The following is a 72,089-nucleotide window of genomic DNA, read 5'->3' as shown; positions in this document are numbered from 1 at the left end:
AGGGTTAGCCTGGCATGCATGTCTTTTGAGTGTTCGACCTCAACCTCTCAGCAGTTCATGGTACGGTTGTGCCTTCAATTGTTGATGAGTCATTTGCCTCGCTGCATAGCAATCGGCATGTCGTTGCAGTGTGTTCCTCATCGCCGTCGGCTCTAGGAAAAAAACCATGGTCTCGAATGCCCGGAGTGTGAAACCACCCTTCTGAAGGCTGCAGAGTTTGCTTCTCTTTACCTGTCGAATTCTACATATTAGTGAAGGAAGGAAAGAGCTAGGAAGGTTTGACACGACAAAATCCGGAAGCTCATACTCATAAAAAAAAAAAGAAATAGACCCAGGTTACGTGATAGACAAGTGCCACCATTAGTTGGCTTGCATTAGCAACGGCCGTCTAGTGTTACCCAAGAGAAACCGCGCAATGGTCTACTAAACTGTCATTAAGGGTAGTTGGTTTAGCAAGGCAAGAGGGGTGACGTGACTCTCCTTTCCTGTTGAGTCATTCTTTCGTGCTTTCCTGTGACAATAAAGGAATGGTACAAATGAACTTATTTCTTGGCGTGAAATTCTGCCTGAGTTCACTCGCGACAACCTAGGGAATGTTCATGAGCTATCGAGTGCATTTCTTGACGGTCTGTCGTCTGTTGCTCTGGCGTGACGAGTGTTTGAACGGAATCGGACAGCGCCGTCGCTGGAAGCGGAGGCACGACTGAAGGTCTCGTCTCGGTCTTGCCACTTTCCGTTCCAGTTTCATCCGGCTCCTTAGCCTTATCGACACGTGAGCTGAAAGTCCCTGTGCATATGTAAGCTGAAAGAGTACTGTGGTCTGCTCACGTTGAGTATTGGGATGACGTGGTGATAACTCGGTGTCGGCACACTCGCTGTACGTAATGTGCACTGCAGAAGAACGCGGAAGCTCAACTTCGTAGGTATCGAGTATCAGACTCGTGCTTAAGACGCAATATTTAAAATGCTGTGCTGTGCAACGCGAAGAAAAAAATAAATTAAAATTATGAAAAAGTAGATATGAGGCCAGCTACTCACTAATGGTGCCAAACCTTAGAGAGGTGGGGAGTTGGGCGGCCTTCTTTGTTTGTCTTTATTAATTTTTCTCTCGCCATCTTTTTCCCCTTTTATGTCTAGTTTTTCTGTGTCTTGTTTTTTCTCTCTCACTATACTTATTTCTTGTTTTCATTCCTGCTACATTTCTTTCTATCTGTTTCCCCCCTCTCTCATTTTACTTTGCTTTTCTGTATGTTTTTATTTCTTTTATTTCCCATTGCCTCCTTCCCTTTAACGAGGGACAAATAAAGATTTGCAGCAAAGCAGATAACGGGATCAGTTGGCATGTATTCATATTTTAACTTTAAGCGCGGTCAAAATACAGAACAAGAAAGAGATAGACGAGCGCTAACACTCAACTGAGTAGTTGAGAGTTTGCGCTCGTCTGTCTCTTTCTTGTTCCTGTATTTTGTGCACGCTAGAAGTTGTAATAGGGACAAATAAAGTCGTTCATTCATTCATTCATTCATTCATTCATTCATTCATTCATTCGTTCATTCATTCATTCATTCATTCGTTCATTTATTCATTCTTTTTCTTATATTCTTGCTGTATATGTCATCATTCTTGTTTTACGCCCTCACCTCTTCCTTTCTCTACACCGCGTACGCTCTCGCCACTTGTCTCTGCGGTGCCTCTGCTCATTGATGAAAACTAAATGAAAGAAAAAGCCCAAGTGAGGGCCATCGAAATCTCCTTTGAAGGATGTGTTTTGATAGATGCTGGATCGCGTTGAGGGCGTTTTAGTCGAAATTAAGTATTAAAAAATGAGCCTGACTGGCGCATGTCGTGAGAAAGTGAGATAACTAGTATAACAGACTGGATTCCAAGAGGTGGCACGTGCGGGGGGAGAGGTAAAGAGTTAGGCGAGCACATAAGATGAAGAAGTTTGCGGGAGTAACACGGCGGCAACAAGGGCCAATTTTTTTTCGAGAAACTTGAAGGATCTTTTGGCCTGCAGTGAGCCCGGCGTAGTCTGGCTGCTCCTACCGATGATGATGACAGATCGCTGATGATGACAGTTTGCATCGTAAGTACAGGGGTAACGCTAACGCGTTCGAATTTTGCGGACTTGTGGATTCTTTATCTCTGTGAACCTCATTGCTGTGAGCGAAATTGTGAAATTGCTTGGTTATCGCAGTCAATTAGAGTACATAGTAGGACAACCCGACTGCCTCTCATCAGCGAATACCGCTGACACGGCGCGGTGGACACAGTCAATCCTGTCATCTATTCTCTCGGCGGGAGTGCGCGAGCGGCACCGCGATCGCACGATTCCTCATCGTTCACTTATCGCAGATAAGATCGAGCGCCATCCACATTCCTCGTGCAAACACACTGTCGCGCTAAAGTGCCGGCTCGGCGAGGCGCTATTTTTCGCCACTATCGCTTCGCGCTCGGCAAGCATTCGCGCGCGCGACGGCGTGATTTCCCAGTCTCCTTCTCCCCTGAAAACCTCCTCTTCGCACCGATAAACGCCGCGCCGAGGGCACGTAGGCCGAACACACCCCCGGTCGGCGCCGCACCGTTATCGTCGGCCACGGCTGCGGCACGTGCCGCAGCCGCGGAGTGGGGTCGTCAGGCCTCCGGGCCCGACCAATGGGAAGGCGTGCCCTAATCGAGACCAACGCCGGCTCCGCTGGACTCTGGTCTGGCGGTGGCGGCGACGGCAGCGCGTTGGCGCGCTATCAGCTGTTTTTCTCCGTGCCGCTCGCGCGAGCCGCGGCGCTATCTCGTGTATCTCGGGGCCGACGGGCAACCACTCCTCCGCAGGGGACACCGGATCTAGTAGCGTGCAACGTGTGGGGATCGCACGGATGAGGGCCGGCGTGAGGTTACAGCCTGGCCGGAATCCAACGCCGGTGCTACAACCAGTTGGGCCAGGCTACGAGTGCACACAGGCACATGTGCTGGCTTCCTTGAGTCGCTTTGTTGCTCTACCGAGAAGGCTCGCCGTTACATCATCTTTAAGAGATTGCCGATCCCTAGTGATGTAATAAATCGGAACTCGCGTGCCGTTGTCAACGTTGGCTTGCATTGACGCGACGTGGTCAGAATATATAAGAAAATACCGATACCAACTTACCGGCGGTGCCCAATCAGCCATTTGAAAGTAAAGAAATAATGACTGAATAGAGTACACATAGTATCAACTCTTCATACTGATGCTAAATGTAGTCATCGTAGCTTGAACATTAAAACAATAACTGTATGGCTCATGATGCAATCACTTAAAATACGAAGAAATACTCGTGAACAGATACAAGAATAGATAAGATACTCCCAATGTGCAAAAGCATCGCAGGAACAATGATTGATATGTGGGGTTTAACGTCCCAAAACCACCATATGATTATGAAAGACGCCGTAGCGGAGGGCTCCGGAAATTTCGACCACCTGGGGTTCTCTAACGTGCACCCAAATCTGAGCACACGGGCCTACAACATTTGCGCCTCCATCGGAAATGCAGCCGCCGCAGCCAGGATTTGATCCCGCGACCTGCGAGTGAGCAGCCGAGTACCTCAGCAACTAAACCACCGTGGCGGGGACATCGCACAAACAAAACAGATTCATTGCAGTGAACCAAGCAACAGTGATCAAGATTTTGCAAACGGGCGAACCGCGTGCATGAGGGATCCGACAGAAAACATGGAGTCACTTTCAATGCAGCATTGGTGTTGTCGAAACTTTAGCTGCACATTAGGCTCATAGAGCAATAAACCTAGAAGGATTGCAGCAGCGGTTCGCTAAAGCGCTTATAGAAATTCATTTTGAGGGCGAAGCATTTTAGAGTCTTTATGTGCGTCACGGGGAGATGCGTTGATATGACACACACACACACACACACACACACACACACACACACACACACACACACACACACACACACACACACACACACACACACACACACACACACACACACACACGCACGCACGCACGCACGCACACACACACGCACGCACACACACACACACACACACACACACACACACGCACGCACACGCACGCAAACGCACGCTTGCAAGCGCACACACACACACACAAACAAACGCACGCGCACACAAACACACGCACACACACACACACAAACGCACGCGTGCACGCGCACACAAACACACACACACGAACACACACACGGTTTAACGATAGACGAATAACCTTCATAGTTGTGACAGAGCAGAACAATATGAAACGCATAGAAGCACAAACTCCTCCTTATGCTATTTGGTGATGTCAACGTATACATGGTAACACCTCTTGCTGGGACAACTACTGCCCCTGACGAACACTGGCGGTTCGTGGAACCATCAGTGTATACATGTATGCTGTCTGAATATTTCGACTGACCACTCCACGGCATCTACAGCAGTGGAACTAGCCGCTTTGCACGCTGCACTTTGTGCGGTCAATCGGGAGCCACCGCAACAATGGTCGATTTTCAGCGACTCAAGGGCTGCCCTACAATCTGTGCTCTCAGCACTGCGTCGCGGGCCATACGAACAGCTTGTTTTCGAAATTCGATGCCTTCTCCACACTTCACACGAGAAAGGGCATCATGTGACGCTTCAATGGCTGCCAAGTCACTGCGGCATCATAGGGAACGAACATGCCGATACTGCCGCGCGAGCAGCCCTTGAAGGAACACGAGAAGAAGCATACCACTTTCGCGGACCAATGCTGCCAGTAATCTTCGACGACTTGCACGTGAAATCACGTTTTCACTATGGTGCCCACCAAGCATCGATACGAATTGTCAACACCACCTGTCCTCTTTGATGGCTTTCCGCATGCCCACTGGACTCGACCGAAGAGAAGCCACCCTTCTTCATCGCTTATGGCTAGGAGTGGCATTTACAAAATCTTATTCCTTTGTCATAGGAATGGCCGACAACGCTCTCTGCGATGACTGTCATTGCAAAGAGACGCTACACCACATCGTGTGGTACTGTCCGTTGTATGAAATCCGAAGACAGTCACTGGCGTCCGCTTTTGCGCGCATCGACAGCAGCCAAATGTCTGTGGACACCATTCTGGCAAGTGCTCGAGAGAAGACATCGCAACAGAAGGTGACGAAATCTCTGTTGAAATTCATACGCGACACGGACTTGAACAAGCGACTTTAAAAGCAATGTCACACACCGCGAAAGACAAGACTGGACTATGACTGAGTGTGCGCGCCTGTGCTGCCGAATGTGCTGTGTTTCTCTCTTCACTCTCTGCCCTCTATCTTTCATCTCCCCCATCCCTCTCCCATGCGCAGGGTAGCAAACCGGCTGCCTATAGGCTGGTTAACCTCCCTGCCGTTCTTTTCCCCCCTATTTTCCTTCCTTCCTTCCTTCAACGTATACATTACAGGTCTTAGGACGCAGCTTTCTCTCTTTCAGTATGTCTCTCTTACTTCTCCCCGCGTGTAGAGTAGCAAACTTTACTTAGCCTAGTTGCCCTCCCTACCTTTCTGGTATTCTTTCTCACTCTCTCTTTCTTTTTCGTCGGCCTTCACCGTCTGTAGTTACAGTGTATAGAAATCCGTTGCTGTAGTCGATACATGTGTGTGGATGTGAATAAAAATCATTTACAATAAGCGACAACAATGATAATTGTGAGCTCCGCCGCGGTGGTCTAGTGGCCAAGGTACTCGGCTGCTGACCCGCAGGTCGCAGGATTGAATCCCGGCTGCGGCGGTTGCACTTTCAATGGAGGCGGAAATGTTGTAGGCCCCTGTGCTCAGATTTTGGTGCACGTTTAAGAATCCCAAGTGGTAGACATTTTCAAAGGCCTCCCCTTCGGCGTCTCTCATAATATTATGGTGGTTTTGGGACGTTAAACCCCACGTATCAATCAAAGCGCCATTGTGAAAAAATAATGTAAAAACACAAATCCTTTATACTATTCGCCGGCTTCAATGTAGGCTATATGGGCCACAGGATTGAGCACTGTTGTCGACTGTTCATGTCACTTAGTCACTCCATTTACATTATGTGGTGAAACGCTCGCGTAACGTTTGGGAGACCAAAAAAAAAAAAACGTTGACCAAGGCACTAATGTCAATCATAATTGTGACAGACCAATATAAAAGACCATACAAGCACAAGCCCTTTACACTAGTCGGTAACTTCAACGTGGGCATTGTGCGTCTTAGGACCTAGCCTCACACACCCTTCATCATTCACTTCGTTGAGACGAGTGGATTTTGTTCTCTCTTGTAACGATGACGTCACGGCTGATGTCGCGCAACGCCGCAGTGGCCAACTTGTAAAACAGCGTTTGTGTAACCATAAATGTACGCGTCGGTTGTTTCTGCTGATATGTTCCGTGAGCCATTTTAGTAATTTCGTACTTTTCCTTTACGTAGTCCATGTTGAGTCTCTATATTTTTTGCATATTTACGTAAAGAAAGCTTGCGGAAACATACGGTGTTTCTGGAATGACATAAAGAACGTGTCAATGTAGGGAAGCGATGCCCTGGGGTGTCGAAAATGATTGTTCTTCTGTTTCCGGACTACTTACGCCCGCTTAAAACCAACATAGCGGGATGTGCAGCTTCCACAGTGCTGCACGTAACTATTGGCGCGCAGTGTGCCTGAGCTTCTATTTGCGCACGCGGTGGTCGCTCTATAAGAGGAGGACGTGCGTGCAGCCGAACGCCGCGCACGCGGTGTCCTCCGGACGATGTGTGGAGGCTTGTTTCAGCTAGTTATTCTTTATCTGCCACTTGTATCTCTCTCTCTGCTCCCGCGGCGCTGGCGAAGCGGCGATTGCGCCAAAATCACGCGTCCGAGGCATGCGGACGGAAGACAGGCGAGTCACGTTTCGTTCTTCGATGCGATAAGGATGTTAGCACAGCGGCAACGCCATAAAGGGCAGCAAAAGAAAAGAGAGAGAAGGAAGAGCAGGGGCGCTCACTTTCTTTAGTGCAATAGATGTAACCCACACGTGGTGTCTGCAGAGCATTTGTGCCAACTCTTTTTCAAAACTCGGGTATTCTACCGGGGATTTTATCGGGGTTTTAAAGGGACTAGATGAAACGACGTTGCCGTGATTGTTTCAACAGACCAACACGTGTGAAAGGGGGAAAATGTTTTATAATGTGGCTCAAGACAAACCATCCCTACAAAAGTAAACTTATCGATATGAAGTGGCCCAGTTAATTTGTACCTAACCTCCCACAGCAAAACAGCTGGAACAGAAGCGGAAGCCCGTTTAACAGTCGTCTCCTGTCCTAAGTTTTTACACTAGTGAATCGTTCATTGATTGATATGTTCATCGTCTCAAAGCCACCGTATGATTATGAGAGACGTCGTAGTGGAGGGCTCCGGAAATTTCAACCACCTGGGCTTCTTTACGTGCGCCCAAATCTGAGCCCCCTGGCCAACAGCATTTTCACCTCCATCGAAAATGCGGCCGTCGCAGCCGGATTCAATCGCGCGACCTGTGGTGGGTCAGCAGCCAAGTACCTTAGCCACTAGACCACCGCGACGGGGCCCCAGCAAATTGTAGTGGCAGTTATTTCAAAAGTATATCATATATAGAATTTTTCACGTAAGTAGAACCAATATTTAAAAAAAGTGTTTCAACGCAACTCAAAGAAACTATAACAACATTTGGTTTGTGGTCATGTGCCACTCATTTGGGCATTTTGTTAGATTGCCGTTAATGCGCTGATCAACCGAGATCAAGAGACCATTTTTATAAACTGGAAGCGCGCTTCTCTGCGCTGCGTATATGCTCAACTAATGAGAGCACCGGTCATGCTTCAACTGGAGACGAGTTCTTAGTTGCACGTGCTGGGGCTTGTAATTTATGTCTGTTTATGTCGCAAAAGCCGCGTCCACGCTTACGACGTCATAGCGCAAGCAAAGTTCGCTCGAATGTGCTGTTTGCACTAAGTGTCTTTCCGTCATTAGTAGAGAAACTACGTGGCAGCTAAATTTTAACGAAAATAAAGTGTAATAAGCAAAATTTTTGTCATTTGATCACTTTGAGCTCAGGATATTTAGACACGTTAAAGAGCGCATGCAAGACGTCCGATCTAGTTTTTGTGTGTGTGTGTGTGTGTGTGTGTGTGTGTGTGTGTGTGTGTGTGTGTGTGTGTGTGTGTGTGTGTGTGTGTGTGTGTGTGTGTGTGTGTCAAAGTGGATGATGCATGGTGATTTTTTGCTGCGTTTAATAAAGCTCGAGAGAGAGAGAGAGAGAGACGTTTATTTGAAACAGTATTCCAAACGTTATGACAAACGTTTATTTGAAACAGTATTCCATATACAAAAGTATATGACAAACGTTTATTTGAAACAGTATTCCGAGCGAGGCCCGGTATCACCCTAAGGTGGGAGGGTTCCCTAGACCAGGATCTGGCTTCGACTGCCCTCTTGGCCCTAGTGACGAGTTATCGCTTGTCGTCCAGGTCCTGGAGGACGTGCATGGCCTCCCACGTTCGCATTAGGTGGTCATCGTTTATTCTTGGGGCTTGGTCTTGCTCCAGTTGCATGTCGTTATTTTCATGGCACTGGCATTCCAGGAGCAAGTGTGCCAGAGTGTCCGATACACTGCAGAGCAGGCACATGTAGCCATGTGTCGTTGGAAGAGGTGCTGCATTAATATGCCATGTATGTACGTGTCACTTTCCAGCCGTCTGAAGATCACGCTTTCTTCTTTTGTCAGTTTTGGATGGGGTGGAGGGTACACCCGTCAGTCCAGTTCGTAGGGTAGGGTTAAAGTAGCCACGAGTAGTGGCTAAGGTGCGCGGCTGCTGACCCGCAAGTCACAGGATCGAATCCCAGCTGCGGCGGCTACATTTTTGATGGAGCTGTAGGACCGTATGCTCAAATTTTGGTTCAAGTTGAAGAACCCCAGGTGGTCGAAATTTCCGGAGCCCTCTACTTCCGCGTCTCTTATAATCATATGGTGGTTTTGGGACGTTAAACCTCACATATTTATCTATCAAATGCGCCGTGGTCGCTCACTTCGCAATGACTTTCGCGCTGGTTGTTTCGTTGGAAATACGTTTGAAGACGCTGCGTCACGATAGCATACGAGTGCAGTCCCTTTGTTTAATTTCGTATTTTGTGAACTCTTGTTAAGAGCCAGAAATAAAGAGAAACATCGCCAAAAAAATTTATCAGGCCCCATGCTTGGAGCTTTTAGTCGATGCCACAAGAACGAGTACATGGGTAGCCGCTCATGAAGTATGCTTCATGAGCAGCTGCCCATATGGTAGCCAGTTGTTGCGAGCTAGAAGGGCGTTTCTGAGCACTTCGAGTAGCTTTGGGCTTATCATGGGCTTGCTATGCAAGTACTCTAGACTGACGCCCGAAGGCTATTTTTTGGTGTAAAGTAACGCAGTCACTCCGGCGCGTGCACATATATCACTTTTATAGAAACAAACTGAACGCTACGTTGCATGCGACGATGTGCACATCCCAAGCATTCATCGGTTGTGCGCTTATGCATCCAGTTCGAGGAAGGGTTGACAATATGTTGTCGAATCATAGGAGTTCATCCTTAATGTCCATTGGTGTGAGAGCAGAGAGCTAACACTACAACCACCATTGACGTATCACGCCGAGCAATAGGATCAATCGCTTGGAAATGCCCTCTGCATCGAAATGAAACACACTTGGGTTCAGGGTCAATATTAAAGGTGTGTAATTTATCTTGAATAAATAACTAATTAGACGTAATATATATTACCCTAACGAATATCAAATGAACAAAAACCATAAGTCGATCTTATATTTTAGTTCGAGCTAACCACTTAGTTTTTAATATATCCGGCTGTAGTTAAGTGAAACGTCCTGTATAAGCATCCGGAGCCCTCCACTATACGGTGTCTATCATAATTAAACGCTTGTTTTGGGACGTTAAACGACACATATCAATAAATCAATCAATACAGTATAAGCATGCACCCGCATTTTATAATCGATGTCTTTGCCTCCTTTGAGGGCAGGTACCTGAAGTGGGCGTGAACGACACGGTATGCATCATTCATAAATAGATAAGAAAGTACTGCCAGCATTGCACAAAGGCAGGGAGGCCCTCAGACACACCGACTCTGGTCTTTATCTACCTTGGCAACTCTCAACCTCTTTTTCATATCCGTGACCTGCCTTTCTACTAATAAAGTTTTGCAGTACTACGGTGTGCTTGAATGAGGAAAGGGTAACGAAAGCTCTGATAAGCGCACTACAGAGACGCTGATGTAGAGTGACTGCGGTTGCTTTTCACGTTTATCTGCCACCGCAGTGTTGTCACATCCACTTGAACAAGCGTGAGTTGGGGTAGCAGGGGAAAAAGGGGAAGGCGTCAGTGTATAGCGAATCTATTTTCGTGCCGATTAAGTAAATAATCAACGTTATTTTCCACCAAATTTTGTTGTTGTACATTATATATATATATATATATATATATATATATATATATATATATATATATATATATATATATATATATATATATATATATATATATATATATCCTCAAGTAGGATATATATATATATATATATCCTCAAGTAGGAAAGTTCATTATACACAACTGGGCCAAGGTCTCTTGGGGGGAATAGAAGCAAGGTACCTTTCAGAAAGGCACAATAGTACTGTGACTGCGACAAATTATTAAAGTTAGTACTGCGTTTCCTCACCAATTGATAAATTTACGATGCGCACCTAAATGGAAAAGGTAAACTAATTTTAAATGCGGTAATTTAGCGAATGAAATATACCTTGGATCTATCTATCTATCTATCTATCTATCTATCTATCTATCTATCTATCTATCTATCTATCTATCTATCTATCTATCTATCTATCTATCTATCTATCTATCTATCTATCTATCTATCTATCTATAAAGCTAGCTAGCTAACTGCCCAAATCTTGGCCCTCTCGTGTTAGCCTCGTTAGTTTAGTACATACTGAAATTAGCATAGAGGACATGTTTGGAGAAATAAAACTGAGTGGGGAGGGCAGGGGGTTGGATCAGCAGAGCAAATGCGAGCAAGCCAGATAAAGATTATAGTTCTGTAGCAGAAATTTTCTTTCAATTCTCATTTTTTTTCTTGTAGTGTAAGCGTTGTAAGGAAAGTATGTCAAAAACATGTGTTCATATATTTTACATCTGGCCGCTTATATGCAAGAACGGACGTTTTAAATGAAAACAGACGCAAAGATGCGATGCCCGTCTTCCCGTTTTTCTGCATCCGTTGCTCTTATAAACGTCTTATTATATTTCTTTGGCAAATATCTTGTCATGAATGGAAGTAAATAGTAGACAACAGCAACAAAAAGAAACAGTTTTGTAACGTCGATTCCCAGTATATAAAAATGGATGGGTGGGGGGCGGGGGCATACGTACGTGACGTTATCTATCGGCGTTGACAACGACAGGCTCTCATAAGTGAATAGGAAATAGGCCAAAAAATACTTTCTGACGAAAAAAAAATCTACATATCAAAAATTAACTCCTGGTTATTTGAGGCAGAGAACCACTGGATCATTTTGGCAAAATCGCAGTATCGCTTTACAAGGCGTGTAGCATTCCCGTCATAGGAAACGCATGGGGCCCCCGTTGTTAAATACGAAACACTCTGGGAAGCCATATGATTTGTAGTGCGGCACTAGTTTTTATCAGAATGTTCCAGTGGATGTCGACTGTATATAACCAGGCGTAGGTTCTAGTTACTAGCTTTTTCCGTGAGATATTATTTTTTTCGCCTGTCTCCTTTTCAGTTACGGTGGGCCACTGCTGTCAGCCACGAGAAATGGTGCTATACAAACATATCCCGAAATTTTGGTCATGTTCGCATATCTGTTATGTTGTCTTTTTTATCATCACTTTCGCCCCGCGTCACAAACTTAGCACTGAGAACTACAGATGTAAACAGAACTAGCGACTTTTCTTACTTAGCTAAACACTGTTGCAAGTTGGAATGAAATAAAAATTCTCTAGTCATGAGTAATCTACTTTAAGAAACAGTATTTTTCTGTTAGATTTTCAATGAATCATCAATCACTCATTGTGTATAAAAATGGTAGTTACAATTTCGGATTATATAATTACAGCGAGAGGTCACCAAGTCAACAGGCCATACAGGGGTGCTCCGATAAGGAATGAATATCAAAAGTATAACACAGCATTACTGGAAGCCTGACGTTAAAACTTTCCAACATGATACGTGTGCACATTTTGAAGGAAATAGCTTGTTTTGACATGAAGGTTCCTTTTGAACAAATGTGAACAGAGTCATCGATGCTCCAGTTTAGAGGCTGGGATACGTGATTTTACGTTAAGTTATTATTAACACGCTCATCAAGGCCGCTTTTCTATAGGAGCACAAATATTATTCAGTGCACGTTGATTGCACGTGGCTCAATAACAAGTGATAGCGATTGGCGATTGGCTGCCATACATAGCGCTATCCAACCAGCACAAGAGGAAATAGGGAGTTCCCTTACTAGAATCCGTATGCAGAATGTCATTACAGATAGCTACTGCTTCTAAGGCATTGCAGAGATTCTCATGACAACTGTATGTCAATGCATCTCGCTGCGCGACAGATGGCCAGTGCTTGGAAGCAAGTGTCAGTCACTTGTCTCCGTGCTCTCATGAAACAATAGCCGCATACCACCGCCTAATCTGCCAAAAACTTGATGGCTAAACGCAGATAAGGAGAGTCGGTCACCTCAAACTATCGTGTGACTTGAGCAACCGTTAACACATCAGGTGACGCTTGTCAGCAACGTTAAGATACTATAGAACGACTGATTCTGTCAACGTTTGACGATTGATAAATTGACAGTTGTTGCGCGATGATTACTGGTACTAACGCTGAAATAAAACCTCGCAATTGTTGAGAATGGGGGCTTTGAAAAATTAGCTACACCGTTAAATAGTCAAGAATAAAAGGAAAATACCAGTTGCTGAATGGTCGGCAATGCGCAATTGAAGGAATCGTACCACTTTTCGTAAGAATAGATGAGCATGCTCAAAACGGCCCTTTAAAAACCGTGAAGAGGAAGTCAATGCTCAAACCCTCATCATTTATGACAGATTGCAGGTACCTTGGGAATCGACAATATGCCAAGCATGTGACCATGTTGAATTATTTTATTGAGCAACACATTATGAAATGCCCCACCGTGGTGGTCTAGTGGCTAAGGTGCTCGGCTGCTGACCCGCAGGGCGCGGGTTCAAATCCCGGCTGCGGCGGCTGTATTTCCGATGGAGGCGGAAATGTTGTAGGCCCGTGTTTTCAGGTTTGGGTGCACGTTAAAAAACCCCAGGTGGTCTAAATTTCCGGAGCCCTCCACTACGGCGTCTCTCATAATCATATAGTGGTTTTGGGACGTTAAACCCCACATATCAACACATTATGAAATGACACTAAATCTGTGTAATAATGTTGCATGCACAGACGTATGTGGAGAAGTTAAAGATGTTTACATACCCAGTTGTTCGCACTTGGGCAACGATACCGACAGGAACATCAGTATTAGCAACACCAGAAACGATAAGCTGATATGAAGCGCTGGTGCTCGCGAGGACAGTAGCGCTGAAGACTGCTACAAAAATCAACTTAGCGGATGGCACCTGTGTGCCATTGACATTAACCCGACATGACGGCTGTGCCATAGTAATACATATTGAATGTTTGTCAATTCTGATAGCCAACACTGCAATCCCAGTTTACGTTTCACGAACATTAGGGTCTATTTTAAAAGTAGTTCCGAGACCTGGCTTGGCTCTGTGGTCGAATACTTGATTGCAATGCAGAATGCTGAGGTTTGGTTCCTGCTGGCACCCTTACATTTATTCCTTGTATTCGTCGGGTCAACGTGGCCAATGTCAGATTTTGTTAACGCTCACACGTTAAAATTACACATGTGTGTTTTCCCCGTTCCTGGGCAAAGTGTCATTCACCTGTGGCACATTCCATTCTACATTCCAGTGGCAAATGCCATTACCCACCCTCAGGTATGTTCCACTGTTTGGGGGAAAGTCTTTGACGACGTATACGCGACGGGATTGTGACATTAGAGGTTTGTAGCAAGCTTTACGGAAAGGCGGCAACTCGGAACCGGTTGACGAGTGAGCATGCGCGACCATTGTACGCACATACGCAAAAGGAACCGTGTCGTATTTCCGTAACGTGTTTCCGTACCTTGCAAAAAGACGTCTATCATTCGTGCCTTGACCTGCGTGTCATATTCACCAAACCATCTTACAATTTTGGTTCACGCTAAGTTAAGGGGGTGTTCACGGGAGCACCCACACGTAAGCGGATAGATAGATAGATGATAGATAGATAGATAGATAGATAGATAGATAGATAGATAGATAGATAGATAGATAGATAGATAGATAGATAGATAGATAGATAGATAGATAGATAGATAGATAGATAGATAGATAGATAGATACTAAAAGTGCTTGCGGTACGCAAAGAAATGCTTGACATTTAAACCCCACCAACGAAGGGTAGCACGGCGCTGTCCAGGCATCTATATCTTTTGAAAACACAAGCATCTTTTCTACCTGCTGCTTCAACCCGGAAAAGAGTTTGCGAATGAAGAGCGTCTAACACAAAGCGTGTAACATATCAATATTCCTTCAGGTTCCCTCAGTGTACTATATCATTATTTGCAACGAGAACCATGCAGTAATCTGGCTCTGTGCAGGTGCGAGGAACGCACGAGTGGTTAACCACGTGGAACTGTCCCGATTCGAGCTCCGAACAGTACAGTAACTTTTTTATTCTATTAAGCGTAATAAATTGCTGCATGCTTCAATAACGCGATCCTCAGGAAAGTGCTTTCGTCATATGGGCACCGTCTAATAAACAGTATGAGGAGACATCCAAATGTGAAAACTCACAGGCTCCCTTATGCACTCATCGAAGACCGTGGAAGGTGAAATCCATCGCCTTTTTCTTCTCAGTCGACGCATCCGATCCTTCCCTGCCACCATACGAAAGCGTTCAGCTCTCTGACGTGGTTTTTCTGCTGCTTCCGGAATCGGAGGCACCTCACCTGGCTTTACAGGTGAGATCGTGGAGGCACCTCACTGCTTCCACAATCAGCTTACCTTTGACCACGTTACGATGTAATGTGACCACGTCATAATGTTACGTTATGTCATAATGTTGACATAGCGACGTCCCATAGGTTGGTGATCTCAGATATTAGGATAACATCTTATAATAACGTCCTCACATAATAATTTTAGGGACAAAACTCCTCATGGTCGAGGCTTGTCCGTTGGCGTTGGCGTTGTGCGCCGTAGCCGACGCTATAGTGATGATGACGCTGAATATGAAGAACAAGTCGGTTCCACACTGCACATTCTTTTTCTGCCATGGTACAGCATGTGTAAGGTACCGCTTTATGCCGTGACGATGACAACGCTGATGATGATGTCACTTTGACGATGAAGCTGATGACGATGATGTTCACGGACAACAACTGGCTTGTGCAGTGTATGAAGTCTAGACATGCTTTACGGTGCATTTATCACTACTGGAAACAACCAGTAAAACGTGCGAAGACCTCGTCTTCACTAACTTTAAGCTAGATCTCATACCACAAACCAGGAATAATCAAGTAAAAACTAAATTTACAACTGAACACAACCTACAATTTATGATAAATAAGTATTGCGTATAACTGCCCACTGCTTTCTTACTGATTTACATGCTTGAGTGGTCAATGTAACGGGTGGTTTACCGTAATACCGAATGATACCACTGTTTCACTCACTCATCATCAATCAGGACTCGCTTTCTGTATTTATTGCCGACCGGTTGTGCCCCGTGTTCTCCGACGACAGCGCAGCTCTGGCCGACTGACTCGCCCTACGCCACCTCCTGACGCCAACAAGAGCTCGCGCTGAGTGGTGCCCCGTCCTCGGACTCTTGCGACCGTGACCATCCTTCCTATCTTCGCCTTACTTTCATATGTGGCTGTCCCTGCCCATCTCTCTATCTATATACCTTTAATCCCTTTTTATCATCCTAATCTCGCCTCACCCCCATCCCTTGTGAGCTACTGCTGAGGTGTCCCCCCTTGAGAGACAGTTACGGGGCTCACTTTTATCTTCTTTTCATTGAAGAATCACTCTCCTCCCAATCAAGTTATTCGATATGCTTTCTTTTTCTTTATTGCGATTGTAATTACGTCGACACTCTCGGCTGATTTTCGCTGTTGCCATCGCGTCCCGGAAATAAATATAGGAAAATCAATCAAAGAAATCTCAAGGCGCCCCCACGGATTCTACAAGCACCACCTCGCTCTTCAGCGCGCTGCATCAGCCGATTAGTCCACGCTATGTACGGCGAGCTATGTACTGTTCATACACCATTTGCTACTGGTCTACTGTCAATGGATTAAAAAAAAAGCATTCTCGAACAAATCATCTACTCCGGCTGCACTTTCACCCTGAAGCAACAGGAAAAACTGCTCGCATCAAGACCAGGACTATTCGGGAAGTTGCTAGTCCTGTCGTGTCTGTGAATTTGGTTTCCATCGAAATGCGCACCGCCACTATGACATTTAGATGAACAAACTCAACTCGCTGCCTCAGATGAGTTGTAGTGACGCTTGCGCCGTTGAAACATTGGACGGCTTCGTCATCGCAGAAACATGCCTCACACCAGGAACCTTCTGATCTGACGCCGTGAACTTCTTGCTGCACAACTTTCGTGCGGCATGCCTATACAGGATGTGCCGGAGATGGTCACTGGGGCCTTCAACATTAATGTACTTCGATGTGAAAACTATAGTGGCTTGTCACGTTTCATGATGGCTCATTCGGACTTCGTCTCCTGTTGGACGTCACGCAGTGAAGTATTCACAACAGCTGTATAGATACTATGGTTACTGCATTACTGGGATTCAAGCTCTATTCACCATGTTCAGTGCATTTGCTATGGTTTCTAAATCTCCCAACCTTACATCGTATAACATCCCGATGTGTTGCGATCGCATTCATCGCTTCTGCCTTCTGCCGAAACTCTGACTTTTTTTTATCAGCTCTGGTATCAAGTGCTTCATGCCGTCTTGATACCATGGCCGCCGTAAATTGAGCTCGGAGCAAAATCGTCTGCCCGAGAAGCTAGGCCCATCGTGCATAGCGCCTCAAAATATATTTTCCCTTTTCATAGACCCTGCGATTCAAGCTGCTAATTAATTTGCCCTCTTTCTATGATCTGTTGACCTCCTAGATAGCATAGATGCTAGAGATTCCCTACCAAAGGAGTGCTAGTCTTGGGTAGGAGTTCATAACTAGCATAAATTTTCCTTCAAGCAGTGTGAGTTCCTCTGCTGGTTTATGCTACAAAACAGGTAAAGCCCAATTTACGCTGTTGAAGAGTATTTACTTTTACCTAAATTGACCCTGCCACACTTCTCCTTTTAACAAGGTCAGGAAACGCTTCCAATCGGTAGTCTCCTGAGAACATGTGCGTCAAACATTATGGCCCAGTAAATGGCCTGAAATTTTCAAATTTTTGGCTGAGTGACCCGTGTCAGGAACCGCCGCCTACACAAATTGGACCCATCAAGAAAGCTTCAAGTTCTATCGCACCTCTCCCGCCAGGATGCAACTTTACTGTGCCGCCTCTGGTTAGGAACAGCTTTTACAAAGGCGTACTCCTTTCGCATAGGAATGGCGGATAGCTCCTGATGTGAATCGTACGACACTGACGAGACAATAGAACATCTACTGTGTTCATGTGAACGTTTTTCGAGCGAACGCAGCTCGCTACGCGAAACGTTAGGGACCCTAGACAGTACACCTTTCTCCGAAGAGAAGATCCTTGGTTCATGGCTGTACGCGTCGCAGGCCGGCAAAGCGACGCGAGCACTGCTAATTATTCTAAAGACGACCGGACTACGCGACCACTTATAAGCGTGCAATAGACAAGGTCACATCTACACACACGTTGCCCTTCACTTCTCTCTCTCTCTTCTCCTTTAATCCCCTCACCCTTTCCCCCAGTGCAGGGTAGCAAACCAAACGTGCGTCTGGTTGACCTCCCTGCCTTTCATTTCTTCCCTTCCTCCTCCTACTCCTCCTCAAATTCTTCAATGCCAGCTACATATAATTTCCCTTTCTTTCTACCAATGATACCATATGCCCAAATGGTGAAATCTACCAAAATTTGCAACCATTGGTTGATATGTGCATCGAGAGCTACTTAGTTACCTTGGCCGCCGCGCGAGATCGCCACGTGTTCGCACGCTCACTGACTCAAAAACTTTTGACTCTATAGGAATCAAAAAGAATGCTTGAGGTGATGATGTGCACTTAACCAACATTTTTTTCTTTTTGCCCTTCTTCCCTGCTTAGCTTCCACGACACTCGTGGGTTTTAGGGAAGCGAGAAACTAGTTATAACGCGCATGTTTCAGTAGCTGTACTCGTAATTGACGGACTCTAAAAATTTTCGTGGTGGTCGATTCGGGAGGTAATTAATTTAACGAGGAACTTCATTGTTTTCTTGGAAAAGTGTTGCAGCACCCCTCTAAATCCACCAAAAGCGATCGTTCACCACACAGTGCATGCTCGAAGAGGGGGGGGGGGGGGGAATTGTCTAATAGGGAACGTCGCCGAAACCAATGTTTTGGCAAGATGCCTTTGCCTTCTCGTGGAGCCGTACTCATCGCGTGTCCGTGTGCCTGTCACGTGATGTTGCTTACGTCCCATACCCCATGGGGTGTTGCCGAGGTGACCTTCCCTGAGAGCGACAATTACGACGCCATACTTTTCTTGTTCTTGTTGACCTTCCCCTCTGGCTCACGCCCACTGTGAGGGATTGTCGAATAATTGAGTGCTTCTATAAAATAGATTTAATTTAGGGTAAGCAAAATTGTAAAATGAAAACTTTACGAATTTCACTCTTCATTTTCTCTTTTTCAAAACCAGTTCTTTGTTTTCTTCAAAACAGCGATCGCTTTCCTCAAGTGCACATTTTATTCACCCAAAGACTTTTAAGCTCTAAAGCAACATTCCCGGGACGATGGTTGATCGCTATGGCTCCTGTTTAAGTAATTAGGGCCATGCTTAGTGTCAGTATTACTTGTTTACGAAGGTCTCTTTCTGGACAGCAAACAAAAAAGCACTGAAACCATCGTATTGAAAGCAGCATACAGCGTGGTAATCACTCGCACAAATCGCAGGTCACGAGCAGACTTTGTGTGGGACAAACAAAGCCACGATACAGTAACCGCCACCTTATCTGTGCAAAAGCATGCTATCGTCAAAAACATGCCCCATTTGTACCAGCTGAAATAATCTTTTGCGACACACTGGCTCAACCACACTTATATATAGAAACGTGGCAGGCGAGTGCCAGAGAGTAAACAGATTTGCTGTTGTGTGGCTTCAGGACAACCTAATATTGTTGTTCTTGTTGAAATATCTTCGAACGCTGATCTCAGACGCTGCTATGCAAAGTTAGAAAATCGATTAAGCAAAAGCGATTAACCTTCTCGTCTGTGTAATGACTTGGGAGCTGTACTATTTACTGAAACGTGTGAAACGACAGAAAATGATTCTATTTTCGCTTCGTTACAGGGGCAGAGAGCGTAGGCAGATTTTTTTTTTTTTTTGCATTGGCTGAGCTATTCAGGGCGGTCTTTATTCCGTGAGCCGCAAAACAAAAAAATATCCTCATCGTGAACCAGCAGCACTCAGTTCGTACTCTTCTTCATCGTCATCGTTTTCATCTGCTTTTTCGGACCCGAAACACGTGCCTCAAGTTCATCGGCGTGGGATACAATAACTGATGAGCTAGATAACGAGTACAAAAAGAGAGAGGGAGAGAGAGATAGCAGAAAGAGGAAAAAAGATAAATAATAGTAAAGAAGTAGAGAAAAGAAAAAGTAGAGAAAATTTGTTGTTTATGAACCCGCGTAGAGACTCATAACGGCTCACGTAGGGCGTCCTTAGGCGAACGTCTTGACCGCTCGGCTATCGATGCACGCTAGCAGCAGATGTCATAGCCTTGTGTACAATTTTATTATTTTTATATATTTATCTATATATACACTGCAGACCCTACTCGGGCCCAAGCAGGAGTGCGAAAATCATTAAAAAACAAGACCAACAATAAAACAACTATCGACGACTGAAGTCGTAAACCACAATCATCAAGCGAAAGAAAATAAATAAATAAATAAATAAATAAATAAATAAATAAATAAATAAATAAATAAATATGCTGCGCAATAAAGAAGACCCAACAATATACGTGATAAAGCATGCACGTACAATATTTAAACACACGAGGTAAACACTATGCATTGAAAAAGTGAACACGGGAATCAGCTGGCACAAAGCTGTTCAGCATAAACCGAACATTACAAGTCAAACGAAAGGTTATTTAAAAACTGAACAAATGATTAGGTTGTATTAGCGTTCTTTACTTCTTTGGATACTTTATTCCATTGTGATATTGCATGTGAAAAAAAGGAATACTGGTGTATTTGAAGATTACTAAACGGCTGCCTGACTGTTTTGTTGTGGTTTGTACGACTATAGACCGCAGGGAGGGCTCAGTTATGTAGCTTTCACGCGGTATTTTGTAGTGACCGTGGTACAGCCGATATAAAAATTTCAAGCGAGATGCGGTTCTGCAATGAGCTAGTTCTTTCAGTTTCACCCTGTCGCGAAGAACGGACACACCGAAAAAACGCGAGTAGGTGGCGTATATCAGCCTCAAGACCAAGTTTTGCACACTTTCTAATTTCCTCATTAAGTACTTTTCGTGCGGGCTCCAGATCAAATCCACATATTTTAATTTCAGTCGGACTAGAGCTTTGTATGCGGTTATTTTCACTGTCGATGGCGTACGACGCAATTTTCGTTTCAAAAATGCGAGCTTTTTCAGCGCGTTGCTGTAAACATTTTCTATGTGTATTTCCCAAGTTAAACTGTTTGTAATTGTAAGACCGAAATACTTTACTTGATTGGTTTTTAACGTAAACATTATTATTAGTATCCGAAAATTCTAAGGGTTATTTTTTGTTGCTACATGTAACAAATGTCGTCTTAGAAGTATTAAGCTTTCAATCCCAATGTTTCACACCATACGCCAAATGAGTGCAACGTATCATTGAGTCGAACTTGGTCGGAATGGCCAGTCACATTAGCATGTACAACACAGTCGTCGGCCAACAGTCGGATCTTCACAGGTGAATGAACAGACAAATAAATATCATTTATATAAACTAAGAACATTGAAGGGCCGATTATCGAGCCTTGCGGCACTCCCGAGGGAACATCCAGTGTATCGGAAATACAATAGTTAACGGCAACATACCGCTTCCTTGAGCACAAGTAACATTCTATCTAACAAATGATATTGGGCTCAATGCCCATAGAATGTAGTTTGGTTACTGAAGCAGCATGCGGAACAACATCAAAGTACTCCATCAATTTGACCCCTTATATTTACTCCACTTAAAAAGTCATCCGTTATCTCAGATAACTGTGTTACTGTGGCTAAACCAGACCCAAAACCATGTTGATTTTCATGAAGTAAATCATTATCTTCGAGATATGTCACAATTGCTTTAAATAAAATATGTTCAAGCAGTTTCGAAGCTGTGGAGGTCAAATATGTATATAGTGTTTCAAGAGACCGGGAGAGTGAAGTTAGAGTGAGGAGGATAGATGTGTGGCTGGAGAGGAGGGAAGAGACCAGGGCACAGCATCGAAAAGAGAGATAGCGGGAACAAAAGGCAGAAAAAAAGAAAGAGAGAAAGCAAGAGAGCAAAAAGAGGTAGCGAGATATAGAAATGAAAAGCAAGAGGAAGCGAGGAGTACAATAAAAACGGATAGAAAGACAGAAAAAGAGAAAGAAATAGATGGAGACACAAACGCTCAGAGCCACAAACCAGAAGCTTCTCCTGCTGTTTACCTCCTTGCCTTTCCCACATTCGTCCTTCTCAAATGAAGTAGCCTCAAGCATGCATAGAATGAACTTGGAACGCCGTTCGCATAGTCACTTTGCGTTGGAGTAAAGGACGACGAAGAACAAATCATCAGAAATTTTGGCTACCCGGTTCTTGGCCGATCCCCCACAATGGGCGCGAGCCAAAAACTTAGGATCTACATCTACATCTGCAGCAACTGGCGTGCCGACGTCGTCACCATACTCCGTCCCCATACAATGAAATAATGCATGAAACTGGTGGCACAATCTGCAATACAGCTTCTTCATTCCCATACATGGTGAAAATTCGGGATAAATTTTGTCGGTGCGTCCTCGAGGCTGCCGTGATGATATTACTACATGGTCGATGTTCGTTTAAAACAACCTCCTTCCCCTAAATAGCCCTACGTGTGATGCGGTATGCGTGGATTTTTTTTAAAATAACCACTGCATACCAAAAAAAAAGTGCATCGACAAGCTGCTTGATTACCAACACTTTAATTCAGTGTTACTACATGTTCTCATCAAAAGTGTGCACGAAAAGAAAAAAAAATCATTCGGTATAGGCAGGTTTTCACCAGGTATGGTTGTTTTTCAACCGTGTTACGGTATAAGTAAGAGTATTTATGTATTGCATATTTTTTTGAAGCGGTGACGTCAATGAAATCCCTACATCTTCAAAATTAGCAAACACGAAACGTTCAATAACTTCATTTCGGTGTCTTGTCTGTACCTTCTGTTGAAAATTCTTGGAGCACACATTATACCAGCTTACCGTCCTTGTTCCTTGTTCTGGACACCATATGTACATATTCCTGACAAAACGACAGTGAATTGATCTCAATAAGGCGGTCCATGTGAAAGCACATCACCATAATAAACGTTCTAAATCATGAACTTATGACTTTTTACACTACAGCAGGAAAATAAAAAGGGTCGGAGAATTCGACGCGAAGGAGACAGAACACTCAAGCTTTTACATTTTTGCTCGCTAAATTATAGCGGCTCAATATAGTTACACTTAAAGGCAACGAAGCTCGTTACAGTAGCCCAGACAGTTAAGTGCCTCACATTTACGACTTGCTTTCGCTAATGGACGAATGCCGTTGAAAAGGGACGAAAAATAGAGGGAAGAGAGGCTAATCGGCTTGGTGTCCCTCGTGCATTTTCCGGAAGATTAAAAGCGACCCGCGATCTCGTTACGACTTTTCTATTTACGCGCCCCCGCTAACGGCTGCCGCGACAAACACGGCGCGGCACTCCTTGTGAAAAGGAAAGGAAAGGGCGAGTAAGAGGGAAAAAAAAAGAAGCCATAAAAAGACAGCAGGGTTCCCCTGAAGAGGAGACGAAAGGCCAGTTCATCACAAAGGAAGCCGCACAGCAGAAGGATACTGGAGTGTCTGGCAACGGACAACACCGATAGTTCAAGGGACCCGACATTGGCCCGGAGACCGCAGTGTCGGCGAAACTTTGTGCTACTCGTTTCGACGACACTTCTTCCCAAACCATCACCTAGTCTTTCCCGCTCCTCCTCTTCTCCTTTGCGCGATACCCAAGCTCCCCCTGGCTAGTTTGCGAATGAAAGACCGGCACTGTCCTCCTAACCTAACCCCAGAAGCGACGACGATGATGAGCCGTTCTTTATCTCTTTTCTCCACTTCCATAAACTGGGAAGAACCGAACGTGGGAAACAGCCGGCGGCACACTCGTTTGGAAACAGAAGCCGCCTCCTGCGCTGTTAAGTTGGCCCCGCGCCTACAACACTATGGTTTTTTTACGTTTATATTCGTGATTCAAGCCCAACTTCGCTGTTCGGGAAAGCGAGAAATAACAGTCTCCCAGCGCCCGAAGCAACACCCAGGTCTAATCAGAGGCAATGTAAAGGAACGTCCTGTCCTGTTGCTCCGTATACTGCAGTCAGCACTGCCTCCGGCCTTATTGGGTGTTGTTAGGCCACTCCATTCTTTATGCTTTCTTTCTGTGCCTTGCGCGTTGGTTCCTTCAAGGATCCCTCTTCTTTGGGGCCATTTCGACTGACTAATCTCTCTCCCTTCTTCGTCTCCACTTGGCCTTCGTGAAAGAAGCCATGGATTCCACCGTGTTCTACGCACACGTGGTGTGTGTGCCCCGTGATTTTTCTCACCGTGGCTGCTCCGCCCACCAGAGCAGGCTGGCGAAATTTACGGCGGGCGCATGCCAACTTCGCAGTCGGTTCCCTTCTGCTGCTGTAACATTAGCCATCATGCCTGCTGCTGCTGCGTGGCTGCTGCCGCCGCCTTTCGGGACAGCACCACCGCCCCCGGAGTCACCGGCACGTTTTCTCTAGTTTGCACCCGAGGCACGCGGCGAGGGAGGCTGCCGGCGCCACACTTGGCCTGTGAGAGCTGCCCTGGTGTGGCGCGTGCGAACGGTGATGACGGACTCAGAGGGCAAGGTCAAAGGATCACGGCGCGGCGGCTCCCGCTATTAGTGCGCGAGGACCTCCTCGGCCCCAGACACCGTGGGCGGAGTCCCGACGAAGCGGCTCGCTTTCTTTTCGGGCAGCTCGAACGCGTGACACGGCTCGGTTCGTGACGCGCGAGCGCGTGCTGGCATGGCGACAGGGGTTGAACTAGCCTGCCTTCTCTCTGCAGAGCTCAGTAGCCGCAGGGCTCGGAGCATCCTTCGAGTGCGGCCCGCGAAGTTTGAAGCATGCCAAACGTTATCGCTGCGCGTTCCCCCTCCTCCGGAATAAGGCTTCTTTTCTTTCCTTTCCGAGAACCCGTACGCTCCCGCCGGCACCACGCTCGAGGAGATTTGCGGCACTCTGCAGAGCTGGACAGTAATGAGCCCCGATGGACGCCCGCTGAACATCTGAAGACCGTGCCGCCAAAGTATCGGTGGCTCTTTCGTGTTTTGACCTGCACATTTCTGTTTGAGAGTTGTGGCTCTGAAAAGTGTTTCGCCGGGGTATCGTCCCGTATAGGACACGTTTTGGCGCCAATTGTGTTAAGCTATACTCACACGATGGACGTGATCGCTGACGAATGAGTCACGTGACGTGAGTCGTGATTCGGGTCTCTCCGCAGCCAGCATTCACGCGACAGGGGGAGAATTCAGGCTGATAAAGATGATTTCGGCATTGCTAGCGGAATATTCCTGCCATGACTTGGGCCTCCGTCATTTCACGAAATTATTCGCGCGGACCCGAGTCAGATTGCGGGAACGGCAGACGTACGTTGAAGAAGCCTGTAGCAAAAGACGGTGCCCTAAAACCTTTCTCCCCCCCTCCCCTCCACGAAGTACGGAAGTTGGGGGAGGGGGAGTTTTACTAAGAATAAATAACAAAAATGTGTTTTTCAAGACCTCAAAAAGTGCACCCCTTCCCCCCCCCCCCCCCCCCCTAAATACTCCTAGCAACAGGTCTGACGGTGACGTAGTACACAATCTGAGGGCTCGAATAGCGCTTGGGGCCGTCGCGTGAATACTGCTTTATGGAGCGGCTGTTTCATCTTTGTCCTCCATAGCGAGCGAAGAGTCAGATGCGTTTTCGTCCAGCGGGTCTGCGTGAGTACGTTGTCACATTGGTGGCGATAGCATTGGCTTTGTCGCTGCTTGACGTATCGGGTGGGTAAAAGCTCACTCTATAGCCCACATGTTTTCAAGGGTGGCTCGAAAACTCCCACGGAATGAAGACAGCCGACTAAACAAAACAGCCTTTCCAGACTGTCTTGTCTATCGTCTTGCTTCACTTGCTTGTCTTGCCCAGGCTATCTTGTCTATCGCACGAACCTTGTGTGGGTTCTTGCGATATACATCAAAACATGCATCAGCCCGAAGTTCCACAGTTCCATATCTTCTACAAGGGTGTAAGAGAATTGTTCTACACCACACCACGTGGTTGAGCCGCTCAACCGTATACGCTTGAAAGCAACAATTCTAGGGTACTGCTTCTGAACGACGTAGCTGACAACGATTCTGAATGTTCTGCAACGTACGATGTCTCAGAGAGAAAGGCAAGTACGCGAATAGGATCGCTGGTCGTTACTCGGTTCACCTACGCATAATAATAAATGCCTTATTGCTGTATTCATCTTCAATTACGATGCTCGGCTGCTGACGCAAAGGTTGCGGGTTTGATCCCGGCCGCGGCAATCGCATTGCGATAGAGACGAAACGGAATAGGCCCACGTAATGTGCGACGTCATTGCATGTCAAAGAACACCCGATGGTGAATATTTCTGCAGTCCTTCACTACGCCATTCCTCATAATGAAATCGTTCATTTGGGTTGCAATATTCCGGGTATTATTATTATTATTATTATTATTATTATTATTATTATTATTATTATTATTATTATTATATCTTTCGTCACGCATTTTTTTCTCAATATTAAAGTGTTCTTTTCCCATAAAAATAGTAGAATTGCAGTATTTTCGTCGATGCACCTAGTTGGCACCACATTTCAACAAATTCGAATTTGAATAGTCTGAAACGAAATAGAAAAAAAGACTGGCTAGAGAACCCAGAATCCGCCCGACTCATGGCCGATCCCCCACAGTAGTTAGTGCCAATGATCATCATCACCATCATCACCATCACCACCACCATCATCACCACCACCACCACCATCATCATCACCTTCTCGTAATAAAGAAATTGCGTAAGCGTTCATGTTGAACTCTTACGCACATTTCTTCAACCTTTTTTTCGAGGGCCTATCAACAAAACCGACTCTGAGAGGATGTTTGGTTTTGCTGTACCTTTGGGAAGCTACATTGAAGTGCTAATGAAACACTCTGTGTGATATCCGCACTATTTAGATAGGCTACAGATATGCGTCAGTGATCATTCCTGGCAGAAACGCTGAAAATGATAAGTTCTCGTCTGACATTTCACAGGCTGGTTGCGCAGCCATTTCATTACTGAGGCAATGACCATGTTATGAATTCATGAATGAACAATCCCTGGAATGCTACAAACTTGTATCTTGGCTACAGGTTTAAAGTTCACACCGCAATTCTTATAAATGTTAATTTGTCCACTTCGTATGCAGGCCTGTCGCGCTAATTATCGATCAAAAAACAGGTGGAACACAGTGCCATATCTTTCGAGTAAGCGTACAGATGTATTAAGTGAGTCTTTATGCTTTTGCCTTAGGCGCTAGCGTTTCTTTTTTTGTTATTCTGTTCTGTCAGCTGGCGCCTTCTTCTGACTCGTGGCATTTAGTGTACGCGGTGAAAACACTTCATCAGGGACTACGCAAGGCTGAAGCAGCTTGCGTAGCCTTAGTAACACGCCCTAAACCATTGTCAATATCGAAGACCACACTGGGATTGAGTAGAACGTCCACGAGCTTTCCGTAAGATTTAATTTAAGGTGCAAATACAGGTTGCTTGCAACTATAAGGACTTGATGACGGCTCAATTTTTATAGCTATTCGCAGCCAGCCACGATAAGATATCGACAGCATGGAGAGGAGCAGCCGGGCAGGGACATCGCCCAAGGGGGCAAAAGGTCGTTGCTGTGTGGAGGTGTGACAGGTGGGAAAGGATGATATGCACTTAAGCTGTAGACCAGCAAGAGTACGAACAGTGTCACAGCCGTGCAAAGCACGCGTTTTCGTGTTATCGTGCTTTGCGCGAGCGATGCAGGACATCACAAGTGTACACGAGCTGTAACCACGCAACCCGAGTTCGTTATCTGTGGAACAGATAAACAAACGTCTCTCCACTTCTGCGCATGTCGGCATGCCCAATACTGCACGGAAATTTCGGGAGTTGATGGTTATTTGCTGATAGTGTAATCGCATGTCATTCTGGACACGTGCTCAAAAGTTTCACTGTTGGACCATTTTTGTTTGGCGTGACGCATTCAGGGGGCAAAAATACTGCTGATCGTTACTGTTTTTTATTTTATCTTTGTATATCTGCACCCCGCGATGTTTAAAAACCGGAATTCAGCTACATATTAGTTCGTGTGCATTGTGTTTTATATTTAAGGTAGAACAATGAATACATAGAGAACCAAAAAAAAAGACAAATAATAGGAGTTAGGACAATGCGCTTAGGGTTTTGGTTGTAGTGTGTACTCATCGGTAGTAGCGTAAAACGCGATCGAATGCAAATGCGAAATATAAAGACTCACCGAGGTTTAAGAAATGATACCTTTAGCTGTCGTAGTCCCTTCAGTTGTCACACAGCTGCACACGTACAAAGAAAAAAAGGAGAAGGAAAAACTGGTGAACTCCCAAGCCAACACCTCAAGCTACCTTGTTATGAAGTGCAGCTAAGACGCACTCCGCAGGTTTCACCAGAAAGGTTGCGTCAAAAAGGAAGCAACGCACACGATTTAGCCGTTTGCTCTTGTAGTTAATAAACGCCTCTGTAATGGAAGATTGTGTCACAAGTGCCTACACACGTTTTTGCATGTTAATGCGAAATAATGCACTGCAGTGTGTGTTCCTATTAATTACATGCCATATTCCCATTCATTCAATAGGAACATTAAACAAACGCGATTACCCGAAGGATTGACGACATAAACTGCAACTTGATGTGTGGTGTCCTGCCTGGCAACACATTTTTAGTTTTTCGTATTTACATAGTATGATATCTTAATACTCATTCTAGAAACATTGCGTCTGCTTTGTTCGAGCTCACCACGTGCCATTTTTTGTGTGTAATATTCAACATGCGAGCTGCAGGTGCATGACTATACTTCACCGTAAACGCTAGATCGTTTTCGTGGGTACGCCAGGCATTTACGGAGAGCCGAGGAGAAGGAGGACATACTGTGTATGATCGCCAGTGGTCGGAGTACGAGAAAAAGCGCCGAAGCGAAACTCTGCAAAGTTTGCATGAACTAAGCTATTCGTGCTTTACCTCGTGTGTGGCTGCTTCTTACAAACCTATCGAGCCTGCACGTCTTGAAATCCTTCTACAAGTAGCCTCTTGCCAAGCTTGAAATGAAATATTTCGGAGCGGGTGATCGCCCCGCCATGATGGTGAAGTTTTCACTATGTTCCTGACTCCTTTAAATATGTTCTCGCTTAGGTACTATGAGAAGATTTGATTAGAAGCTGGAGGCGGCATTTGAAAGTGTTTGCTCACGCCTAGAGCATGGATAAGTTGAGTTATTTATTTTGCTTTTTGGGTGTGCGCTTAGTAAGAGTTTGTGTATGACTGCTTTATATATTTTTCCTTTAGTTTGCAGCGGCGAATTGCCGAAAAAGCAGTCTCAATGGCCTACGGAAGGAGAGACAGAGAGCAAGTCGCTAGCGCAGGCGGCCATTGGACCCGCATCCTCCCGTCTGCACGCTCGCCGAGAAGCGATCGCCCGCCCTCCAGAGCTAGCGCGCGCACGACCACTTTGGGCCGCCATCTCCCTCTCCCTCATTAGGATCCTCATCATTGAACGTGAAAGATGGAGAGATGAGATAAGGTTCATCCGTGGGGGCACTCGTCGCCGCCGCCGCACTCCACACGCCTTCGGCAGCGGAGCTCGAATATGGCCTTCTTCGGTCGTGCACGTGTTGCCCGCAAGGCAGCCACTGCGTGTAACACGCGCGTGCGTTGTTACCAGCGTGGGTATGCACGAGGTGGCGGCGTAATAGGCGCAAGAAGGAATTATGTGTAGGCATTACTGGGAGGAAGAGACGACAGGGGTACTCTTGCGTATCTGGAGGAGGAATTTCTCACGCTTGGAATAAGGGTGGAGTGTTGATGGCTGCTGACGTGCAAGTGCCCAGATACACCGTGTTTGTAATGTTACAGCCGACTTCTCTGCTAGCGACGAGGGAAATTGTCAGCAGAGGAACTCCTTGTAGAGCGGAAGTTGTTTTTGGCTGCTTTTCTGGATAACTTGCCGCATTTTTTATCGGGAGTGAGCGTCCACAGGGCGAATGTATGCAAGTCGGGCTCGCGATGCCTTCGTGTGCTAGATGTTTTATATTGTTGTAATAACTCTATAAAGACAAATTAGGATAGCTGGGTACGAAATTCCTAAAAACAGTATGCACTTTTTTCTTTTCTTGGCACATTGTAGTGCAAATCGCAGCATGCGCGACTCTGTAGTGTTATAGAGGAGTGTTCGGCACTAACCAGTCGAAATGCCAGTACGATAATGAACACGTGCTGCGGTTGGAATGTGTCGCAAACGAACGGGTCCTTTGTTTTATGTTTGTGCTGTACTCACATCCAGAACATGAGATATGACTCATGACAGTATGGCACCGATAACGCTAGGGAGAATGAAAAATTCCTCCAAGTGGGAGTCGCTCACACTGTTAAAATATGTTGTTATTGTTTGCAGCGTTTACAGCGATTTGCAAATAATTTTCCGAGCTTTTGAAACATTGCTCTCACTTTTCTTCAAGATCGTGTACCTATAGATGTATACTTGGTGTAATAGTCAAGGATCAGTAGACCTGTGGTCCTGTGTCACTCCGCTCTTGCAAAAATGTCGTAAAAAAAGGCATTCTTAAGCTATTCTTTCGCAACGCCTTACAAATGCGTGGCCATATTTAATGACTGCTAGTTTTATTCAACGAGGTGAGTGAGCTTTGAATGCTGCCTACTCTTCTCATGCACATACAGGATTCAGTCGTGGAAAGTTCAATCAAGAAGCCTCAATTGCAGGAACAAATCCGTCCACAAAATGAGTCAAGAAGGTTGTCGCAACTCAGTAAATTCATGTAGTGGCAATGATGCGTTGCCAAATCTAATTTCGAAGCCAATTATAACTTGACTATTTCTTTTCTAGACGCCGACACCAGTCTGCCAACAAGAAAACTGTAGGAGAGATGAAAGGTGTGGTCGGGTAGCCTGCTTTACAGTTTCGGTGGTGACGTAGGAGGTTAAACGCCCGCAAACCACCGTCGTTAACCGAAAGGTCTTGGGATGGACTACTAACAACGGAAAATTTTCTGTCACAATTTTTTCTCTGCCGTCTGGTCATGTTTATTTTCCTGACGTACTTCCTTGACCGAAATGCCTCAATATAGTTTTGGTATAGCCCAGCGTAAAACACACTCATGTTCACACACAAAAAAAGGGGGGGGGGGAACTGGAAATCCGTAATATACGAGCTCAAAGCGTTTATATCTAAGATGGGCTTACATAAAGTGGCGAGTGGAGCTTCATTTTAAAGCTTGTAGAACTACCGTCACAAAAAATGGCAGATCTCACGTACAGTGGAATTGGATGATATGCGAAGCACGAATGAGAAAGGTTGATATGTCTCTTTAAAATCAGCATAACGTTACGAGGTATAGGTAAATGATGCCGTACATGACTTCCGTGTCATGATTATCATGTTTGGATCTGTCGTTTTCTTTTGTCATGCATTCACGTCACGTGATACTAAATTTAGTATATGTGAAGCTGGCGAAACGGCCGCGAGCACGCTATGAGCGCGGTATGTTGTCATGTTCTTACATGACACGCTTGTCAGGATTATCATGTTTGCACCAGTGATATACTTTCGTCATTCATTGACGTCACGTAACGCCCCGCCGCGGTGGTCTAGTGGCTAAGGTACTCGGCTGTTGAGCCGCAGGTCGCGGGATCGAATCCAGGCTGCGGCGGCTGCATTTCAAATGGAGGCGGAAATGTAGGTCCGTCGACTCAGATTTGAGCACACGTTCAAGAACCCCAGGTGGTCGAAATTTCCTGAGCCCTCCACTACGGCGTCTCTCATAATCATATGGTGGTTTGGGGACGTTAAACCGCACATATCAATCAATCAACATCACGTAACACCAGACTTGGTATAGGTAGAGCTAGCAAAATGGCCGCGAGCGCATCATGAATGGCCCAATATACTCGAATGTAGCGTTGACTCCCGCGCACGCTGAGCACAGCGACGCTACGTTAGCAAAACGCGAGCACTTATAGTCTGACGCCAGGCGCGACCAGCGTTCGTCAGCGTGGCCCGACGGCAACCGTGGCGAAATGCGACAAGCTGCATTTCACACCCACTACGTTACCCAGAAAGCACGGCACCTGCCTCTTTCCATGACGGAGGGACGCTGGACGCGCTGAAACGCGCATGCTTCAAAGCGACGCAGCGCGGCGAACGCCTGCGAGTATATGGCAGGGCATGTAGGCACCTGGCGTGGCACCGTGACGCGATGAAATGGACGCCGGCGAGCACGCGCACCACGTCTCGTCGAAATGTATTGGCGCCTTAGCTGCGGCATGTAGTCATGTTCTCACATGACACGCATCTCATGATAATCTTGTTTGCACCTGTCACACTTCTTCGTCATCCATTGGCGTCACGTAATACATATATGGCAAATTTGACATATGTGAAGCTAGCGAAACGGCCGGGATCGCATCATGAGTGTGGCATGTAGCCATGTTACACGACACATATGTCGTGATTATGATTTTTGGATTTATCATTTACCGATGGCGTCCGTTCGCGTCGCGTAATACCGAGTTTGGTACATGTGAAGCTAGGGAAACGGCCGCGAGTGCATCATGAGCGTAGGATGTAGTCGTGTTGTTACATGACGCGCAACTCATGTTTATCATGGTTGCGCCAGTATCATATCTTCGCCATCGATTCACGTCCCGTAATACCAAATTTGGTATAAGAGCTGCTAGCGAAATCGCCACCAGTGTATCGTGAGCGTGGCATGTAGTCATGTTGTTACATGAAACGCATCTTATGATTATCATGCTTGCGCCAGTCGGATACCTTCGTAATCCATTCGCGTACCGTAATAACAAATTTGGTATATGTGACGCTAGCGAAACGGCCACGAGCGCATCATGAGCGTGACATGTAGTCATGAGGTTACATGACACACATGTAATAATTTTCATGTTAGGGTCTGTCACTTGTGTTCACCATGCAGTCATGTCATACCATACTAGTTTTGCAACATGCCTTGTGAACGAAACCACCGCAAGAAGTGTAGGATCATGAAATGTAAATCCTGACATTCATGACATACATGTGATGATTTTCATGTTAAGATTAGCCAAGTATGTTCTACATACAGTCATGTTATGCCATACTAAATTTGGTATCGATAACATTAGCGAAACGGCCAGAAGAGCTATAAGTCCTAGGCGGATAGATAGACAGATAGATAGATAGATAGATAGATAGATAGATAGATAGATAGATAGATAGATAGATAGATAGATAGATAGATAGATAGATAGATAGATAGATAGATAGATAGATAGATAGATAGATAGATACGCTCAATGTTGCCGAAGTTCACCAAGAAATGCTTCGCTATAAAAAATACCAGTCCAAACTATTAAACCTAAATGCAGCTGATGAGTCATGTGAGCCCACATTCAGTATGCATAAAATGCCGTTACTGCTGATGGTACCTTTTGTTTTGGCCGGAGGGATTTAGGGCGCCCTGATATAGGTGATAACAAGCCCTGACTAAATCTTTTTTCGTGTGCAGGCAAGATATTTGCACGTTTTTGCACCTGGAGTTCAACAAAAACTGATCCGTGCACACACGTTCACAAACACCATTTATTGACTGTATGCTGCTCATCGTCACTCTCATCGGTGAATACTTTCAGCGGAAGTATACAGCTGGTCATATGCCTGCAACAGCGTGCGAGCATATTCCCTTCAGGCAGTTCAGTCACGCATACAAAAACAGCTCTAGTCAACGCCGGAAGCCGTTCCTAGACATGAGAAACCGCGCAAAGAGCACAATATGGGCCGCTAAGATTACAACGGAAAGTGTATATCTATAACGTAAACGAGTCACCACGCACGAAAAATAGGGAGTTTCAGAATAGCGGACCGCGAGCCCTTGCGGTGCGGTCGCTGCCACTGCGCATGAGTCGTAACGCGAGTCAGCGTTCGCGTTCGCGGACCGCGCGCAAAACATCCGGAATTGCGTGCGGTGATGGCGGCCCGCATGTGGCCCGCAAGCGCTGGTTTCGAGGCTACGGTGTCGCTGCGATCGTGTGTTGCGGATCGCAGTATAGGGCAAACGCTATTCTAAAACTCATATGGTGCCCGCTACGCCCGCAACGCCCGCAGCGCTTGCAAACGGTATTCTAAAGCTCCCTAATGTCGTACCACCGGTGGCGTTTTCTAGGTAGACTGACCCGCCTAAATAGCTTTTAGAAGCGAGAAATGCCTTCGAGAAAATTGCGCAATGCGATCGATATCGGCAAGCACGCATAAGTGCCGGCACGCGCACGTGGCTTTGCCGCCAAGCAGGACAAAAGACGTCTGCTAAGGGGACGCAAACAACGAAGGAAAATGGGAGACGTCCGATAAGCACGATGCTTATCAGAGCGGGGAGCAACGTTTGGCCATTCAGTGAGAGCCCTGCGGGAACTGCGTCGCACGAGCTAAATATGGAACAATGATGCAATCACCGCTCTGCACTTCTGGGCACTGAGCATGCATTTCGAATGCCTGGTGGCGTGCGTGTATAAGGAGTAGTAACATTTCTCTATGGTAGTAAGGCCTCGTCTACGTGTCTTTGCGGACGCGAAGTCATGCGTCATATCTCGTGATGAGATTTGGATCTTTCAACGTTTTGCTTATTGCGAAGATTTTGTTGGAAAGATAAGAGCACCTCAACGAGTACATGAGTGTATACGGGTAACTATTTTTGCATGACGAACCTATGAAAAACAGGCTGTCTTCAACTGCTTTCAGATTGAGGACGAGTAGTCTTTTAATTGAACCACGCGTACACGATCGGGCATAGTGTACAAGTGCGTGCGACGTGGACATGACAGCTTGTTTTCTCTAAAGCCCCTTATTTAAAGAACAAATTTATAAATGCCTTGTGATATGAGAGCAGTTAGCAGTGTTTACGTAGTCGTGTACACAGGGACCTAATTGCAAAGTCTAACCAATGGTGACGATGATTCAAAGTTTGTTTAACGGAATTGGCCAAGACGGTTTCGTAGTCCGGGGTGCCGTTGGCGATTCCAGGCGCGTGGCCATGCAATCAGACATGTTTGAAGTAAAGGTAAACGGAAGTGATTCCTTAGCCGCTACATTTATTGATTTTTTTTTTATGAATCAGTGGCTTATCGCCAGTCAGTACAAGTTACATTGCCATGATGGGTAGTAGATTATGTACTTTGATTGTTTCCGACCAAGGGTGCTACATCAATAAAACTAACGAAATCCATGGCAGAATCGTGAAGAAGTAATTATTTTGCCTTTTATGTTTGACGACCTGCAGATGGACTCCGCTACCTGTTGATACGGTTGTGACGTCACTTACTGCAAAACGAACTCTCTTGCCTTAGCACTGCTACAAGAGCTGTTTTAGACTTTATCGAAAGCACAGGACTATAGATACTATATACTGTATGGTGCTATGCTAAGTGGCTATACTGTACATGCGCACCACCTCTTCTTGTCCCCATCATTATGCTTCATCCCTGTTTCCTTCCTCCTTCTTTTATCCCCTGTGTAGAGTAGCAGGCTAGAGCGAACTAGCTCAAGGCGACCTCTCTGCCTTCTAGTAAGTTCTCACTCGTAGTCTTGTTTATTAGTAAAACTCTTGTTACAGCTTCGACCAGTGAATACCTAATACGACGATAGCGGACATCTGATGTTAGACAGTTTCCACCATTAGTCTTTTTATAAGGTCAAGATAGTAAATTCGTGTTTTATAATGACCTGTAAGCCTTGCGTGCCAATGTCCATCGTGGTTTCGTTTCTACAATTTTAGCACTTCTTCCACCCTAGGTGTAAGGTGGCAGAAAGTGCATTCGGTTAAGCTATCCGGGCAATCGTTTCCATGATTTTCATCACACTCTCTGGTACTCGTACTCAAGAGCTCGAGCTCAATCTTCTATGGCCGGTTTATGAACTCGAGCTCACTCGCCCCTAAGCCTCGTTGTAGTGACTTTTCTTCAATGGCTCGCCCATGGCCGATGATGCTCGTTGGAACGTGCATCTGTGATCACTGCACGTGTGGTTCGTCCAGTTGAACAATCGTTTGCTCGTGGTGGTGGTCGGTTGATCGGAAGTCAAGTCGAGGCCGGGTATTCAGCCAGTGCGCGCCCAGGCGTGAAGCACGTCTCGCTGGCAGCGCTGCAGAGCAGTGGCCCAAAGCCGCACGCGTCTCGGCAACTCCCCCATGTGTATATCTAACGGACCCTCGCTGTAGCGTGGGAAAGGAAAAGAAAGCAACAACGGCATCTCGTCCACGTGCGTCGTCCTGCTTGAAGGAGTTCACTTCCTGCAGCTAAAGGGCGTTGCTTGCTCCAGCCGACGCAGCTTCCGGCAAAAGGAATAACGGTTGCGTTCGAGGGAAAAGACAATTGACCCAATGTTGTCGTTGTGTTTGTATGTTTTTCGAATGCCGAACGAACCCAACTGGTTAAATTTATTTATTTATTCACTTGAATAATTATTTGCGAGAAATTTATCCAGAATTGTCTGTACAAAATTCCTAATGAACCGGGCAGCAAACGTATGTGAAACTTGGTCCCCAATGAAAACAAAAATTTCTGCTCTGTTTATGAATGACGCTTATCTGTACACGTGGCATCAAGTACTGCAAGATGAAACTGTTGAATAGAGGCCATGCTCCTCTTACCCCACTCCCCAGCAAAGGATCCCCGTCCCTCTTTCTACCTATTTACCCCTACATCTTCGCTTCCAGGTCAGTAAATATGGCATAGTTTGTTCGCAGATTGTGCCCCTGAGACAACCGCTGTCTCGCAGCAGACGCTCCAATTGTTCCTCATGCACAGCGAATAAAGATCGTTTCATATGCACTATCCTGCCCTGCATGATCATCGAAAAAACAATGCCATTTTCCTACATACCGATTATAGGAAACGACACAAAAAGACATCAGCCGACTTCCGAGTTTATAACAGCTTGGCGCGTGTGGTTTATGTGTGCGTACCTGGTCTACCATTCCTTAAATATCCCCATCAGTGACCTTAGGTTCTCGCTTTTCCTAAGAAAAGAAGTCATCTATCTGGTCCAGGTGTCCCGGTGAAGCCGGAATATAAAGTTTTCGAAAACACCGCGACCGCCAACTTTGCCAGGCTGGTGTGCGTACAGATCACCTACGTTTACGTGACTGAAGCCGCCATTTTGAAGGACAAACCTAGTGGAATGCAAACTTGCCATGTCACCTTCGCTTTATCAGTGCGTTGGTAGCGGTTACTTTCGTTATTCATTCATAGAGGCCAATAGCATTCCGACCAAACTGTTATCACAGTGAAACAGGTTAACCACAATGTGAATATGCTGCCCTGATGTCATCGTAGCCGCCATGCTAGAGTGCTTCAACTTTAGAAATCTTCGTCCATGTCTTGTGCTAGCTTTCAATTGTGGCATTTCGTTAAATATGTGATTAAGAAAAAAAAACCTCGCAGAGTAAGATTGATATATCATGACATGAGGTAAGTAAAAATCCTCTGTATACGTTTTGTAACAATGTGCAGTTGCGGCCCGCTCCACCATTGAAGGGGAAATTCAAACATGTAATTACAATTTTACCGGTGCTTTAGCTAAATGTGCTGGCAGGAGTTATGCCAAAGTACTGCCCAGCAATGCTGCAAGAATGCGCCAATGTACAACCTGAGTTGCCATGAGGAAAAACTTGCGTGGACTCTTCTCACGTGTTCCTTACAGTATTGTACCAATTTCTACATTGTGTACTATATGTACGGGCCGTATAATGCCACAGCTTAGAAATAGAAAAACCATGAGACTTGAAGAAGTAAAAGTGCTTCTGCAGTAAATACTCCTTCAATAATTCTACTGCTGCACGCCTCGTGGCCTATGCCCCGTGGTGGGTTCTGTCATTCTGCCGACAACAATCATCATCGCCTTTTGCAGATTTGGCAGTACGAAATTACATGAATTGCTCTATCTTAATGTGAGTAATGTAACGAACTACTTTTTGTGGGCTTGTAATTTTACATCGCAATGAATTACTTGAAGACCGCCATTACAAGAAAATCGCTCATTGAATGCTGAATAATTCCGGCTAAAGAGGGCTTGTTTATCTTTTTTATGTCATAGAAATTTCACGATAACAGGATGGGAATGTGAATAAGTTATTCATTATTCAGTGTGCCAAACCTCGCCAGTGAGAAGTTCAACAAATGTATGGGAGATTTAGTTCATAAGTTTTATATGTACTGTGCTTAAACTACACAATAGGCGAATGAATAAGTGTTCTTCAAGAAATGTGAAATTTATTTACTCTTCGAAGATATTGCCAATGCATTGCCATTACGTTAAGCCCGCTGTAATTTCTACAATAAATAATGAGCTTCAGGAATTATTGAAAAATATCAGTATCGTAACCTAATTACTTTCAAGGAGTAGTTTTGACATCTCTTCATGTTCAAAATTTACATCTGACAGGTAAAGCCGGGAAAGGTACAGTACTGCAACGCCAACCTCCAGTATACTTCATGTATTTCCTATATTTCCGTTGTATCAATAACAGACCCTTTGTTATTCAAGACAGCAATTTCTCAGCAATGCTTGTAACTATACGCAGTTTCCATTATCTATCTTTGTCTTGTATGTGCTTGAATTCTTATACATTTTTAGTTGACTTATGTTGCTTTCCTGATTTGCGCATCTGATACTTGTTTCTTTATTTTGTCTTTTTTTCTTGTGTGTTATATATGTTGTACCCACCCCCTCTGTAATGCCCTACGGGCCCTGAGGGTATTCTAATAAATAAATAAATAAATATTGTATACACTGGTGTGACGGCTGCACTTTTTTTCCAATTTCGATGGGGTGCGACCCCTTCACGGACTGAGTGTAAAATTTTTCTTCTATGTTTTAGCCACGTACCGAAAAACCTATTTATCGTGCCAAATATAGCTCACAGATAGCACCACGGCACAAAGCTGCAGGAAACCTAATCCCATCTTGTGGATCATGGAAAATGCGTTGTATGCGAGGCGCGATGACGTTGCCGTTTGCTGGCGAGACTCTCTTTTTCTCTTTTTTAAATAATTGCACTGTGGAGTAGAAGGGATCTGCCCTTACACGAACGCGGCCTTTAGTCGAGCGTATACACGGTAACTCATTTCAGCTGGACATCTTTGTTCCTATGTTATTGACCAATTCTTGGGGAGAAAGTGTCCAAGTGTCTGATGTCGATGGCCTTTTGCATTTTACTGACTGGCCGGGCCTCGCGCAAGTGTGCCCGCCGATAATCTGGGCTCGCGTTTTCAATGTCACAAGGACGCGAGTAAAATACGTAGATGATTGAAGGAGCCAGTGAATCGCTGAGTGCGGCAAGCCGATGCACCACGTGTGAGGAACCAAATACTTTTGGCACCCGTACCTATGGTACATGCAATGGAGAGACCAGTAAAGTCTGGGATATGAAGATAAGAAGCAAAAAAAAAAAGCAGTAACGGGCTTCAAGAGCAGGAGAGGAAAGAAGGATCAGTAACTAAGCCGTAGACGCTTCTGACAGTCCTCGTCTGAACACATACATGATTCGAGTGCCAACTGCCTGTCCACCTCGGGGTGAATCACAAAACGAAGAAAGAAGGAAGGAAAGAAAGAAAGAAAGAAAGAAAGAAAGAAAGAAAGGAAGAAAGAAAGAAAGAAAGAAAGAAAGAAAGAAAGAAAGAAGGAGAGAAGTCGGGACGGCTTGCTGTCGACCACCACCACAGCAGCAGCCGTGGGCATTGTTACGCAGGCACAAAAAATAAATATGTAATAACGCTCAAGTACTGCGCACTGTCCACGGTGGGTGGAGTGTGCGGAACACACATGATGAAGAGCGAGAGGTGGCCCGAGGCTCAGACGGAGGAGAATGCGCAAGACGAAGCCGTTTAGGGAGGCCATTGTGTCTTGCGTCAGGGGGAAAAGGAATCCACGTGCTGACCAGCCGGTGCGCCAGGTCAGGCTGTCTGGACGACACCTGGACCCTTCCGTCGGCGGGACGAAGCGTCGTCGCCAGTACTGGCATGCTCCGCTATTTCGCTTTTCTCTGTAGCTTTGTTTATTTGTTCGCTAGATCGCGGAACCTTCCCTAGACGTAAGGGGAATGGTATAAGCGGGTCTTGGCCCCGCAGGCCGTTTCGACCGATAATGCCCCGATCAAAGTGGCCCCATCGGCACACTGTAGGATTTCTTGCATGCGGAGTGGCAGTAAAAGTCCGACGCAGCTGCTGTGGGCTCGCGGGTTGAGTGTGTGCAACAGTGCGTGCTCTTTGGCATGAGCCATGTGTGCATAGACCACAATTTGTGAGGAAAGATATAAAACATTTAGTTTGTACCTAAGGTGCATACACTATATACCTGGTTATGACAAATTACAATGTAATACAAGGTCTACAGTTGACTATTTTAGGTTAAATTCACCAGTGAAAGAATGCTTCATTGCGGACAGCAGGTATAACGGTGAAGATTCATTCTATTTCATGTATATCTGAAAGATAAACATTTTCAATTGTGCCGTATCCTAAATAAACCTGGCTGAATCAACCAAGATTATGTCTACTTTTAAATGAGTTGCAGCAATGCGACATTTGATTGGAGTTGGATACTGAATTACTCGAGCACACTCGAAAAGGGTCAATATTGTTATTGTTCACGCCAGACCTCTCATGTATTTCATAACAGTGTTGCAGAAGGCAAATACTGGGTTTCCAAAGAAAACGAACGCTTCCCGATAATATTAGAAAGACGTATAGTTTACCGTCAGCGCTCCCTGGGCAAAGCTGAAGTTTGAACACAGCGTTTTCCACCTGAGAATTCCTTTAGTTAGTTTTCGGGGGCAGAGCAGCGTTAATACGTCATTTAAACGTCTAAGTGCTGCTGTTTGGGTGTGATGAGAGTGATGCTTTCTCGGAGTAGTACGTAGAGAAGCTTGTTCTCCCTATACGGAATCCACCCCAAAGTTTTGAACAAGTGGAGATCAGCTGCTACAATCTAAGGGTTGGGTTTCCACGTCTTCGCTTCGACTTCAACATCAATTTTATCTTTCTACTCAAAAGGAAACATTGTCGTACCAAGCTCCCAAAATACAGACAGCAGACGACAGAGATTTCCAAAGTACGTCTCCTCCAGAATATGCCTGCTAGAGCCGCGGATTAACTGGACGCCGCTGGCGGAAACCCATGACTTTTTTTTTTATCGGTATTATTTTTCGTGCGGTAAGAAAAGGAGAAATGACCGGAGACCGCGAGGGAGAAAGGCTTCAAACGACGTCCCTTTATATCCCCACAGAGCATTGTCCGGCGCTAGACAACGCGAGGTGACCACAAAGAAAGAGAAACGGCCGAAGCGGTGGGCCAGAAAATATTCGCTAGGAAGCGCGCGTTCACGCCGAAGCCGTCGGCACCGCCCCGCCCCCTCCGTGAGAGACGGCGCATGCGAGGCGAGTGCTTCCTTGACGTACGCCACCACGAACGCGCTGCCATGCGCCCGCTTTGCGGAGCGTGGAATTGCACTCTTTTATTTATCCTTCTTGTCCGACAACGGCTGGTCCGACAACGGCTGGTCCGTACTCGTGTCCAGTCTCCCCATTTCTTCGCTTGCCTGACCGCTGCTGTCAATCGCTCGGGAAGTTGGCACCGACGCCCGGACTCGTGCTACGAGACGGAATGCTTGTCTGTCCGGCGGGATACTGGCCGAAAGCGGTTGTCTTCTGAGCATAACTGCGCCTTGCGTTCAATAGGAAGGTCGAAATCCTACGCTTACTGAACACAAAAGAGCTTTAAAAGGGTCCGCGGAATGGTGACGCGAAAGAAAAGGAGGTACCCTCTCTGAACTACCCACAATTCAGACCACCGTCGAAGAGTTGCCTTACTTTCTGCATGGGGAACAAAATGGGCGATTTCGGGCCATGTCGTTGCTGCAAAAAAAGAGAGAAAAAAATGATGGAGACATGGGTTCACCGCTGAGCGTACTCTGCAGTCAGCAGGGTTCAACGCACTCTGCATTCAAGGGGTGAGTGCCTGAGAAAAGAGTTTGCGGATTTAAATATTACAAATTTCTCCGATAGCAAGCCAGCGTACTGTCCACCGGCATATTTTCTATGCTGCCCACGTATCGGCAGCCATCTATTTGTTTCTTCTTTCATGTTCCTGTTTGCCAACAATTGCTATACATCCGAAACGCAGCACTCGGTTCAAACTAGGTTTTAGTTTCAGCATATTCACTGCTTTCCGATCTGGCGAAATGCGAAATAATCTCACACATGAAGTTGCAAGAAAATAGCACAAAAGACACAGCAAAAGACGAAACCCAAGAAAAGGATGCCATTACTACGACAGCTGTGTCTGTTTCGTCCTTTTTGTTGTGTTCCGTCTTTTGTGTTGCTGTCATTCAGCTATAACACAAATGCACAGGTATCTGCAAATGTAAGATTATGCTTCAGCCTCAGGGAAGGGCAAATGAGCATTTTCAACAGCCCATTTAGTGGCCGGCGTCATCGCTGTCATCATAATCATCAGCAGCATCATCCCCACCACCATCGTCTTCATCACTACAACTATCTGCTGATCCTACATCTCAATTAAGCTACACCCCAAAAGGCACCAATAGTCGCCTTTTGGAACTATATGCACTCGTTCCCTTTCAGAATGGAGCTCTTTTTTTCGGCACGATGTGTAAACTTTATATACTGCCCATACTGCGCTGCTTGTTACAGCGAAAGCTGTTATGAGATCCCAACTCGGGTCACGCGCAGTTGTCCACTGCCACGCCACCGCCGGTGTTCGTAACCACATCGCGCGAAATAATAATAAGAAAACCCTAGCACCAAAGACACAGCGGGGCTCGAAACCCGGGTATGCTGGGTGTCAGCCCAGTATTCTACCACTGAGTTACGCCGGTGTTTCTGACATGTTGGCAAACTTGCCTTAGGCAGGCTTCATGTCGTGAGAGCAATCGCGTTAATACGACTTACAAAACGTTTTAAAGCAATGAAAGAACAACGAGTCATCACACAATGTGAATACCGTAATTAGTGGGCCGTCCAATGCTCCAACCCATTACAAAAGTTTCTTCTTGTTTCCATATTAACTGTGGTGCATACATACTTACCCATATTTCCTCATCGGACGTCGTCAGCAACTGCATGAACAATTGACACGAAATTCCTTGCAAGTGTTTAGCGGATACCACGCTTCTCTGAAGAGTGACAAAAATAGGCTAACGAATGCCGGCCTATAGTATACTACCCAGACGTTTATTATTATGCCCTAGTGGGTACCAAGCAAGTGTGCTTGCAGCAGTTACTCAGTGAGTGTTTTGAAAAGGCTCTGGAAGGCCGCTCTTATAGTTTTCGCTGTGACTGTGCTGCGCCTTCCGTGCAGGCCTGGCGTTTTTTTATTAGTCATACATGCTGAATACATGCTTTCTGAAATATCTGATACTTGTATGAATTGGGTACATTGTGTAAGTTTCCCATTCAAATATATCTTCGCTCTAATTAACGTTATTAGTCCTCGGGAATCGACGTTGGTACTTGAATCTTATAACTTGGAAATGAAGGAGCGCACACATGCCTAATGTTATTGTAATGTCCGAAGTTACTTAAGGACTTCAAATTACCGCAAGTATCCTCAGTGGCTGCCCACGTTTCATAAGTCAATATGGAATGCTTACATTGCGGCTATGTTTTCATTTTATATAAAGTACCGAGCAGATAGCAAGACATTGGTGCAATTCACAGAGACACGCGACATCATATGACACAGAGACACCATATGAATGTCTGACAGCATGCGTAGGGCTGCTTGTATATTGTGTCGACACGTCATGTGTCTATTTTTGTTTTCTTTTTGCGAAGCTCCTTTGTTTAGATGTCGAATAGACAAGAAATAATGAATGCTGCCACATTGTTGCAGTAGCAATTATTGCTGTGGAGATTATCCGCGTTTATTCATTTCTGTAGATATTCTTCTATTGTTTTTTTCCACCACGCCATGGTGGTATGTACTCGGCTGCTGACCCGCAGGTCGCGGGATCAAATCCCCGCTGCGGCGGCTGCATTTTCGATGGAGGCGAAAATGCTGTAGGCTCCTGTGCTCAGATTTGGGTGCACGTTAACGAATTCCAGGTGGTAGAAATTTTCTAAGCCCTCCACTACGGCGTCTCTCAAAATGACATCGTGTTTTTGGGACGTTAAACTTCACATATTAGTCAAATCTATTGTTTTTTTTTTCTTTTTGTACTTCAGCTCTTATAAGAACGCTTTTATGATGGCTTCAATAGCTTTGAGAGAGAGCTTTTCGCCCTTTTTCATGGGTGCACTCACATCGCCTAGTGCTGGTCACTTGACTAATGCACAATGACTTGACAAATTTTCTCACGTAACAAATCAGGCTTGTTGGTATGTGTTCCTTCGTGATGTGCCATCTTTCTATTGCCAAATGGAGCGCACATAAGTCCATATGTGCGTACACTCAATTATCGGCAAACTTCTCTCTTCCGGCCATGGCAATTAATTCGTGGAAAAATATTACGGGATAATGCTCTGGAGTTCAAGGCTTTCTGAATTAAATCTAGTGGAACTAGTTTCATTATCAGTTCCATTTCATGTTAAAATTAATATCAGCATCTCTTCAATGCTTGGTAATTGAAATTGAATGTTCTCATGTTTTCAGGTGACGATGTGTTAAAAACGTCATGGTCCCCTCCTGCAGGCTTGGTGAGAGAACGCAACCAGTGGATAGCAGACATAGCTATGAACACATCAGCCAGATATTGGTGTCGTGCGCGTCAAGGACAGTGTACAATACGAACGGGAAGTTGTTTATACCCTAGTGCATTTTTACTGAAAAACGACACCATGAGATGAAAGACAGGACAAAGCGCTTTGTCCAGTCTACTGTCTTTTTTGGTGTCGTTTTGTGCCAAAAAAAAAAAAGGCGATGCTTGAGCCTTACATTAACTGCTCAAACCGGATGATTCTTAAATCTAATCTTGTTGCTTCCAAGTTGATTGTAGGCCCTAGTTAAATGACGATGGGTTATTTGTACATGAGTACGTTGATTCTCAGCGCATATAGACAAGCTTTAGTTAAACCACAGATAATCACAGACAAAACGTAGTTTGCCAAACTCCGCAGACTGAAACTCGCTCTGAAACCAAGTGTTAGCAGCTCTCGTAGATCTACGAGCAGGTTGTCGTTAGCTTAGGCCTGTCATCGTCTTGGGGTTTATCGCATTCGACGTGGCCTTTCCCGTTCCCTATAGTATCCTCTCGTTCAACGTATTCGGGGTATAGTCGGCGCGCCGCCGCCACCGCTTAGCAGCCATTCGGTGGGTTAATTGTTGCCTTCTTCATTTTTAGTCAGCCAGTGGTGTGTAGTGGTACTAATAATTCAATTCCTGTGGCACATATTCGTTAGGATGATATTTATGAGCGGTTGACTTATTAAAAAGTCTTCGCTAAACAGTTGTGCTCTTAAAACTACTGTAGATGCACAACAACTAGCCCGCCAACCCGTTTAACCATTTCCTCAGGTGCCCTCTTTTCATGCAGATGCTCGTGCCCACTGCCTTCGGAGCTGCTGTTACCCACGGTGTGACATGCTCTATAAAACATTGGGCATCATATTATAGGTCAATAGCCAACACGAATCAACTGCGGTGTTACGATCAGATGCGCTTCTTACCCAGGGGTGCCGCCACGTGCCAGTGTTAGGTAAAACTGCTTGCTCCAATGTGCTTTAACATGCATACTTGATATTTATCGTATAATTCGAGAGATGAGGCTTGGTTATGCAAGTGATGTAAATGATCTTTTCTCTACCTTTGTACTGTAAACTAGCACGAACTATTCTATATTCAACACACACAAAAAAAGTAAACGATATAGAAAAGGACCATCCGAAACAAACAGGAAGCCGATAACAATGCTCCCACTGTTGCCTCGACAGCACCGCTTTCTTACTCGTGTTTACAACGTCTATTATTACTTTCCCCCGAACACAAAAAGAATTCAGACTGGCGTGAAAAATTCGCGAGCAAGGCCGAAGAGTCGGTCTCGCTTTGTGCGTGTTCTTCACGGTCGCAACCGCCGCCGTCTACTGCGATCCCCCTGGGCGATTACAGCGTCCGCGAGTCGCGCACGCACTACACACGCGAGAGCTTGGAATGCGGCGCTCAGATTTCCACCGATACGGCGGCCACCCCGCTTAAATCGAGGTGATCCTATCGGCTCACTGGAAAAAGCCAGAGAGAGCCGTGGGTGGCGAGCATATAGAAAGAGCGACATTTCGAATCTAATCTGATTTGCAAGACGTCACTGGACATCGGCGCGGGTCCCGGTTTTTGTTAAAGGATTGACAGCTTTGCTCGGCGACCACATGTAACGGGGCACGCACAAGCTTGTTGCGTGTTTGTTTGCAGGGAAAGGACGAACTCTTTCTTGCGTAAAGAGAACAAGGCCGAAACGTCCCCTTTTCAGGATGACTGGGCAGCTAACTGCTTAATCCTTTTGGACGGGCGCCTAATATACTGGCCAGCCCCAGAGACGTCCTCGCAGAATCGGTTTCGCAGCGGGTGACAGGCCACAATCGTCGCTCATATCCCTTTCTGATTTCCGGTCTGCGGTAAAGATACTTCTGCCCTTTGTGACAACCAAACGAACCGTGACGTGTCTATCCTTGGCTTATGCGCGCATGAGAATCCAACGCTATGCGACAGGCTTGGCTTCGTTCGGTTTCTGTTTCGTCTACATTCACGGAGGGTCGTCTATTGACTGTGTGGTCTGTCCGTTGATCACTCGCTTACCGAAGAAAAGTGAAGGGACGTTCCAGGGACATATTAACTTGGGGGAGTAAGAGGGGAGGGGGTAGTAAGGCGATAAGGAGAGAAGGTTAAGTGGGGGAAAATAAAGGGGGAGAGGAGGTCAGTGAGCGGGGTTTTAGGGATACCATGACGACCACCGTCGACATACACACGCAATGTTCCGATGTCTATCGCGCGTGTATCTGACCTTGTCCCTTTCGCGTTTGCTGTCATGTGGGTGAGGACTGAGAGTACGTTTCTTTACTATACGTTTCCTTACGGGCAGCGAATTCGTGTGGTCGCCTGGCCGGGCCGCGGTTGAAATAGATGCGAAGTGTCACAGCGGTCCTTGTTATCCCTGTGGCAAGTTACTCGGGTCGGGCGGCGGATGTGTACTCCCATTTCTCTATTTCTTGGGAGACCGGTAGGCCTGCGCTGCCGGATTGTGTGGTCTTGCGTGAGCGCATGCGAGCGAGGTTGATTCAGTGCGCGTGTCAAACGGAACGCCGGCTCGCGTCCGATCTACGCGTCCGATAGAGTTAAATTGGGCACCATTTGTTCGAGTGGCATACACGCGTACTCGCGGTGTGGTAAATGTAGTGTGCGGCCCGAGCGCCCGCGGGGGAGCCGATAAATTCGAGCATTTGTCACGCAGCAGTGCGGCTTTCGAAACTCGCACGAGAGTACGCATACAATTCTTACGGGTGACGTGTTGGTGACGTTGTGATCATTCGAAAAAAAGAGAGAAAAGCAAAGGTTCAGCAGGTCGGAATCGATTTTCTACCCCCGGAACAGGGAAGTGAAGGAGCATAAAACGAATGGAGAAAACAGGAAGGAAAGTAATTTTTCGTTACACTGACATGGCTGTCAAACGTTCACACAGTCCCTTATGCACTCGCCTAACACAACTCGTAAGCCATAGCCACGTTCTTTTTATTTTTTCACAATAGACTGCACTAACCAGGGTCGCCACTGGGGGCTACTTTGCGCCAAACTGGCTACTTTTTGACCCGTTTGACGACAGAAATATACAGTTGGCGCCATAGATGTTTTCTTACTACATTTAAACTTCAGGTTTTGCTTGTACAAAATGATTTTATTTATTCATCAGTAGTAAAAACACTGCTCATATACCACTCCAGTTATATTTGGCTAGAAATTCGGCGATAATAATGAATGACAAGGCTACTTTGCGTCCTTTTGACTTCAGTTTTGGTGCCTTTTAAAGTCCACCCAACGACAACCCTGGCCCTATCCCTTCACTCCCAATGCCCTTCGTAAAGGTTGTACTGAACGTGGTTTTACAGTTTCTTCAAGATAGACCCACCTTTGACCAAGCTGCGATGTTCTTTGATGACGCCATCATCTGACGTCATAGAGACGTCATGAAGATATCACGAGTGTTGGTGGCCTGTTTTGATGGCTTGTGGCATAATCACGTGGGGATCTAAATTATTTTTTTACATCACTTGTATTGAACTCGACACTGACTTATCACTAATGACGAAGCGCGAAAAATCTGTGAGACACAGCAAAATATGCGACACACAGGGGAAGGGACGAATTTCCTTTTCCTGTGGGTCACATATTTTACGCACTACGTCATTAGCTATGTCTTTTCAACACGTCCAACTTCATACTCTTGTTGACTTATCGCATTATATGAGGCACCTAAGACTTTCACTTTAATAAAAAAGCCATAGCTTTGCTGCAAAGGTCAAGCAATGAACGCGATAGCAACAAAGTGGAAGGTCAAACGCAAAATGGCAAGCATATCGAAACGTGCCCCACGTTTCTCACGCACAAATGACGCACGAAACGTACTCAGGGGTTCAGATGAACGTGAATTAGCGTCTCAGTTTTTACTTCGATGTGTCTGAAAAGTGGGCTCTTTTGGCAAACGGAGGCTGTGCAATGATTTAAGTCGCCTTTGTGCGCACCGTAAGAATCGTTCCAGTGCAAGCCCAACGCCAACCAAGACGTATGATCCTCCCCAAAGGGAGATAAGGGCGCGCGAGAGATCGTCCACTCACCTCCTCTCCGCGGGTCAAAGTACGCGTTAGAGATGAGAGCCGCCGCGCACTCATATCGATATCTTGATGATAATGCTGAAAATACGATAGTCCCCCCTTCTCCCGAGATGCCCGCCAACAGCGGTAAGTTGTAGATATAAGTGGCTTGCCGTTTGAGCACTGAAGGAGGTACCCCTCGGTGGCTCAGTGGTTAACGCCTCGCATTCACGACGTGGAGGACGCATGTTTGATTCCGCGCGCCGGAGTCTTTTTCCAGGATTTTTTCTTCCTTGCGTTCACACACACACACACACACACACACACACACACACACACACACACACATATATATATATATATATATATATATATATATATATATATATATATATATATATATATATATATATATATATATATATATATATATATATATATCATCAGCCTGACTACGTCCACTGCAGGACAAAGGCCTCTCCCATGGTTTCGCCAAATAACTCGGTCCTGTGCTTGCTGCTGCAAATTTATACACGCAAACTTCTTAATCTCATCTGCCCACCTAACCTTCTGTCTCCCCCTAACCCGCTTTCCTTCTCTGGGAATCCAGTTAGTTACCCTTGATGACCAGCGGTTATCCTGTCTACGTGCTACATGCCCGGCCCATGTCCATTTCCTCTTCTTGATTTCAACTATGATATCTTTACCACCCGTTTGTTCCCTAATCCACTCTGCTCTCTTCTTGTCTCTTAAGGTTACACCTACCATTTTTCTTTCCATTGCTCGCTGCGTCGTCCTCAATTTAAGCTGAACCCTCTTTGTAAGTCTCCAGGTTTCTGCTCCGTAGCTAAGTACCGGCAAGATACAGCTGTTATATACCTTCCTCTTGAGGTATAGCGACAATCTACCAGTCATAATTTGAGAGTGCTTGCCAAATGTGCTCCACCCCATTCTTATTCTTCTAGTTACTTCAATCTCGTCGTTCTGCTCCACGGTTATCACCTGCCCTAAGTAGACATAGCCTTTCACAACTTGAAGTGCAGTATTACCTATCTCGAAGCGCTACCCTTTCCCGAGGTTGTTGTACATTACTTTAGTTTTCTGCAGATTAATTTTAAGACCCACCTTTCTGCTCCCCTTGTCTAACTCCGTAATCATGATTTGCAATTCGTCCCCTGAGTTACTCAGCAATGCAATGTCATCGGCGAAACGCAGGTTACTAAGGTACTCTCCATTAACTCTTATCCTTAACTGTTTCCATTCAAGGCTTCTGAAAACCTCCTGTAAGCACGCGGTGAATAGCATTGGGGAGATTGTGTCCCCCTGCCTTACACCCTTCTTGATTGGTATTCTGTTGCTAGGCCGCTGTGGTAGCTCAGTGGTTAGAGCATCGAACGCGTTATTCTGTTGCTTTCTTCATGAAGCACTATGATAGCAGTTGATCCCCTGTAGATTTCTTCCAGGATCTTTATATATACTTCTTCGACGCCCTGATTCCGCAGTGTCTGCATGACGGCTGATATTTCTACTGATTCAAACGCCTTCTCGTAATCTATGAAGGCTATGTATAGTGGTTGGTTATATTCTGAGCATTTCTCTATTACCTGATTGATAGTATGAATGTGGTCGATTGTTGAGTAGCCTGTTCGAAATCCTGCTTGTTCCTTTGGTTGATTGAATTCTAATGTTTTCTTTACTCTGTTAGCAATTACCTTTGTAAATAGCTTGTATACTACAGATAGCAAACTGATCGGCCTGTAATTTTTCAAGTCCTTGTCATCTCCTTTCTTATGTATTAAGATGATGTTAGCATTCTTCCAAGACTCTGGTACTCTTCCCGTCAGGAGGCACCTCGTAAACAGGGTGGCTAGTTTTTCTAACACAATCTGTCCTCCATCTTTCAGCAGATCTGATGTTACCTGATCCTCACCAGCAGCTTTGCCTCTTTGCATGCTTTCCAAAGCTTTTCTTACTTTTTCTATCACACACACACACACACACACACACACATATATATATATATATATATATATATATATATATATATATATATATATATATATATATATATATATATATATATATATATGGATAAAATAGATGATCGAAGTTTCTTTCGGCTACCGTAATAAAAGTTATAAACTTTGAGAATAGTGCAGTCTAGGAAACAAAACAATAAAATATTTATTTAATCCTAACAGTTTCGGCTGGTAGACCAGCCTTCTTCGGAGGATCCAAGCGCCACGCAGATGCCGGCGGCGAAATCCAGCCGACAGGGTCCATATAATTGCTATCGCAATAAAAGGCGTGTCATGACACCGTTGTTTTGCGACAAGTAGACAGAAGTGCCCTGAATTCGGTAGGTGTTTTATGTGGTCATCCTGTCTTGTCTCTAATAGTGCTGTATTTCCCGTTTCTCTCGTAGACATACTACAGTTCGAATAGCTGGAGGAAAACGTTACAAATGCTGGACGATATTGTGGTTTCAGTAAATGGGATTGTAGTAAAAATTTTGACTACCAACTTCGGAAAGCTAAATTCAGCTTTGACTTCGAAAGACACGCAGACTCCTAATGGTTGCCTAACAAATTAAAAAAAAAACGAAGGGCGTAGCCCCACCGTGGTGGTCTAGTGGATAAAGTACATACTCGGCTGCTTTAAGGATAAGGTACTCGGCAGCTTTGAATCGGACGAAGTGCGGAAAGAATTCGATTTCGCTTGTCCATCAAGCTTGCGTCCGCTTACCCTCTTTCTTGCGCAGCGTTATCACAAATGGAATTATGCTCGGTCATCTGCTTCCGTCGGCTGTCCCGCCACAGGCGATGATTGGAAAGATAGTACGGAGAAGCATCACGAGGCGTTGAACGAACAGAATACGTAGAAAACCAGGTCAATTTCAAGCATTAGACGAAGATGGATGGTGGCATCGTGTCGCGTGCGGCTATGTGGTGTTCCTACCTCGGTATTTCTAATTCTGCGAGGTTCTTCAGGTCTGCTAACGACAAACGGTAAGCACAGGTGTTCCATTTCTGTTACGTGACCAAGCGCTATTTTGACATAAATGAGCGACTGCAGGGCAAATCTGGAAGGGCGGCTGACATAGGAGCTGTGTCACTCGATACATTCTGATATGAAATTAATCGACCTCAAAAATTGCGCACACGCCCCAACACAGACAGTCACTCATCCAAAATGCGTACAGCTTGGTTGAATGAATAAGTGGATGCGCGCGTGTGTGAATGTGCCATTTTCACGCTCGGTTAACACTTTTTGGGCAATAGAACTTTTTTTTTACTCTTGATTACGTTGGCAATATATGATTCATAGTTTAAATTTTTTATTGAATATTTGGTTCCTAAATATTCGGTTGTGTCGACATGGACTCTTCATGTTCGCCCTGCATTTCTGTATATAGTATGCCGCAAAGAATGCGAATGACAGCTTGTGTATGTATTTAGGTGCTGTAAATCTGGAGCAAAGAAAAACGAAAGCTTGTTCCGTCACTAATATAGTTTTCAAATAACGAGATGAATTATGGCTATTTGAAGCTCATGTACATAATGTAGCCAGCTTGAAGTTGAAGAATAGTCTAAAAAACTGTCAGTGAAATAGGTGTTAACGTTTCGTTCTACAGGACACTGTGCAAGAACACGGTTGTTGCAGATTGTGTTCGGGAGAGCATTGTGGGAGGGAAGGGGTAATCGATACAATTCACTTGAAAAAAAAAATGATTCGGTTTCGCCTTGTCGTAGTCTTAGGCAAAAAAGGGATGGTGCGAGTTTCCTTTCTTCCCCCACGAAGTTTATTTTTGAAAAATTATACGGCTAGGTCACGTCAGAACTTGTTCTACAGTTGACTGCGTGACAATTTTACCATTCCTGCATCTTGTAGGCTCCCGTAGAACTTGTTTGCCACCTACAAAACTGCAAATTATTGAAAATGATTTTGAATGCAAGTAGGACCGTGACCCTCGCGGGAGTGTTCATTCTCTGAAAAGTGACTATCGATGATCATCCCATGAACGAGCGTGCCTGCACATTCTCGCGCTCGTTCATCCTTATCCAGATGCTCTTGTCAACAGGCCGCGGAAACGGCGCTCGCGTCTGGTGACATTGCGGCCTCCCATGACGGTACTTCAAAACGCTGTCGCGGCTGCGGTGACCAGCGATGCGTGCGGAGGAGGCACTCCCAATTCGTCTTCGGCGAGCATAAGGCATGTAGTTGTAGTAGCCAAAGAAGACGCTGTTTGAAAGGTCCTCCTGCGAAAGAAAGAAAAAACATTCAAGAAAGAGCGACGCCCGTCTCTGGACTAGACTCTTCTTCACCTCTTTGTGGACCTGGCAGCGCGTCGCCGGTCACGCCGCCGGTGAGCTCTCCTGTTGCGGGACGCCGGCAGTGCATGCCGTTCCGGAAGAAGAACGAGAAGGGAGGAGAAGCACTCGAGGCGCTCGCAAGGCATCAACAGCACCAGGTGCATTTCGTCGATAAGGATCTTCCGCGGGCGCGCGCGAGGCCCCGTATTCCCGAAAAGAACCGTCCCGCGGCCGGGCCCCTTCTTCGTAGATCGAGCGACCTGATAAAAAAACCTCCTTACTTATTCACTCGGATTATTTGGCACTTTTTTTCCCTTCTTGCTCTTTTTTTGTTTTGGAGTCTTCGTCGCATTTAGTTTTACGGCCCTTTCGACCTTCACGGGTGCGTGAAAAAAAAAAAGACATCAGTGAGAGCGAAATGCGTAGTGGTCACGCAGAGTGGGATTTGAGCCGAGGCAGCCGCCCCCGTCAGCTTGGAAGATGCCGTGCCTTGCTGGTGACGCGGAGGCCGAGGCTGCGCAGTGCAAGGCGAGGCGTATGGCGTCCTTTAGCCGCCACGCGTGATACGGGCGCCAGTGGTAGCCAGTGGTGGCACTGCCACTCGAACGCCAGCGCCCTCCGCCTCTCTCCGTCCGCTTCGACGAAATAAAATGGCGAGGGTCTGCTTCTGGTACTACTGCTCCAAAAGGCGCGGAATTTCATCTTTTCTTCGGCTGACCCGAAATTTGCTTCGTTTAATTTTAGGTCTTCGGTCCAGGCTTGCATGAGACGTCGTGGTAGCTTTGCCTGTCCAAGAAGAGCTTCCGATTCGGAAGAATGTCGACCACTCAAAGTTGTGCGCATATGCGGGGTTTTGAAAGGAAAATGGGGGGGGGGGGGAAGTACCTGTGGGGCAACTGTGGGCGCAGGCTAGCCAGATGAGGACAGAGGACGTTCGAGGACAACGAGAGACTTTTATACACACGAAGACGGACAAATGGATACACACAACATAAACTCACACAGATATACACGCGCTAACAGTCCTACGCGAAGAGAGTTATTGTTCTTGTTCATTCACTCACATTCTACGCTTGGGGCGTGAACGTTGCTCTTCACCTTGAGCTCTCTGGTAGTCAGGAGGCGCGATGCCTGGTGCTTGCGGAGTTCCTACCGAGGCGGGGCTCGGTCTAGAAGATAACCGCCAGGGCCATCCCAGTACGGTGGTCAACGCCTGGGCTTGCCACCGAGAACAGCGTACCGCCGACTGCCGCGAACAGAGCTGGGACAGCGTCTCGCTCCGAGACCAGAACAGCAGCTGGCCGTGACGAACGCCGCTTCAGAACAACGTGGGTGGCGAGGTGGGCGACGCCCAGTCCAGGACGCACCCGAGGACTTCAACGCCGGGACGAGGCCCGGGCACGGAGGGTCAGAACGAGCAGCCGGGGCGTGGCCCGAACCTGCCCTTGCTCTCTGCTCTCTGGCGAGGTGGGGCGATGCCCAGTCCAGGACGCACCTGAGGACTTCAACGCCGGGACGAGGCCCGGACACGGAGGGTCAGAACGAGCAGCCGGGACGTGGCCCGAACCTTTCCTTGCGTTCTGCACTCTGGCGAGGTGGGGCGATGCCCAGTCCAGGAGGCACCCGAGGACTTCAACGCCGGGACGAGGCCCGGACACGGAGGGTCAGAACGAGCAGCCGGGACGTGGCCCGAACCTTTCCTTGCGTTCTGCTTTCTGGGGTCAGCCGAGCTGTCCCCGTGGCTCGGGAGCTTTTCCACGTGGTGCGCGCACGAGCACGCGCATGGGCGCGCTCATAGTTTTAGCGCTATCACCATCATCATGATTCCCGCGCACCTTGAATTACTAAATCGGCCCCGCACACCGATTTTCTACGTCAAAGCATGACGCACACTCTCCAGGGCAGCGTTTTATACCACAGTACCATTCCTACTCCGTATTCATTCGAATATCAGTGCACTTGTGTAGGAGCATCTCCTGTCATAAACGTAAGAGCTTGGGGGTACGAAGAGAAATCGTGAAAAAAAACTTATGTTCCTGAGTTCAGTCCCTCTGCACATCCGTCTCGTTTTGACGAGTAAAGAAAAGTTGTGGATGTCTTCATCAGGTCGAAGTTGATTTAAACGTCCCCCCATATCTCTTCGTGTCCTGTCATGGTGGGTCCTGTGGTTCGCAATTTTCGCTCCCGGGATGTACCGTGGGCTTTCGCTGCCAACGAGGAAGCATTTGTTTGCATGTTTGCTTGAAGCATCAATGATAGCTGCTCCCACCCCCTACTTCCCTCCCGACAGCTTTACCTCCACCGCGATGAATACTGTCTGCTCATAGGTATATAAGCGCGGATAAAGTATGAATAAGAGTAAGTAAAAAAAAGCCGCACATTCTGAAGACGAGTGATGCATCTTGCTTTTCGGAGTATGACCGTATGCGGGAACACCGAAGGAACCATTTGCAGGAGATGCGTGGATTGACAACTTTCACCAGTATGCAGGTGGCACCCTGTCGTAGTGGTTTGCGATTGCTTACATGTGGCTGGCAATGGGAGCGCTATAACTACGGAAAGGTGGGTGACAAGCTGTTCACGTATTTTCTTGCTGGTGTTCAAGTTCAAGGTCAAGCCGGCACCAGAAGAGGTGCTGGGCTTGGATTTTTTTTTTATGCTTAAGGAAACAGCCTTTCGGAACTTTTATTTCGATTGGTTGTACAAATTAGTAGGCTGCTGACTCCAACCCTTTGATCATAAATATAGTGACATATTGAGTTAGGTTGGAAGGTTTAATGACGTGTTTGCGTGCTGTTTGCTACCTTAAACTGACTAGGGGTTGAAAGGACGTGGAGAAAGAGAGAGAAGGAATAGAACATCACACAAAGAAGATAAAGCCCCGTTAAACTTATTGAACTTGCTTCGAAGTGTAAGGTTGGTTTCTTTGACAACGTATGGTTGAGGTTAAACAACACCTTTAATGGTTTAGAGTTTCGTCTGAACCATAGAATAAAAGTTCAGACGCAAAGACTGAGTAAACAAGTGATTATTTTGGGCTGCGCTTGACATCCTACAGCTAAGAATAGACAGCCTCTCGTATATCTACACTTTGATATCTTAGCAAACCGAATGGAGCCACATTCACTGTGGTGTACATAACTTCCATGATAGGTTTCAAAAGAGTGGTAACAACTTACAGAAGCAATAACAGTGCGTTCTTCTTCAGGACGACTTGAAGCCGCATGCAAGATGAGCTGCTGCAAGCAAAAACTGTACATTGTCATGTTAATTCAGCTTGTTTTATCGTTTTAGTATGCCATTACAATTTTTTTGCTGATTGGTATCTTTGGGTACCCCTCGTTATTTCTTTCGCTGCAAAACGTACCGATATAGCGTAGTCGAGGTAATATCGACTTCAACCTCTCCCCAGCAAAACAGTTAAAAAAGAACAGAACAGAGCAGTCGACTCTCTTAGACTCGCTCACACTTAAAAATGGTCATGAGTCAGAGTCGGACGGAGTATGGGTGACTGATTATTTGGTGAGTCTGGTCCCGCTCAAGCAAGCAAAAAAATGTACTATAAAAATGAATTCGACAAGAATAGGACTAACGCCAAAAGGCAGTGGCAGCTGCTCAACTCATTCCTTAACAAGTCATCTGCTAATGTCCCTCTAACCAAAATCGACTACAATGAATCCACCTTCTCTGAGCCCAAAGAAATTGCCAATGCCTTTTCGGAATACTTTTCTTCCGTCTATACTAACCACTGCCCCCATGCGCAGTCATATACTTCTCTGGGTCGTACCACGCAGTCATTCTTTCTTTTCCCAACAACACCACAGGAAGTCTTTTCCACTATTGCTAATCTTAAAAATACAGGGCCTGGCTTAGATGACATTTGTGTAAGGCATTTAAAACTGGTTGCACATTTAGTTTCCGATAAGCTGTGTCATATTATCAACCTTATGTTTAAACAGGGTTTATTTCCTGCATTCTTAAAAAAGCTAAAGTCATTCCAGTTTTTAAAAAAGGCGATAAACAAACAGTTTCCAACTACCATCCAATTTCAATTCTTTCCTGCCTCAGCAAACTAGTCGAAAAATTGTTCGTTGAACGTTTGAATGGATATCTAGTTAAAGTTAAGTTGCTTAAAGACAGCCAATTTGGTTTTCATCCAGGTAGCTCAACAAGTCTAGCTGTGCTGTCTCTAACTGATTACATAAAGAAAACTATCGATTCGGGAAATTTAGTGAGTTCGATTTTTTTAGATCTCACTAAAGCCTTAGACACTGTAAATCATCAAGTCTTATTGCATAAACTTCAGTCCTATGGAATAACAGGCCCTGCGCTTACACTCTTAAGAAATTACCTACTTGACCGACAGCACACAGTATACACGCCGCAAATACCTTCTCTACAACAAAACATGTTGATCAAGGAGTACCGCAGGACTCAGTATTGGGTACTTTGCTATTTATTTTATATATGAATGATCTTCCTGATGTTCTTAGCTCTTTTGACTGTGGTCACTGTGTTCTATACGCTGATGACACAACAATATCTTCATCTGATAAAAACATTGATGCTCTTGTTTCAAAGTTAAATCATGCATTAAGTGCCCTTATGAATTGGTGCAGCAGTAATCACTTAGTTATCAACTCCACAAAAACTAAATTTATGGTGGTTAAAAGTGCTCAGAGGTCATTATCTGCTATTCCCTTAATACAACTTGGTATTCATTCCATTTCTGCTTGTTCTGGTGTCGTCTTTCTTGGCATATATTTTGACCCATGTCTTACCTTTCGCAGTCACTTTAACCATCTTAAACAGAAGACTGCGTTTGGTATCCGCGCATTAATCAAAGCACGCCCTTTTTTTTTTCCCGTGAAGCTCTACTGGCGCTGTACTTTGCGTTCATTCATAGTCATATTACTTACGGTGTAGTCTCATGGGGCAACACTTATACTTGTCATTTATCATCAATACAGCACATTCAAAATCAGTCAATTCGCATTGTCACTTCTAGTTCTTCACAATACAACGCCTTTACATTACTACGCTCTTACAATATATTGCAGTAGATCTTTTGTTCCGGTTAAATCTTGTGACCTTATTCCACAAACTGCTGTATAATCAACTCGAATTTCCATTTATTACATCTGATTTTTTTCAGAATAATAATGTGACCAGGTTTGCGGCTGATAAAAATTTCCTGTTAACCCTCGCTCATACTAATTATGGGCAAAAAACTTCCGCTTTCAGTGCGATATCCTTTTGGAATGCGTTACCTTCTATCATTAAGCGTTGCACTTCAATTCTTTTGTTCAAAAAGTCCGTCAAAAATAATTTTCTCGAATAACCTTACTTGTGATCGTTTACCTGTTTGACTCGTTTGGTCTTCATTTTTTTTTATACCATGTTGCGTGTTTAGGCTTTATTTGTGATATAAAAGTGCATTTTGATGTCCGTATATTGTAAGAATTTTCTGTTGCTGTGTATAAATTTTACCGTCGATTTGTATCGACAAACCGAGGGTCCCACTAAAGTCTCTGGCTCTGGGACCCTCGTCTGTATATCTTAGATTTTGTACCTTGTTTTTGGAAATAATAAAACTTGAAACTTGAAACTTGAACTTGAAGAAACCTGATTGAGAGGACGTTTTTTTGTCCGGTGGAAAAAAAAAAGACTTCAGTGAGTGTGAGTCCGAGGAAGCCTGAGTGCGAAACTTGTTTCTTTAGTGATCCTGAGTGAGTTCCACGTATTTTGCTGACGTATGCTTGCACCACAATAAAAATGGATAGTGGGCCATGTAGGTCACGCTTTCTGAGTACCCGAAACCAAAGACGAAGTTGGATGTAAACGTCAAGAAAAAACAAATCACGTCCATGAGAACCGTGCTCTTCCCAGCCTTCATTTTACTAATGACCTACCGAGCACTGAAGTATCGAACAATTACGAGAGAAAAAAAAAAGCAGCGCACGATATACTCCAAGCTAGTAAAAACAAAGAAAGATTAAGAACACCACCGTTTGGCACAGACACCCACGAAGCCCGTTCGCGTGCTACTACAGTCTCGTGTTTCCGTGACCATCACTTTCGAGCCTCGGATCGTGTAGGATCATGGTCCCTTTCTTCTCTTTCCTGCCCTCCCCCGTGTTACGGAATTCGCTTAGCCTACTTTCCATCTCCTCGTAATGAATGGTTTTGCTCCGGTGGGCACGCACGTGGTGGTTGTTCCGCACATCGCTAAAACCCCAGACGCGCTGTCAGACAGGTGGTGTCAGCGTAGCGTCGAATAGTTTTGCTACTCAGAAAACACGCCATGCAGCGCGCTCGGCTAGCCACGTAAGTGCGTTTAGCGAACGCCCCTTACAGAACAAGAAGAGCAAATCTCCGTGTGGCTTCGCCTCTGTGTTTTAGCCCTTCTCCCCGCTCTCTTGACAAAGTGGCGGAGTATAGATACGAGGCCAGAAGCTCGCGCTCCCCCGGGATAACTCACGCTTCCGTTCCAAATCCTCTCGGGCGATCGCTATCTCGTCCGAGGAGCAGCCTCGCGACTATACGAGCCACGTGAGATTGCCCGTTCGTTCTTCCAGGTAACGACCGGACGAGCATTAACTAAATGCCTTCCCCCGGAAAAGCTACGCCTCCGCCTCTGTGTGTCCACCAACACACCATAAGCCCCTTTAGGAGGCGACGCTTTTTCAGCGGTGAGAAGACAAAAGTTGCCCTGTTAGTTTTTGCCAGGAGTGGCTCCTATCCATCAGTGAAAAGTAACATTGCCTTTTTTGTCTCGAGATACGCGCAAAGAAGCACGCAAACATGGCGAGTTGAAAAAAAAAATGGAGTGCGTTATCCTTTCAAAAGCAGAAATGCCTTGTACTTAGTTGCACTGGTTGCCAGGTAAATGTTCACGTTCATGGTAAGCGCCGTCGCCAGCTTATAGCAAGGACGCTTGATGACGATATAAAAGTACTCTCATGAAACGACCTTCAGTTCCACATCACAGAAGTTCCAGGCATAACAAGTGCATTTACTTTGAACAAGAAATCTGCGAGACTTCTGTTATGATCGCTAACAGTTGTTAGTTAATTATGTGCTTTTCAGAGTATCGCTTCTCTACTGAGGAGCAATATAGTTTTCATTGCCTTTAACAAGTAGTCTGCGGTTAGCACGCTCTCATCAAGAGGCATCATACCCTTTCTTATCGAGTATAAAGTTCTACGAAATTGAATACTTGGGCAATCGACAGTCGGTGTCCTGCTTGTAGACAAGGCACATCGTGTTAGTTGCCTATTAATTAAGCATGCTTACTGCTTGTTCGCGTGCATGTATAGCTACGGTTGAAATACATCCGTATTATCGATTACCAAGAACTAGACAAAACAAGAAAGAAACAATAAATAAGCTTCGCTGTATAATGCTTCTTCTTGCGGAGAAGCTAACTTTACAAGCTTAAATTGTTCATGTGCAGACACATTCTAAATTACTTGCACTTTTACACATACACGCTATATTATCTATGAAAGCAAGATACAGAGGGCTGAACAAAACGCTGGATTAATGTTTGAGGCGCTTTTGACAAATGATGAAATTATAACAAAAAAACACCAGGCCTGCGTGGTATACCCGCAGCACAGTCACAGCAAAAGCCAGAAGAGCAGCCTTTCAGAGCCTTTTCAAGACACTCATTGGGTAACTACTGCAAGCACACTTGCTTGGTACCCAAAGCGTTAATTCTAATTGTGTCTAGCATTTCCTAACGGTGCTTCAAAAAATCGAGGATGCCTCGGTTTTCATTCTTGCTTCAGCTTACGAAATGACAAAACAAACAAACAAGCTAACAGAATATAGGTCAATACGCAGTGAGTTTCTGAGTTACTTTCAGCGAGAAAAGCCTAAAAAATGATTTCATTCGTGTTTCGTCCCAACAAGTAAAGACGATTATTTGTTTTGTCCCTCTTCTGTGACGAGTTTTCCTGAACTGCGCCATCTATCTTCTTCGAACGTGTCATATCTTGGGGCCAAACAAAGAAACGCAAGCTTGCAGTGTAGCTTCCATACCCTGCGCATATATAGATTACGATATCGTTTTCATCTCCACGACATAAATACACGATTTCGCTAGGGCTTTCATCAACAGAGACGACTGATAGCGATCCAAACGTTAGCAATCTTTTTTAAAACACGAGTTCTGTGTGATAGGTTTTTTGTGCACCTCTTCGTCCATTTTCTTCTGCTTAATTTATTCTGCTCAATTCCTTAACACCCCTCCGCCTGCCTCTCACTCACGCTAAACGTGACTGAGAGGTTATAGTTATACCTATAGTTAGAGCTTAAGTCACTTTTCACGTTGTCCCGCTAGGAAGGAGTACTTCAGATAGTGCTGTTTACGCTGCTCAATTGGTAGTCGAGACATAACCAAACACCCGCAGTCACCGTGACCTACAAACACGCGTGAACACGCGCATCTCTCCTCTCCACCATGCACACACGAACTCGCACGCACATTGAAAAATCATTCCACGTGGCTCGTTTCGAGTTGTGAAACACCAGTCCTTATCTTGCGATTTCAGATTGTCTGATGGCATGCTTCTAGTCCGCATAAACAATGAGCATGACTGTGTTTCACGCATCTTCATCTCTGCTGGGTGTAAAGTTCTTTCGTTCAAAGCCAAAAAAGAAGCATCCCGGTGAGCAGGGTGTATGAAGTCCGGCCTATATACCTTGGCGCACTGAGGTCCCGCCATGAAACGAGCGCGTGAGCACATTTCATCGACGAAGACTGAAGACTCGAGGCTTTCTCGTCGGTAGCGGCATGCGAGGGCGCGTCTGCCAGATGCCCTCGATCTGATAAGATGCTCCTCTTCCCTGCCCCGTTAGGGCAACGAGGCGATCGCGTGCTACCGGCTCGTTACCACGCTTCTCTGCAGCGAACGCCGTTCAAGGAGCGAGGAGAGCCCCTCCTCTCAGGGAAAACAAGAAAGCGATACTTAGAGCGCCGACCTTCTGATGTCTTCGGATGTTACATGGGTGGCTTCCCCCCTCGCAGGTCTGCTTCACCAAGAAGCAAACTCTGAAGGGCAAATCCAAGTTTGCGACGTTCCGTCACCGCGCTTGCAACTTATGTTACGTGGTACGTCTCGTTGCAATGGTGGCGAGAAATGTGTCCCATACTGCGTATGGTGTTTTTAGAACTGGCTCAAACACCTGTGAGCTCGAATTCACGTGGGCCTCGTGGTGCGGCTTCTTTTGCGCGTTCGCAGATCTCACTGTAGAAGGATGTCGTAAAACCGGGGTGGTAACTTATGTAGACTTACGGTCAGCAAGAGATAAAGTGGGGTGCCCCATTGGAGAAATATGTCCAGGCTTTATTACTTTACCGAATAAAACGACAAGTCTTAGTCTCAGTGGGAGTGACGTGTTTCGGAGCCATGCGGTGATTGTATTCGTGCAAATCAAAGAACATACTAAAATTCACTTTTATCTCGCTATTCGGAAATAGGTGATATGTTCCCCGGAACAGAACGTAAGACTGCTAACACAACCATGAAAATGACCACTGATGTTATAGGCTTTCGTGCAACACGAGAAGTAATGTGGTAGCGAGAGTAACGAACGCAGCAGGTTTCCGTGACCTCGTGTGGTCGCTGCGTAAGTTAAAAAGCCCGTTTATTGCAGAAGAACTTAAACGTACACGTGTTGCTTTCCCAAGGCAAAAAAAAAAAACAACAACAACGTGAAGGGCTGTGTGTGTCCAGAAGAGATAATGAGTGCATTGCACACTGTTGTCAACAGACGAGCTATCAACTGTACTCGGTAGAAAAAACTCGGCTGTTTGACTACCATATCATAACGAGGGAACGTCTATAGCGAGCCACTTTGTGTAATGTGTTCGTGAGAAGCGCTTGCGTATTAGACTTGGGATCGTGAGGGGGGGCCTTAGAAAAAACAATTACAAGAAATCAAACGATTCAGCTGCGCAATTCTTTTTTTTTTTGGGGGGGGGGGTGGGGGGAATGAGACTTGCGACTGCTTTCTAGTATTTAGAACTTCTCTCAAAATAGCCACGTTTTGATGGCTTATTTTGTTGAAAAATAGCGATGGTAGAGGTGCCATAAAACGTCTGCATGTTAGAACTGTCCAGAAATGGTTGACGGCATCCCTTGCAACAAAAGCGATCAAGTTTCTATGGTAAAAAAACGAGTACATGGGGAAACACCACCGTTGGTTATTTGAAAAACCCCAAAAAAGAAGGAAACACCACCGTTGGTTATTTGAAAAACCCAAAAAAGAACGTTCCGTCCGACGCTTCAGCCGAACGCACAGAAACTACTATCTGCCTAATCGAAGAAATAACGCAGATATCATAGACGAACATAGGAGTTTCGCCTTGCAACTTCTCCATAAATAGCTGATTATCGAGACAACTAAGGGCGCCTTCGAAATTAACGACAGAATGTTTTTCTCCTGTGTACACTCCACGTACGTCACTTTTTTCTACTTTCAGAAGCAGCTTCACTTTCCACTAAATTTTATATTGCACACACTTCCCACGAACGAAATGAAATATCTTTTTGTTATTTTCGTTGTTAAGATTGAGTTTTACTTCCTATAGTAAAGTCTAATTAGAACGTTCCAACACAAAGCGAGTGAAACCTTCATGGCAGACTACCAAAAAGGCACCCGTAAGATTATTTCAATCATTACTTCATCTGTATTTTGTTTTATTATTTTGCTTCATTTTTCCTGACCATCGTTTCCTAAATTGCACTTAGATATGTCCTAACTGGCAATGCAACTGCTGGTGGTAGTGAGAAACAATAATTGCGAATAAAATATTCGTTGGAAGCGTGCTTGCGCACCTATCCATACTTCAGTGACGATGTCTAGCTTAAACTAAGCAATGTAAAAGAAATTGACGCCGTAACTTGAAGAATGGTGGAGTTTTGGCATTGTATGATTATATAACTATGTGATACTATCGCGAGACTTCTACTATGCGCAAACCGAAAGAAGAAAACTGTTTCAAGGAATGTACAGAAATCCAAGTCGGAAGGACAATATACAGGTATACCTGGCACTTATCCTTTCTTGTAAAGAAAGTCTTTGAATTGCCCACTGAATTATTGAGTGCATTCTTAGGAGAAAGTCCCGGTTAGTTTCTGACTTTTGGGTGTTCAACGCACTCAGCGCATCGCACACACGTGTGTTTCTGCATGTGTAACCATTTGCATTTGGCCTGGAGGTAACTCCGCGGCCTCGGAACCGGACATTATTTCTAATTCGGGAACTGAAAGCTCCTGTCAGAGGTATTCAATCTATCTAAAGCTTTGAAGCTCGAGCCGAATAAAGTTTTATATTGCCGTGGAAATATGTAATTGAATTCTTATCTATATGAGCAAATCTGTATTTTAATCAAGCGGCCACAAGCTAAATCGTAATATTCGTCGAGTATTCGAAGACCATTTCGATGTGTCAATCGCACGCAAATAAACACAATACTGATGCAAAAGTGTGACAGCTTCAACCCAGCTGCCACATAGTACAGCATTTCTGTCAGAGAACCGTACTTTTGCATGCTAAATTCAATGACCATTTGAACTCTCCAAACACTTCCGCGAATTCCAAGGCTCAGAATATGTGTGCCTGATGCTTTATGATTACGGTATGACCGAAATATTTTAGGAAAAAGACTCCTTTACCGCTGCCAACATAGAAAGGGGCCCTGCCAGACTTTTCCAAGACCATCGAATGGTTTCATTAAAAAAGTCTGCGACCATACGGATCAACCACCGAAAACGTTTCTGGAATCCTTCAAGTACGAGCTTTGTCGAGAGGTGCCATTGCTGTCTCTCATCTCTCGTCATGTTTAAAGGCTAAGGGAAAGGAAGTTACGTCATGCATACGCCATCACCTTGAGTGCATTCTTTTTTTTCGAACGCGCCGCGTATACGTTCAGCGCGGTCCCAATAACGCTCGAGGCCATGCGAGGCGTCCTCCCACGGTGGCCTCGGTGAATATACAGCTTGCGATACTCAAATCAGCCAATGACAGTGCATTTGGGTATATGGCGTCGTTAGTCGGGTATATGACACCATTTGTAGAAAGATGGCCCTCTTTCTAGCTAATTTTGAAATTTATTTGTCAATTCCAGGCTACGTGCTGTGCTAGAATGCGCGGCTCGCAAGTTCTCAGGAGCCTCGGCTATCAAGTATACAGCATTTTCTGACCAGGAAAATAAGTGTTGCAGGGCCCCTTTGACGTCACACCGCTGAACTGAAGGCTGTGGAAGCGCGCGCTTACGGCGTGTTACCGGTCTACTTCGCGCAGCCTATAGCTCATTCTTTTAGGATGAGCCGTGTATTTCGGTCACTTTCAATTAAGTAATATATTCAGAAGTTTTGGAAATAACTTAAAGCATGCATAGTTCCAATAGCCAAACGCGAGGTGCCAGGGCCGTCGCCAGGGAGGGAGGACGGGAGCCCCCCGAAAACAAAAAAAACTTGGCGAAAGGTGTGGGCTCTACTGAGGACATTATTAAAGGAATATTCTTTTTTAAGGCCTTCAGCACAGGCCTCCCCTCAATCGAAAAGAAGTTTCGGGCTACGGGCCTGCGAGGCGGTAATAGCAGTGATGCTGGTGCGAGAATAGCTGCCAGACATAGTATATATATGCTACTGCTCGACCCTTGTACTCTTATTGCGTAATGTATTGCTATCAAGAGAGAGAAGGAAAGAAAGAGAAATAAGGGACGTGGCGCACTTGTTCTTATGCATGCGACTTCCTAGCTACGTGGATAGCGGAAGACCTTCCATTGCAGTTTGTTTGTACTTATTCTTGCTGTAAGCGTGCCTGCAAGCGGCACTTGAGATACAAGAGATCAGCGATACAAGCCTGGATCACGAACGAACAGAACTGGTGGCCAAAATAAACTCCGGGGTCTCCTAATCTCACGAGCACGCTGCGTGTTTTGATCGCTGAAACAATAGCACAAACAATAGCAGCAGCCTCTTGCTGGACTTCTATCGTGTATATGAAATAGTCCCTTGTCCGCGATGACCTAAAAGTCATGAGACAGTATTCATTTTTCTATGCACCATGATTGTAATAAACGCAGGAAAAGATCTACCACTGTATTCTCAAGGGAACAGGGCATCATTACGATATGACCTACAATGGTCTCGAGATACGCAAATTTGCTACTCCAGTGTTCTTAAATTTAAGTGCTCGTTAAAGAACCACAGGTGGTTGAAATTTCCGGACCCTTCACTACGGTGTATTTCGTAATCATATCGTAGTTTTGGAACGTTAAACCCTATTGATTGATTGATATGTAGGGTTTAACGTCCCACAACCACCATATGATTATGAGAGACACCGTAGTGGAGGGCTCCGGAAATTTCGACCACCTGGGGTTCTTTAACGTGCACCCAATTCTGAGCACACGGGCCTACAACATTTCCGCCTCCATCGGAAATGCAGCCGCCGCAGCCGGGTTTTGATCCCGCCACATGCGGGTCAGCAGCCGAGTACCTTGGCCACTAGACCACCGCGGCGGGGCATGTTAAACTCCAGCAGTTTTAATTAGGTTAGATACTGAACTTTTCGAAGCCGGCCAAGTTCTGCGTAATACGATTGTATTTGCCAAAACCTACGTATACTCTATTTTAGGCGGTGTCTTTGTTATTGCAGTCAGTTGTTGAGTATGCTCAAACAGAAATGATAGGTAGCGGAATGATCATAATAACTAGGTTATAATTATCTTAAGAAATACCGTTTGTGACAGAGGAATAGAGACCGAAAAACAAAAAGAGAGACCTTCTGCCCCTCCCTTAGCAACACATAAAAAGACGCTTGCGATGACGCCATAAGCGCTAATGCCATGGATCAAACTTACCGTGCACACCTATTTATTATTACGCAAAAAAAAGGAAACAAAAAATCTTTTAATGAAATTCAAGCTATACAGGAGGCCCACCGAAAGTTGTGGCTAGTGAAGTACGTACAGTTTACGGTATGCTTTCTGAACAAAAGACAGTTGCCACGATCTGTAATTTACCAAGAGCATAACGAAAAGGGACACGTCATCTCGCAAATGTGGCCTTTTTTTTTTATGAGATCGAATTTCCCAAACATGTGCTTCGACTAACACAATTGCATTTGGCACATTTTTTTTTTAGCCAGGCGTTTTGACCGCGGTTTTCGAGCCAATTTGATTTCACAATGATCACGTATAGCCGTAACCAAAGGCCAACATTTCTTTGCAGTCGTGGCGCCGTGCTCAATGAAATAACTCGCTGTCACTGACACGCTTGCCTTGGGAGGCCGCGGTGAATGCAGCCCAGCATAACTTAAAGCGTTAATCACCCTACGAAACTTCCTTTCGTCTGTGCCAGTCATTTGTTTTCTGCTTCTTCATTCCTTTTCAAAAGCACGTGCCTCGGCTCCTGTCAGCTCCATCCGACACGCACGCCGCGTTCAAGCGACTTTGATATTCAATGCCGTTCGTGTGCTCACGAAAAAGACTGGGAAGAGCACGAACGATCCTGATACGTAGGTCTATTTTACTTGTTTCACTCGGAGGCGTGACAGCTGACACATCACGTATAAGCACGCGCCTTCAGACGCGATCATAAAGCAACAGAGCGACATCTATACATAGGCACGTGCAAAGGGCGTGCCTATCGGAAAGAGGCCCTTAGTAGAGACAATCCGTTCAAGCACACGTACAGGAGAAGGTAGCATCTCGAAACCGGTTATCGATTTCTGCCTTTCACGGTGCCCAAGAAACAAATAAACTTAGAAGCGCGCGCGAGAAGAAACCCTTTGACAACCTGCTTGAAACGCACGCACTTTTCTTTCACCTGCCCGTCAGTGTGGAGGCTCTTGAGAGACGAACCTTAGGGGAGCGAGCGCGTGGCTTTATGTTAAGTGCGCTGCTGACGGCAGAAGGAACAGGAGGAAATCACTTTCGTTCTTGTGCCCGCGAAAGGGTTGTGATCGCTTTTAGCGATGCGGTTTAAGGTCGAGAAGGCGCCAGGTGCGTTTTCCAAAACAAACATGATCGACGTATATGCTCTGGCAGCATGGTGAGAACGAGGTGAAGGGAAGGATGCAAGGAAGGTAGGGTAAAATAGGGTGTGAAAGTGAACTCTGTCGTTATTTACTCGCGGGCTTTGTCCCCTGTTTTTCACTGGCTCCGTGCCGGGCAGGCACGAAATTTTGCGCATAGGGCTGGCATGTAGGTGTATGCGCGTTAATGTAGAATTGTCAGACGATGCCGCAATATCAATATTTCTATCGACATGCTATTCAACGATACTTTGTCCAGAGATTTGTTGATGCGTTAGATGAAGATATTAGGAAACAAACTTTGAAGTTGAGCGAGTGTTTAGAGGAAGCACATTATGTGCCCTGCAATAAGTATAGAGAGCTCACGTAGTAATGATGTGTCACTCAGTATTGTATTATGACATCCTTTTTGCCTCTTTTTTGTCATTCTCTCTCGTTTGTCTTCTCATGGTGGTTTGTACCACGAGAAGACGTATTACTAATGTCTACAAGTTGCGAGGAAGTAAATACGCGTTTTTTGCGTGTAGGAGGGACGTTTCCTCAAACGGGTGTCATAAAAATTGATGCGACGTGCGGCCAAGCTTGTTTCGACGAGACGAAATTTTGTGACGTCTTCTTTATCACGGCGGTATCTCGAGATGTGCGAAAGGAAGTTACTGCTCCTATTTGAAGAGACGCGATGACAGATCAGCAAGAAAAATAAAAAAAAGTACTGATTAGGCCATTACTTTGAAAGGCAGCAGAAAAGTTGGGTAAAAAAAGGGGCGCGAAAACAATCCCGAGGTTTCAGCCTTTTTTTTTTTCGCACATGTATAAACTGCTTGACCTAAACACTGGGTGCCGTAAATAGTAATACAGAAAATGACCCTCTTTTTACACTCTAATTATAAGCATTTTATGATGAGCGTCCCTCCTATTCACATAAATCTGTGTGTGGGCGCATCTTACGCTCTCGGCCAGGCGTTCTGACAATAAGCAGTCGCAACTGGCGCAGGTCAACTACTGGTTTTATTGTTGATATAAAAAAAAATAGGCAGCAACTTTTGTGCGGCCCCTGGTGACGGTTATCCACTGGCAAACAAAATGCCACAACCGAATGTCAAAGGTATTGGATAACAAAGAACACTTACTGTTGAAAAGTCCCGCATGCAAGAACATATAAGTGAACTTGAGACCAACCAATGTGTAAGAACAATAGGCATCTAAAATTGCACGCATATATCAATGCACTGGTAAGCTGCTCGACAACACACACTACAGATTACACTTATGCATACGAGGAGACAACTTTCTCGGTTCCTTGTGATGCCCGGCTGCGGCGGCTGTATTTCCGATGAAGGCGGAAATGTTGTAGGCCCGTGTGCTCAGATTTGGGCGCACGTTAAAGAACCCCAGGTGGTCGAAATTTCCGGAGTCCTTCACTACGGCGTCTCTCATAATCATATGATAGTTTTGGGACGTTAAACCCCACATATCAATCAATCAATTGGTTCCTTGTTATGTGCCGTGTTCATATTTACAACGCGCTCAATCAGTGAAACGCATAAACTTAACATTTCAGGTCAAGAGAGAAGTTTGAAGAGAAAGAAATTCTAGGACCCGAGGCGCCGCAAGAGCTAACGTTCCGACAAATGTCTTTTGCAAGGCTACAACTGCATACGTTAGCGCATGTATATGTATGATTTGCAGCATCTGTATATTCGCTCTAACGTGGGCTGTTCCTGCTTTAGACAAAACGAGACCACTTGCCGAAACTTCGGCGTCAGAGATGCCCCATGTTCAGACATCCACGGCAAGAAGTCGACAAAAAGTAAAAATAAATTATAACTGGACGAACCATTATACCAGCGGGTAGGGCGGAATCGGAAGACGCGAGCAAGCCGACCCGCAGTTACCGTACACAGCCCCCCCCCCCCCAAAGCCTCTGGGCATCACGCAATCACGTGTGCAGATCTGCCCGGAAGGTCCTTTTACCACGAAGTCACTGTCGAAAGTGCGTCGTCAGCGTTCAGCCAACCGCGAAGGTCATTGAACGCGAATCCGAGGAGTGCGAGGGAAGTCTTACATCATTGCCCCCCCCCCCTTTCCTAAGAATCCTTGACTACTTCTTTCAATCACCTGTAACGGCAGCCTCTCTTTTTCCTTCGCCTGTTGTCATGGCTTGGCTCGAAGCACGCGCTGTGGCTTCCCACTTATATCTATCCGATCTGAATTAAAGCAAACAGGTAACAGGGTGCCCCTCGCTCGCTGTCTCCGCTAAATACGATGGGTCCCGTTAACGAAAGCAGCCGTAGAAAAAAAAATGATACGCGAAGGCGCAACCAGTGCCGTATAGTGAAGCCCGGTATACAAGTAAATAGAACAGAAAACACTTCAGAGACCAAAGAATTCAGAGCTATAAGCCCTGGGGCAAGTGTGGGTTCCCCGTGGCGCGTTATCTGCGGGCTCCCTTCGGTCTTCCCAGAGGCAAGGCACATATTGTTTGTCGAGGACGGGCCTAAATGCTCCTGGCCTCCTCCGACACCTTGAGGGCGTCCGAAAGCGTCAGTATGGGACGCATAGGACGTCGGGTCGGGGGCGAGATTTGTGCTGGGACTTGAGGGTGAGGAGGGTCCCCCGTTTTTTTACGGCGCCGTCTCATCTGCGCGCACTGGAGTCCGCACCAACCACCTGCTGCTCGTTCGGGGATATGCCCTCGCAAGGGCGCCGCTGGACGTGGTGTTTTTAGACGTCCAATAGGTGCTCCAATACGGCGCATGCGGAGGCTTGCAGCGGGGGGTCACCACCTATACGAGCAAGCATGGGAAAGCTGGCTCCTTCGCCCGCTGAGTACAACAGCAGATTGAGTGCACAGAAGAAAAGTGACTTCGTAGAGAAAGCTTGGGGCCGAAGAAAGTTAAAAGAAACAGGGCTGTTTTCTTACGCAACCGACGGCTTCTAGTGAAAGTTCACGAAGCAAAGGCACACGTTCGAGTCCGCCCGAGGCGTTACTGAGGCGTGGCCGAGGCGTTGGAAAAATGTCTATTCTGTGATAGTCTTGTGATTTCGACTCATGCCTTATATGAGTTCGCGTTCGGGTGCACGCATATCGCCCGTTGCAAGTGCTTTTATGCACGCATTTGTTAGTTTGAGTACCCGTTGTGTAGTTTCGCATAACCGGGAATAGAACTAGATACTACATAAACGAAAGTAGGGGGCGTATGGATAAATACTGTATACGCCATCTGTTCTGTTGCGGCATCATGTGTCCGGTTACCTCCACCTACATATTTTTTTTGGCCATCTCAGGCATGTCGTTTCTTAATACCTTACTCTGGCACTGTGCTTCTCTTCTCCTTCATCCCATGTAATTCTATATATCTATTTTGTGATCTCATAATGATTGAATCTTATTCATATTGAATCAATTAGAAGCGGTATTTAGGAGCTCCACAAACAAAGAGATGACAATAGCAGAAATAAAAAGGATCATTTGTCGTAGCAGCACGCAGCAGAATACAGCGTACCCCGCATGCACATGCAATAAAATACATAACCGTTTTCACTTGAATGCTCCCGATGAAATAAGTTTCTGTAGTAGGGTAGTTAGATTGTTTTTGCATTGATTTTGCATTGTGGAAAATAACAGCGTATCTAATAAAACTTCATATCCCATTTGTGACTAAGCTTTCACTATGCGGCCATTTGAGCTTAGATGGAAGGAAGAGGAAAATTTTGAAGGCTTGCTTTTCTTAGTTAGGCACAATACAAGTGTGGTCTGTGCTCATTAACACTTTAGCTAAAGAAATTTAGTTATTCCGAACGGCGGCCTGCTTACATCATAGATGTCGGGAGATACTTGCATGCTTCACCATCTGAGAAAAGTTGAATATCGCACTTAAAAGAGCTCTAGGTGGAAGATCGGTCCGTTAAGCTAATTCGTAGATATTCTTGTTAGAAGAAGGTGGGCTTGGATACACCGACTCATTTGGCCACTGTAGCGTGGTCTGGCAGAATCAATGCAGCTTTTTTTTTTTCGTT

General features: G+C 45.6%; 1 long non-coding RNA gene across 1 annotated transcript; it reads right to left on the bottom strand.

The window, feature by feature from the left end:
* Window positions 1-41,362: 41,362 nt before the first annotated feature.
* LOC142803229 (uncharacterized) lies at window positions 41,363-43,148 on the bottom strand. The gene is made up of 2 exons (XR_012894016.1): window positions 42,996-43,148; window positions 41,363-41,802 (listed from the first exon to the last, which is right to left on the bottom strand). It is a non-coding gene; the product is annotated as an uncharacterized LOC142803229 (long non-coding RNA).
* Between the last annotated feature and the right edge of the window lie 28,941 nt (window positions 43,149-72,089).

The sequence above is a fragment of the Rhipicephalus microplus genome, chromosome 3 (genome assembly GCF_043290135.1).
Source record: "Rhipicephalus microplus isolate Deutch F79 chromosome 3, USDA_Rmic, whole genome shotgun sequence".
Taxonomy (NCBI): domain Eukaryota; kingdom Metazoa; phylum Arthropoda; class Arachnida; order Ixodida; family Ixodidae; genus Rhipicephalus; species Rhipicephalus microplus.
Note: the sequence above shows the minus strand (reverse complement) of the source record. Positions and strands in the feature narration are given on the sequence as shown.